Source organism: Perna viridis, chromosome 11 (genome assembly GCF_037379345.1).
Source record: "Perna viridis isolate PV_CMFRI_1.1 ecotype Kerala chromosome 11, ASM3737934v1, whole genome shotgun sequence".
Lineage (NCBI taxonomy): Eukaryota > Metazoa > Mollusca > Bivalvia > Mytilida > Mytilidae > Perna > Perna viridis.
Window position 1 is genome coordinate 31,705,168 of NC_142455.1, and position 64,455 is coordinate 31,769,622.

General features: G+C 32.6%; 2 protein-coding genes across 4 annotated transcripts; both read left to right on the top strand.

Moving 5' to 3' along the window:
• Positions 1-2,662: 2,662 nt before the first annotated feature.
• Positions 2,663-17,335, top strand: LOC148603737 (calpain-11-like). 3 transcript variants are annotated; one of them, XM_088553021.1, is made up of 15 exons: positions 2,663-2,727; positions 3,135-3,770; positions 5,765-5,908; positions 6,256-6,428; positions 7,404-7,581; positions 8,484-8,549; positions 9,140-9,228; positions 9,594-9,757; positions 10,028-10,126; positions 10,497-10,785; positions 11,385-11,467; positions 12,431-12,535; positions 13,555-13,634; positions 14,517-14,743; positions 15,940-17,335. In XM_088553021.1, exons 2-15 carry the CDS (start codon positions 3,387-3,389, stop codon positions 15,956-15,958), a joined length of 2,100 nt encoding a protein of 699 aa, XP_088409147.1. In that variant the 5' UTR covers positions 2,663-2,727; positions 3,135-3,386; the 3' UTR covers positions 15,959-17,335. The 3 variants fall into 3 exon arrangements, with proteins under 3 accessions (XP_088409147.1, XP_088409149.1, XP_088409148.1); XM_088553023.1 differs by having other exon boundaries at positions 14,517-14,635; XM_088553022.1 differs by lacking the exon at positions 12,431-12,535.
• Positions 17,336-21,117: 3,782 nt separating this feature from the next.
• LOC148603738 (calcitonin receptor-like) lies at positions 21,118-52,258 on the top strand. Its single transcript, XM_088552541.1, has 13 exons — positions 21,118-21,531; positions 37,364-37,477; positions 39,814-39,902; positions 41,558-41,667; positions 45,894-46,020; positions 46,240-46,393; positions 47,100-47,166; positions 48,403-48,466; positions 49,023-49,102; positions 49,696-49,831; positions 50,237-50,278; positions 51,062-51,190; positions 51,733-52,258. The coding sequence occupies exons 1-13, from the start codon at positions 21,450-21,452 to the stop codon at positions 51,799-51,801; spliced, it is 1,263 nt and encodes a 420-aa protein (XP_088408667.1). The 5' UTR covers positions 21,118-21,449; the 3' UTR covers positions 51,802-52,258.
• The last annotated feature ends 12,197 nt before the right edge of the window (positions 52,259-64,455 follow it).

Genomic DNA, 64,455 nt, shown 5'->3' on the forward strand with positions numbered 1-64,455 from the left:
TTGATATTTTTTTTTATGAAACCGAGCCCTGGTTATAATGTGTCCCTCTTAATCAGACAATTACCATTACTGACGTACCGTTGGTATTTACCATTGTACACATACATGTATGCAAAAATGTACATACAAACGAAAAACATCAGGATTGTCTTTCTTATACCACAACTATTAAATATGAGGTTGATATTAATACCTCCTCTGCCCGCACAAATCATTCTAACGAATCCTTACGAATAATCAATTCATATTCATTCGTATTTGTATTTGACTAATCGACATCCGTGGATAATTCTTAGTAACTCGTAGATATTTGCGTACATGTACATTAATATCCATTTGCGAAAGGAGGTGAAATTGTTTTGACATGCCAGAAGATTTGTACAGGAATATCAACGAATTTATTTGTGAAGAGCTCGCATATCAGTTTTAACAATTCGTTCGTATTTACACTCAATAAATCGTGAATTGTGATATTAAACTTACGAATGATATTGTGGTTCCGAAACGTTTCACATACACGAATTTACGAATTTAAACCAAATAGACCAACAACACGTAAATACACACACACATATAGCCTAGCTGGCCGAGTGGTCTAGGGTGCTGGACTTCGTGCAGGCGGTGTTGCCATAGATGTTACAGCGGTACGAGTTCGAGTCCCGCGGAAGGAACGCCAAAAATTTGCTTCGCAAATTGGACAGTTCTAACATCGTTGGGAATTTTTCAGACCCTTCTATAAGTTTACGTTATCTTCCATGTATCAATTTGATCCGATGGAGCAGTGTAGTGAATAGAGTCGTCACATTCTGAGACGTTATATATATATATATATATGTGTGTGTTGGACAACGTTTTGAACTGTTGTTTACTTCTTACGTCCAGCTTCAATTTCGTGTCGATCATCGCGCGCAACATCAGAACGATTTTCTGTTTGTAAGCGGTATTAAGGAATCAATAAATTAGGTGTTGGAGGGATTCCAATGACAACCACCGAAACAGATTTATTCCTATAATGCATTATTATATAATAGAGTTTTTTTATTAAGCGAGGGAAAAATAGGGTAGGTAGGTAAGTAAATTATTTTATTTTTCAAAAACATTTTACATTGAGTTAATGGGGAAACAAACTAGACTTTATTGGTGCTTGAGCCAATTTGGCTACACAATGTTTAGAGTAGACATAATATGTAGGTCGGTAGGGTAGTAGGAAACATATTTTGATGCCCTATGTAATGTTATTAAGTATTGTTTTTGTTGTTTTTAATTGTTTTACTCACATGCTGTATTAATTTTCTTTATAATACATTTGTATTTAGCAACGAATGATTGTTACCGGAAAGGGGAGAAATGTATGATGATATCACCTTAGAAATAGGGAGAGGAATGTTCCATGACAAACACTAAAAAAAAACGGAAAGGAGAGAATGTCTAATGACAATCAAAAAGATATAAGTGGTGAAAAAGGGGGGGGAGAATTTCCAATGACAAATACAAAGATGGGGATTGAGGGATGTCCAATGACAACCACCAAAAAGTAATATTCCAATAAAATAATTATAGAAGGGTACCGTCTTGCCTACTGTAAGCCCTGTTTACTTCTTATAAGCACGTGTTCACATAATATTTGTCATATTAAAAAATGAATGAGGATAACAGAAAAAAAAAGAAAACGGTAGGGCAGTAGGTCAAATAACGTTACAGTATAGAAATGAGGCAACAATGTTATAAGTATACAACACGGAAACGCTTCGATAACTGAATGGGTATACTTGATGTCTGGTACGAGAACACAATTAATTCCCCTTGGTTTTTCGAATGTAGTTCCAACTTTGGTAGTAGGTATCTTCCACATTTTGTTTATATTTTTACTGGAAACTTACTTGCTGAAGTTTTCATTAATCAATTCTGACTAAAAGTTGTGATTTGGTTCAGTGGAAGAAGGTTAAAATTTAGGACTTTTAACTCAGTTCATTTGTGATGTTTACCCCATCTCCGAATTATATGTATTAATTTCAGAAAATGATGGTAAAATTTTCTACAATTTATATATAAAATCCTGTGTGTACATATCTTTAGGCCAGAGAAGTTTTATTCAGTTTGCGCCGGTGGAATTTTTTAAATTTGCTCAAATTTGTATATTGAAATGCACTTGAAAATTAATTTCGGTCTCGTGCCGTCTGTGACTTGCATTTAAGTACACACTACAATTTTAGTATTAAACGTATTATACACACGTTATAGGTCAATGATTTAAATCATCTAACTACAGGTTTACTCACGATCCATGCAGGTCGATGATATGTTGAAGATATTTGGGGAACTTACATTAAATACCTTTTCGAAACAACCAATTAACATTTATAATGCAGATTCAAGATTGTGAAAATTAATTGAAAATTACTGCGAAATTATCTCTCCACATAACTGTCTTTTTATAATTAAGTAAATTTAAAGAAAAAAGATCAAAAGGGTACATACATTCTTCATCCCTCCACCTCCTTTACCTCCGCCAGTGACCTCCGCATTTTACCCCCCTCCTAATCAAGAATGATTTATGAGCGCTTAAATGCTTTTAAACTATAAACAGTTTCAAAAATATTTAAAAAAAAAAGAAATTATTTCATCTGCCTAATTGTGAGATTGGGGAGTATTAAACTTGAAAGATTAAGATCATAAGATTAATATTTATTTATTGGGAAAATACGTTCAACTAATGCACACACAAAGGTAAGTTTGTTGTGAACTTTCGAATGCTCTTAAAAAAATCATATCTGATGTCAATATTTGAAAAAAAAAATACAATTTCAACCATCCAATGACGACATACCTGATCAGTTCATTCTGGACTTCCTTTTCACTTGACGTTCTAAAACCTGCCCATTTTGGTCAGTACAGCAAGAAAGTACACTTTTCATTATTATTGACCTGCTCGTTAATATATTGCTGGGAGTTAGACTTTTCCCTTTATTTTTTTTCTTAAATGTTTTGCATGTAACAAAAGCAGCTTATGTTTACCCTATCGGTACACACTAGACTATGCTACTCCATTCTTTTAAATTGTCTAATAGCTTGTGATAACCTATGTATTTATGTTTATTTTCGGTGTTATATGATATTCATTGTTTCTGTTTTAGTGAAGTCCTTTGATTGTCAAACTTTTTACAGAATAATTGCCAAAATGGAAATAAAGTTGTATACCTCCAATATTATACATGTATTACATAACTACAAACTTAATAAAGCTCACTTTCCGAAATGAAGACTACATGTACAATTCTCTTCCTGACGCAAAATAATCATAAAGATAAAAGGAATTAAGAAAATAAAAAAAATATACATCCAAATTCATGTATTGATTTGTCCACTACACAAATGTAGCTTAAGACATGGGATGTATGTCATCAACAACCACTAGGGATGACTCTCAAATATGGACCAATATACACAGACCTCAACAAGCCGCATCAGCAAAACATAACTTAGATGATAAATCAGAAAACAATGGCCGAAAAGTCAACAAACGTAACATTAAGACACAAAAAGTAAAGATGAGTAAAACATACTTCGAACCATGTCTGTTATATGTAAATGAACTAGGTCATTCGAACTACCATCTCAATGACCTTGGGTTGTATGAATATGACATTGAGCTGTCCTTAAAGATTCAACCAAAGAAGAAACGACCGAAGTGCAAAGGATTGTGGGAAGATGATTCTTTTGACGAATACAAATTTAATCAGTTCGGTGACGTCACTCTTTTGCGTCCAAAGGTAAGTACGACTACTTCATAATACCGATTTTACTTGATTGGCGCGTGTTTAAGGAATCATTGTAATAATATTTCGGTCTATGAAGAAATAATCTCAATCATCATATTGAGCACACTTAATTTTTTGAAATGTCATTATTCTGAGGTGAGTGTTTCATTTCAAGGAAAGCGCAGTGCTTATGTTTTTCTAATTATTTTTCAAAGTAAGAAAAAAAGAAAATGCCTTCAATTTTAAAAAGCAAAGTTTTTGTGTGAAATTGAAATCAATGGAACCAGAATTGGAACGTTGATCAAAATATTATAATATAGAGACAACGACTAGACAACAAATAGTCATGCAAGAAGGGAAGTAACAAACACATAGCAAACTGTAAATGAGTAATCAGGAATCCACTAAAAACTGTGAGCTTGGACAAGGAGCACCGGTAGGGCACGAGTTGATCTTAAATGTCACCTCTGGGGTAGAATATAGAGGACAGGAAATATATGACACGGTGAACAAATTGGCGGAGATGGATACACAATAACGATACACAAGTTCAAGAAGACGAACATAAAACTTTTGTAGTGACGACTTCAATCTTGTGGCAACATAACCCTGTTTCAAAAATCTAATTGTAAGAAGTCTAGCACGGTATAATAAGTGCGCGTAGTTGTGGCAAGGCCTGGTATTACGTACATGTAATATGATGCAGGTGTAACCTGTAAGAAGTCTAAGTTGAATATATTGGCATTTTAAAGAATTATGATGTCCTACACATTTTCACATTAACTAGAACGGAAGCAAAATGCCTATAGCTTAAACCTCAATTATTTTTTTCATAACTTAATAAAAACTTTGAGGTGTGAGCTATAGGCAATTTGCTTTCGTTAAAGATACGAAACTATAGTAAGATCTTTACTTTGTATTACAAATACTTTTTCATCCCTGTGGCTTTATTTTCTCTTTGACATACGTGTGTATTCCATTCTTGTTTTAATGTTATCTTTTGAGTTTACGAGGGTACATGCTCGGGTTTATTATAACTTTTTGTCAAACTAAAATCAGGGCCTCAGTGCTTCCAAGGTATATGGATTACAAATATGGCGGCTTCGTCATCAATGAGTTGTGATACGAGTATTTTCGCAAGGAAGTCTCGCATATCTCTGCTGGTAGAGACGTAATCAATAAGAGCAATGTGGAGATTTGAGTGTCATCATTGTCAAAGTTTTTGTTCAGTACAACTAGTAAATGAATTGTGTTTTGACAGAATAAATCATGCAAGTTACTTGAATTCTTATTGAGCGTTAAACCCTTTCAATTGAAGTAATGGAAAATCTATACATACACGTATTTTAAGTGAGGAAAGTCCGGGGCTGGACTTACGGTCCTTTTTTTATTTGGAAAATGTTGCATGTGGGGTATATGTGATATGACAAGACGACTTTCTCTAGTTTTGTACTGGCTGATTTGGTAACATCTATTATTTATAATTATAAGCTGGATTGAACGCATGGTTCCAAATATTATTATAATAATTAATGTGACTTGACGGGTTGAATTACTTCAGTTGATATGTAATATTGATACCTGGACGTGCTTCCTGAATTTCTACGTGATCGCACAAATACATTTGTATATTTCTAAGTAATTATAAAGCCAGTCTATATACAATATTCTGATTAATGGACTTTAACAGGAAATTGCCAATATTCGAGCAGGCGAAATAAAAATATAAATGAAAATATTGAAATGGTCCGGTCGATACTAAAACAAGATAACTTTTGGTTTGAACATTTCACTGTTTTCAGAAAACTTATAACCGAATTTAACGAAAGGATTGATACAGTTAGCTGTCTCAGTAGAATGCTTATTTTTCATCTTTATAAACATGCAAAAGTGTAACTCAAATTACTGCAAAATTCATACAATCATTAATGCATGTATAATGTGACATGTAACAGAAATGAATCTAGCTTTGTGTTTTTGTAAACCACATTTCTTTTTGTTTATAGGAGTTTCGGAATCACACTGGCGAATTTCTAGTAGAGGACTTGACGACTGATACTGATCCCCATACATGTACTACTCATAATAAATTTAGAAAACTTTTAACCAACATCGAACTGCTCGAGGAAGATCCGTATCTACTACAGAGGGTGAGTAAACTGAGAAATCATGTAAAGATATGGGAAAAAACTCTTTAGAAGCCATATTTTTGAAAAAAAAATGGATAAAGTTAAAAACTTTCATGTAACTTAAAATCAACGATTACGGGTCAACATGTACTTTCGAAAAGGGTTTGGCAATTTCAAAAGACAATTGTTAAAGTGAATGCTATGCAATGCTCATATTTTGAAAAAAAAATCTATATGCGCGCGGACTTGACATTCAAAGTGAAATATCTCATATTCGAAATGAAGACAACAAAGACTTTGACATTTTATAATAGAAAAACATAATAAATTGACAGAAAGTTAACAAAAGTAAACATTACATATGGTAGGTTCTGCCAGATGACGATGTTCCAAAATATGACGGCATTTTTCATTGCCGACTGAGTCGCTGTGGATTATGGGAAGACATTTATGTAGACGACAGACTACCTGCTTCCAACAGAGGTGTGATGTTCAGGAACCAATCCATATGGAAGCAACTGCTTACAAAAGCTTACGCCAAGTATGTCTCCGTAAAAAAAAATATCGATTTTTGAAATATGTTTGTTTGTTTGTTGGGGTTTAACGTCCGATCAGCAATATTTCAGCTATATTCAGACGATGAACATGAAATTGTTGATAAAATGAACATGAAATGATGATGAAATGAAAAAGGGATGGGACACAAGGACAATAGGGTCGACAGATTGTGATTGCCGCTGGAAATAGGGAGAGGTGGGTAGGGTCGGGCAATTTAGCCTCCTGTGGCGGAGCCCTATGGTTCCTACTCCGGGAGAATACCACAGTAGGGTTCTTTAACGTGCGAGGAATGTGGCATCTTTCCCAACACGGTGCACCACTATGGTTTGCGGTCAAGTTTTCCGTATTATAGCCTGACAACCCCAGCATGTAACACGCAAGGGGTACTCCATTCCACCACCTGGGGCCCACATTCCAGTTGCTCTGTGGGCAGAGCGCCCTAGCCCCTGGCTAGGGTTCTGTGCACTATTTAGTCGCCTTTTACGACAAGCTTAGCGCTGCTGCAGGCCTATTCTTTTAACACCCGGACCTGCACGGGGATTTTTTGAAATAACCTAAGAACATGACCTAATTAATTGATTATATGAAATATATTGCATTGTATATATACGTAGTTTACGGAAATTCTCTAATATGCAAGGAAAAAAAAACTAGATGCCCATGAATTTCAATAAATCAAAATAAGCATTCAAATGAGTGAAAGTGTTTTATATGATATATCTACGAATGACCGATAGTGCCATGAATTCTTCCACATTTCCCGATTGATGATGGACATTTCTCAGTTCCAACTAGACATTTTTCACTTCCAAGTTGACATTTTCACATGTTCACTGGAAATAATGTTAATTTAGGAACTAAACAGACAACTGATTTATATATCATAACAATTTTTAAACATATGCTGTCGCCAATGATTGATAATGATTCATTAATCATTCAATCCTTTTCTATATAGATTTACAGGGAGTTTTTCAGAGCTGGAAAAACATGGTTTTCTGGACATATATAGATGCCTAACTGGGGGAACGGGGTACGAGATTCAACTTGTCAACACACGTCTAGAGATGGCAAATACGTTGAAAAGGATGCGTGAAGCTCTCAATCAGGGATCTATAGTCACGTGTTTAGTAGGGGTATGAATGCTATAGTCAATGATATATTTTAAACTTTTTTATTCTCATAAATAACACTATAACAAAAAAACGTCGAAAATAGTAGCAATTCCCATAACTTATATACTGTTAGACTCTTTATTTCTATGTAAAAACAAACATTTTACAAAAATGTTGTCTTCAATACCCAACTGACCTCTCGTTCATACTAATGTTACACACAAAATAAACACATAAAAGCTTTGCATTGAAGCAATTGTTTAGAATTCAGTAGAGTTGGTTCACATTGTTGAAAAACCCCAACGAACAAACGATACTTTTCTGTCTACAGATGCTGTATTATTACGTAACGATTGTCCTTTCTGCATTTAGATCTGCATTTTTGAGAAAATCACAATTTCACAAAGTTCTAAATGAAGCTAGTTATGTGATCTGAAAGTGTTTCTGAAGAAGATATTTAACTGAAATTGTTTTTGGCATGCATGAATCGCCTCCTGTCTGATATCTGTAAAGATTGCTACTTGCGCACGACAAAACATTATAAAAAGAGTCAACATTACACCTATTTATATCACCAGTGCTTGAATAACTGTTAGTCTATTTTATTACAACGAATTTCTCCTAAACTGATTATTTTACAATCTATACGAGGTTAGTGTGAATTGCATAAGTGAGCCATAAGCTTGACAAATACTATCCGAGGTGTACTGCGTTCAAATATATACCAGAGCCTCAACATGATTCATTTTTTACGTTGAACCTAAATAAATGTGTTATTTCAACCTAGTAAGTAAATGCAAGAGCGTACAATGTCTACGCTTAATTAGCACTGGTTGTATTTGTCTGTTGCGTGTGTGTGACCACATGTACTGAGTGCTGTCAACTAAAGACCTGGCCATAATCATACCTCGCCATCTCTTCAGGTAAACAACGACCAAGAATATGGGCTGACCAGTGAAGAATTAGTTCAAGTCAAGAAAATTATTCAGGTATTTCAAAACTCGTTGAATGTTCAGAAGTATGTATCACGAGAGTAGAAACCCGGGAAGTATATAGTGATTATACTGTCCGTTTTCCGTCCCCAGTTTTAATCTGCAACTCTTCTAAAGCCGCTGAATGTAATTTGCTGAAACTTTCGCACATTCTTTTTAAATTGTTCACCTTCTCTCTTGTTTTTTCATTTAATGGCGCTAGGGGGTTTCTGGTGCAAACATGTACTTTATCTTTAGTCGACCAATAAGGACTATCTACACATCTTAAACTCTTCTAAAATGCTAGAATTAAGTGAAATTTCCAGTCATTCCTTATCACATGGTGCCATCGTACACCTTCTCTTTTGTTTTCCGTCTGAGTTACTTTTGGGTTTTCCTATGTAGTTTGTAGGGAGGGGAAAAAGAGGTGGTATCACCAAGTAAGCATTTCTTTTTTTCTAGTTTTGTACTTGTGCTTTATAGCGTTCTGGAATAAGAGTCGCATTTATTCTGTATGTTATAAATCACTTCATAATCAGTTCAGTAATTTTGTTCTTACCCTTCATTCAATAATACTAAAAAACATGAAAATTAAATTTATATTTCAGGTTAAAACAAAACCAGACAAACACTTTACCTTAGTTGAGCTAAAATTGTGGTTTGGCACGACGCAGTGGAACGGTCCATGGTCTAGAAGGTAAGTTTAAACTTTGTTAATGGCAAACACATAAAAACAAAATGATTTTGATTAATAAAGTGGATAACTCAGTGTAATTGTGTCTGACCTTCAGCCAACCTTACGTTGCATCTTAGGGAAAAACACTAGCATTCTCTAATAGATTGTGACCTCATAGTACAGACGTATTCCGTAGAAAAAAAACCTTGTGCGCTGCAGATTTGAATTGAATTAATGTCATAGGTCATTGTTGCATGGTTAATTTTACATCAAGAGGTGATGTGTATATTAGCTTTGTTATTGGTGGGGTGGGGGATGGGGAGTAATTAATCGAGTGTAATTTGATAAAAAAAAACTGTGTTACTGTACTTAAAATGGATTTACAGAAGTGCCGAATGGGACCTGGTAGAATCGAGGACTGATATACCAGCTTCAGCATCTGAGGGAGAGTTCTATATGTCCATAGAATGTTTCATGAAGCACTTTGAAACAGTGACCATTTGTAATTTAATTCCAGAGCAAGACAAACTAGGATCGGAAGAACGATCAAGTAATTTACTGTTTCAGTTGAAAATGAAAACCTTGCTTCATTGTATATATCCTATTATTGACAGAAATGACGTCTTAATTTTGTGTTTTGTGTTATTCAATGTTAAGTTTTATAATTGTTTCTATTTACGCAGTGAAGTAAAGAATCAGTAATTTGTTCATGTATTATTTTTAAGACGCCAGTCTGCACAGCTTGTTGTGCTGAATAACTCAACCCTATGAGTGCATGACGTTTTCACTTAGTAACAATTTTCCATTGTCTGTATTTTAGACTATATTACTAAAATATACAGTGAATGGAGGGGTTCTACAGCAGGAGGTCTGAACTATCTTAGGAATCCAAAGTATCTTATTGCATTGTCTGACAAAGGTAACACTGTTAACATAAATGTTTATGTTAGACTACTGTATTCTGAAAGAACGATAATATTGTTGAAATACCTATCAGTTTGTTTTTGTTGTAAAAATAATTTTCTACGCTTTAGCTTTACATAAAGTTACATTGAAAATACACAAAACAAAACAATAAAAAAAAACCAAAAAATAAAATTCAAACAAACAAACAAACAAACAAACAGAAACAAAACAATAAAAATATAATAAAACAAAACCAAACAAAATAAGAGCATATTATATATAATAACAAGCTAAATCTAAAACACTGAGAAAACATGAACTTCGTGACAGATAGTTCTCTTTCTTGTAAATATACATATGAAAAACACTATTACATTCAACAGGTATTGAGCAAGATGGGAAAATTCGGATAGTCGTGCTACTGGAACAAACTACGCAAAAGACAAACGTGGCCGCGATCCGTATAAAACTGTACAAGGTACGCATAGAATGTAAGCAGGGTGTAATTTTAGAAGACATTATGGAAGATGGTGTATGTTTAAAGAGAATGACAGTTACCACAAGTCTAAGGATAATACCTGGTCAGTATCTGATCGTACCTCATACAGACAGAGAGGATATAGAGACAGAATTTATGATCGCAATATACACACCGACACCAATTCAACATGTCAGTTATATTAGTAAATTATCCTTCAGGAACAAGTGAATCAGTATGACATTTGTTTTTGAATAGTTTATTGGGTCTGATTAGTTGTTTAAATATGTACATATGTACAACCAATATCAATATTTCTATTTAGTTAAAAATACAAACAAAACGATACTAATAAACAAACACAAAAAAAACAAAAAACAAAAACAAAAACAAAAACAAACAAACAAACAAACAAACAAACAACCAAACCCCTTCAAACAAAACACAAAAAAAAACCGAACTAAATAAAACAAAACAAAACCAAAATACAAACACACAAGTCATCATATTGATATATGAACTAACTCAATCGTTTTACTATAGTCCACAATAAATCTTATAGTTAAAGAAACTTAAGACGCCATGGATTATCTTGGCCTTCGCCTTGAACGTCTGTTTTTACGTCTGATATGTTGTTTTGTTCGATTCGTTAGTAGATCTTCGTCAATGGTCCTTTTTAAAGTTTTGTTTTTTTCACATAATTACCCTCGTTTATTCTCTCTGTAAAGCCAACATGCCATTACAAACTAATTTTAAAATACCTATCTCTACATCATATGGCCCTAAATGCTTGCAGATCGATTGTCAGTAATACAGCAATACTGGTTACCAGGGATAACTTAAATATTAAAGCAGGAAAGCTTGACACACGACTACGTAAGTAAATTTTTGTGGCATTTCATTGAAAATACAGATGTTTTATCTTAAACAAAACTGTATAAGTAAAGTTTTGAAGTAAAAACGTTTTATATGATATTTACATCATATTTATTTCTGTTTTGGTATCGCCGGATAGAATTTATTGTTATTGATTTTTTTTTTATCAAAAGTAGTTTAGACTGTTACATTTTTGATTGTGGTTTCCAAGGGCCAAAACAAACAAATAAAAAAAAAAATAATAAAACAACTAATAATAAAAAAGTATAAAATAAAAATATATGAAGCAAATTTAGTTTGAAAGGTAAAGCAATGAACTGAAAGAGTAATCAAGAGAACCAAGGTTTTAGCGGTAAAAGAATGTAATCCAGGGACAAAGACCAGACATGGAAAACAGACATACACAAAGAACATAAAGTAACTTAAATCATACGTACAAAGTAACAAAAGCAAATGAGCAAATCGGACTCCACTAAAGACTAGGAGCATGGACCAGGTGCACTGGTAGGGTTAGCGTCCTGTGCTTTTCCAGAAACACCCGACGAGTTGCTTACAAAAAGTCAAGTCCGGGGTAGACGAAAGAGGAAAGGAAAACTATGACACGTTGAACAAATCAGTTTTTCATGGCGCTGAAGATACGCCGTAACGATCCACGAGTTCATGATGACGACTATAAAACTTTTGTAGTGATGACTTCAATCTTGTAGTAACATAGCCCTGTTCCAGAAGCCTATGTGTTAGAATTCTAGTGCAATACATAAAGTCTGCGTAGTTTCGGCAAGCTTAACGGAGGAGTTGTGATATGAACACATACACATAATTGCTATTGTCAAAGTCTAATTTTGTGAGTAAAATTTTTAAGGCAGTTGTAAATGTAAGCTGTAGAAGTTATGAAACGATAGCGATATTATTATAAAAAAACATTTAAATAATAGTCTTAAATCAATATAATACTTTTTAAAGATCACGTGAATCATTTATGGGGCAAGTGGAATTTTTCCAAAGAGGACATACACACCAACGAGTTCCACAAAAATCCACAGTTTGAAATCTGCATTCATCAGATGGGTATAGTAGCGAGCACGAGTTCATCGTTGCACTTAAAATCACACGCATACAACTCTTTTGTGTTAATCATGCTGCATAAATGATTTCTTTGAAAAACATAAATGTTCACTTAGTATTTGAGGCTATGACACATGACACTGGAGTAACAGTTGAAAACTTGAAAATGATCTTACAATTGTCAAGATGTTTTGGGATTAGTTTGTTTTTGATATACTATACGATCATCATTTTTAAAGGTTTTATCCCCTGGACAAGTATACAGATTATCCAGTGGATATAAACTTATCAACTGGAAATATTTTTTGGCAATTGAAAAATTTGGCCGAGATTGACTTAAACTCTTGTCTTTTTCAGCTTATGCTGTTTTATTTACAATAAATAAGGAAAATACAATGTTTATACAAAATTATGCACTTGTGTGCAACTATGAACTAAAGTAATGCACTCTTTTATTTTTTGCACATTCAACTAAATTAATAATTTTGCCATTGAATGTGACAGAGATTTTGCATTCTGTGAGCTATTGCCATCACTTGGCTTCCGTCGGCGTTATCGTTTGTCTTTAACACTTTCTTCAAACATCTTCTCCTCTGTACATGGTACTACTGAATGGATTTGGAAGAAACTTAAGATGATTTTTTTCTGCAAAAATGACCGTTTAGATATTTGACATGTTACAAATCCTGTTAGAGTTATTGCCCTTGAAAGGCAAAAAAAAAAATAAATAAATAACCAGGTGAGCGATTCAGGCTCCTGGGGGCCTCTTGTTAAAGTCGTAATATTAATCTCAATTAATCATTTTCTCCCACAATTTTATTTTCAAGTAACAGTACTTATCGCTGACCCTTATATCCTTGATTTGATACAAACTGTAGCAATATATAACAAGAATAAATTTAAACAATCTAGGGAAAAAACGATACGATAAAGGTGTTAAGATTCAGAAATAAAACCTTAAACACCTGAAAAAAAAACAATAACGTAAAAAAATTGTAATACTTATCTGAAATATTTTGTAGGAAAACCAGTAACTGTTAGATTCAAGCTTTTGAAGGACAATCTACAGCCTGAAGCTTGCACTGGTATCAGAGTCTTCAAGGTTGACATCTGAACATTTGTTATTGCAAAGATAAGCCTTTAATATTTTGAAGTAAAATATATCTCGATTTATTCTTTAGGCAAACATTTTTAAAGCAAATAAGCCTACAGAAAAATTCATTGACGAATCTATTGAAATGGTTCAATACTTTATTTTACACTCTGACAGCAAACGTTGTTGCAAGAGATATACAAGAATGAAATGTACAAATACGTGACAAAAATATGTTTTTATCTATCAATCACATCCTTAAATTTATTTACCACGTGTTTTTATATATGGATTATATAAACTTATATGGGAAGTAAACAGATATGATCGTAAGCATGACAAGATAACAAAATCATTGCAATTCTCAATAGAAATATAGACACATTTTGTATCACTTAAGCATGGTTCTGTCGAAAAACCAGGCAGTGGTGATATATAATATCTCTAGATAATCGATGATACTGTTCAAGTACATTTGCTATATTCTGAAAACAACTCTTCCTATATTTATTTCTTTGGATCTGTCATAATTCCTGAATTTGTTTTTAATGGTTATATGTAGAAGAACGTTACCAAATGTTAAGCGTTAATATCTTCAGGGGACAACTTTGCACTTTTATTTTTGATTACAGTTTCTTTGAGACCAACTGAATGATTTCCAATCATAACATAATTGGGATTAAGAAATGCATAAATCATTTATAAGCTTCCGTCCGGTTCTAAGGAAGCGCTGCACTTATTTCATTATTTCATTTTACATTCAAGTAGTACAAAATAAGTTTGATGGGTATTATGTGTAATTTTCAGTAAAATGCATTGTAGGGTTAAGATATACCATTATGTGTACATACAGATAACATCATTAGTATTGTATAACACTTTTGAATTTAGATGAACGAGGAACACCAGCTACCATACACCAAAAACTGGTTAGAATCTATATGGAATGACCCAGTAAAATGTCATGATGGTTCAATAGAAGGTTGGCACTGGAACCAGATAGCCCCAACGTATGTATTACAGCCTGGAAGATATATTGCTATTGCGTGGGCAGATAAACATAATTATAAATGTACATTCTGTCTCATTGCCTGTTCATCATCCGGGATAACTATCAAGTAAGTCATTGAAGGATTATGAATGAATTAATTAATAGTGCTTAATTTACTTGTTAATCTCGTTGCCTGTAGTTTTGCATATGAAAAATAAAATCAAACGAGATATTAAATTCAGTTTCTAAGATCTGACTAGTATAATATTTACAATAATGCTAGCAGCGGCCAAAATGTCATCGTTTTGTTACCATGGATTTATTACTTTTATTGTCAGAGCCTTTCAGAACATGCTTACTAGTTTTGTTTATACCTTTTTAACCTTATTGTAACCTCTGAAGGTATTTACTGTTTAGTATTAATCTAAAACTCGTTACGTTAAATTGTTTCATTTTTCTTAATTCGTTTTTTTCCTCCTCTATTCCACATGTACAAGTATTTTGAATAAGCAAATAGATTTTGTCTACTCAGGCACAGTGATACATATATAACATTTCATTGCACTATTTTACAGTTGAGATCATCAATGTAGGATATTAAAATAGTTCTAAACATTAAATAAGGTTGACAATAAAATGAGTTCTTTACTCACAGCTCTTTGCGTAAAATTGATCTAGCTCTACGAAATTGTTTTAAACAGAAGAGGGCGTTATTTATGCTAACATTGCTTTGGGCATGAAAATGAGAACTATTTTATCTGTCAAACTGCAAATGGACCAAACAATGCATAGTTGCGTTCGAAATCCATGAAATCATGCATGGAACATTCGATGTCTGGTATATCTTTGTTTATATAGCATCATTATGTCTGAATCAAGGGTTCATTTTACAAATATTTCTTTGAACATTATGCCTTTTAAGGTAGTGGTTAGAACGGAATTTACATTAAAACTCAATGATTAGAAGCAAACATACGTACTAATGACAAAGAGAGCAAGCTAAAGGTATAGAGATAGAGGTAAATGAGACAAATATACTACCAGACAAAGAATATAAAGATACTTGATTGCAAGGAGATTATTCACCAGAAAACGTTATTACACAATTTAAGGCTGACAAAAACCCAGTGTATTTAATTTATATTTATGAATGGTCTAAGCAAAATATATTCAAAGATGAAGTTCTAAAAGCAGCTCTAAATACCGACTAAAACAACCGATGGCTAGGAAGGGAATATGATTTTTTTTAAACAACGTGGTATCATTTATTTAACCGAAGCAGTTGTCATTTAATTTGACTTTTATATCTTTTTTTCAATACAGATCGCATTACCACACATAGAAGGAACACGAAAAGTTTGAGAATAATGATGGCCTTGGGGTGCAACCGATATAAAATGTACTTTCTTTATTGAAGAACAAAACGTGAAGACTTTTAAAAACTGACTAGAAGATTCATGTTACTAAGAAGGAGTATCTATTTTAAGACAAAAACGTCATGATTGTACATTGCTTACTTGCAAAAAAAAAACATTGAATGGTTTACAACAGTAAATAATGGAATTGAATACCATATTCTTAAATTTTACAAAGTATTTTGCTTTTGAAATATGTATCTGCTATTCTGTTTATTTAATAATATAAACTGGAATATTCAACTCTATGAAATAACCATTCGGTTAACATAATGGTTATATTTTTTTGTTATGTAATTTTCTCTTTACAAAGTGTTTGTTTTTTAATAACATCGGTTCAAAATTTTAGATAAGTGTTTTTTATACACTTATCATATAAAAACACAATATTTTTCCTGCCCCACACACACTAGTGTTCAATGTTGTTTAATAAACCAAACATTTACAGCTTACTAAGGTTATGGCCGATTTTTTATGCTATTCCAGGGCTCTTTAGTGTTCAGTCATGCAAAACTAAAATAAACATTTTATAGATAACGTTTTATTTGAAAGCACAGAAAGATATCATCCTGAAATTAAAAGACAAATGAATATAACAGGGCTAGTAAAAGTATTGACAAAATGAAATTACAATTAATTTTATGAAATTAAACAAAAATTACTGCAGATAGATAATTGAATTCTAGATATCGCGCGCATTGTGGACACAAATGATTCTGCAGACAAAAATACCTTTCTAAAAGGCTTCAACTGGATAAGCTGATGCTATTCAATTAATTCAAAAGTTAAACACTTCTTATAATTACACAATTTTGAGAAGACGTATTTGACTTCACATTCAATATTTTTAACTAACAGGTAACCTGCATTTTGGATTACAGCGATGGTAAAGAGAGTAATCAAGAGAATCAAAATTCAAGCGGAAATCAAAATGATATATCCCAATGATAAAAACTAGACAGGGAAAATAGACACCCACTACAAAAACATGAGATATCAAGTTAACACGTACAAAGAAACAAAAGTACTGAGCAACCCAGACTAAACGTAAAACTGGGAGCATTAACTAGTATTTGTTTCTAGTCAATAAATCAATAACATCTATTTATATAAATAAAGTAGTATTTTAAAAATTTAGTGTATCTTTCCAATATTTACAAAGTTATTACTGAAGTATATGTTATATTTTTACTGGGTATGTTTTGTGATACGTCATGACCTGTTAATAAAACCTTGCTTAACTAGAAGTACACATCACTAAATGCAAAACACAATTAAATCAGAAACGAAAACAACGAACACAATGATCGATATATCAAAAAGTCTAGAAAAATAAAAACTAGAAAAAAAAAGACTTTACAATCTGTTAAAACAGAAACAATGAACACTAATGTGGTTTTGCTTTGAGTTCTACACTGAAAGGTCATAATATATTGTAGAAACCATAATAAATGAGAGTGCAATAATCATTTTATGAATAGTAGACCTTAAATTTTGAGTGAAACATATTTTAATTTCAAAATGATTATCGTGACGAGTCGGGAATATGCAAGACTTTCTATAACTCTCAATGGGCGTCTGCGTAAAGAGTTCATAGAATCATGTCTCAACTATCAAAATACGTTACTTCCGTCCGAAAACAAATTGAGCCATTCAAGTTTTGACAGAGAATCTACATATGTAGGACGTCGCTAACTATATGTATGTTTAACGCTGCTGTTAAGATAAATTCGCTGTAATGTAAAATTTTGAAATTCAATAGTGGATACGCATGACAAAAGATACAAATGTTTTACGTTATAAAAATGAAGCCGGTCTTTCATTTAGAATGTAATGTAAAACTAAAACAAACACTTCTTTATTGCTAAATATATGATTATTCAATGAATTCTTGTTATCAAGTTAAGGATCATCATGGTCTTACTTGTATAGCTTATACGTGATTTCAAGACCTAGTTGATTGACTCTGGATAAGAAATAATGACTTTGAATATAAATGGGACCAGTAAATGAGTTTCCGTGAGTTATTTGATAGTAGAACAGATTAATTCGTAATGAAGTTTTCTTCTCTGTCAATCTCATTAGAGAAGGTGTCGTATATCTGAATAATTTGTCACAATTCTTAATAGAAATTGTCCTTATGTCCGAATATCATTGTCTTGAAGGGAGAAAAACAGTTTGTTTATGTCTCCAGTCGAACATATTGCGACATGACAGAAACTTCATACGTCAGATTGTTACTACTCTGACAATGAAATATATCATTAAGTTTTGGTATTTTTTTCGATTTTTCTTGTCAGATTTGTCAAGAGAATGAATAATATACCTACGTGCATTATACAGTCACAAAAACTACATCGGTATTGTGCTTTTACTTGACACAAACTGACTCCTTCATAATTTTATCCAGAACTACATGAAAAACATCTACAACAAGTAAGCGCAAGCCAGTCAGTATAAGCAAAATAACTCTTTCTGCCTCTCATTATCGGCTAATGTATTACGCAGGTTCTTTTTATCAATTTAAAAATGTATTGGTATGAAATTAAACAAAACGTTATTCTTAAACTTAAACTGACAGCATATGACCAAACTTACTAAAAGCCGATTTCCTAAAACAAGAGAAAAAAAAAGAACAATGAATTGCTGAGAAAATGGACAATAAAACTGAAAATTTTATGGAAACAATTAACACAAAATTGAACTAAACTGACTGACATTTAGTGCAACATAAGGTCAATAAAAAAATTACATTTGTACAATAATTCTAGACTTGGTGTCCTTGAAACTAATATTTGAAATATGATATTGCAGTTATATATTGATATGACGTCACAGCTTTCCTTGGTGCGTCTGCGATACCAATTAACTGAAACATTTTGTAAGGACAGATGCAATACAGAATTCAAGCATTTTGTTGAACAGATAAGTTTCTGAAGAAACATTAACAGCGTTGACAACCTATAAATGAGTCTAGAGCATCATTATAGTTGTATTTCGCCAAATGTCATTGACATGTTTTGTTCTACAATAAAAGGCCAATGTTTCAACGTTTGTTTAGGGACAACAGTTTACGGTGAAATGTGTATCAAGTATAAGTTTTTGTACATGTAAGTTTTAAAATGGGAAAAATTAGAAACATGTCAAACCTAATCATTCTTACATTAAAGTTTCATGAAAGGATGCTTTCTCTATTTTAATGAATAATCAATGGAACCAATGTTATAGTGGAAGTCAAAAGACTGTAATCCAAGGACAAAGACCATACATGAAAAACAAACACGGACAACTAGAAAAAAAAACCAAAATAACCAAAATAAAGCATACAAAGTACCAAAAGTAAATGAGCAACTCGGACTCCACTAAATATTGTGAGCATGGACCAGGTGCACCAGTAGGGTAAGTGTCCACTGCTTTTCTAGTAACACCCGCCGAGTTGTTAATAAAAAGTCAACTCTGGGTAAAAGAAAGAGGAGAGGAAAACAATGACACGTAGAACAAATTAGTTTTTATGTATGGTGCAGATGGATACGCCGTAACGATCCACGAATTCATGATGACCATTAAAAACTGTAGTGATGACTTCAATCTTATGGCAAAATAACCCTGTCCCACAAACCTAATTATAAGAAGTCTAGAGCGGTTCAAAACGTCTGTGTACTTACCGCAAGCTCTAGCATAACGTATGAGTTGTGACTTAAAAACTCCATACGCAGGTGCTGAAGGGATGTTGAAAGGATCATTATTTGATCTCTGCAACACCGAGTTGCTCAGAATTTTTCTCAATGGAATGTTAAAATAAGGTTTTCTACCGATGAAATGTTTATCTGTGCATTTCAAATGTTTTTCTTGTTTTTCATGTTTCTGCCGTTTCCCTGATTGGTTATAGCTTTATATCATCTGAACATTACACATTAATCTAAACATCTCATAAGATAATCTATGACGTAAAATCACTCTATTAACTTTACATAGTAATCATAAAAAAATAACAAAAAGATAAGCAAAATCCAGCACACACACAAACACACGTACACTCGCACAACCAAAGCATGTATCACCAAATCACAATGATTGTAATTTACAATTACCTTATGTTATTTATGATTTTCATATCAACTCATGGATGACAATGATACAAAGGCCGTTCAATAGTAAAAAAAAACACAAAAGACACAGAAAACAAACAAACAAACAAACAGACCAAAAAAAAAAAAATAAAAAATGAAAAACAGAAACAAACAAAATATAAAATAAAATAAAACAAAACCCAAACAAAAACAAAAACAAAAATAAAACAAAAAACAAACAAAAAGAAAAACAATTACAAACAAACAAACAAACAAACAAACAAACAAAAAAACCCCAAATAAACAAACAAACAATCAAATTCGAGTGGTGTTTGTATACAAGCGAAATATTATAAATAAAATAATAATTAAAAAAAAGATGCAAAATTGTCCATGTCTTCTTACTGATAATCTGTATAACAAAAGGAGTTGACATTTATATTACCGGTGCATACTTCTAGTTTTTGTTGAGTCTTGGCTGCTCATTTGTTGTTGTTTCTTTTGTACGTGTTATTTTGGTTATTTGATGGTATTTTTGTATGTCTATTTTTCTAGTCTAATTGTTATCCTCGGATGGTGTTCTCTTTCATTACCATTCGAATCCTGGTCCCCTTGATTTCCCTTGCTAGAATTAATCGTTTCAGGTTGATATTTTCCCCTTATTCATTCTTTTGATGGTATGCCACCCTCATTATAGTAAAGAAATAAGTTGGAGCTAACATAAGGTCATACATTGTTTCAAATATACATTTTGTAGCAAAACATGGTTCAAATCTTTGAACTAATATTCTTATTTATTTGAACAAAATGAACTATTTTATAACAGTCTTCATTCGTGTATTTCTAAAGTAGTTAAAGTATTTTGGCGGTCGGTTTCCACCCAATTCAATTAAATTATAATCGCTGCATATCGACAAAGATTATACCTATTCTACAATGTGAGAAAAAAAATAAAACAGTTTAAAATGAATAAAAAAAAATATGAATTAATCACCAACAAATCAAATAATGCTAAAATTAAATATTTTTCTTTAACCCTATCATTGAATAAAACAATTAGAAACCTCGTAAGTGATTTCATATAAAATTCAGTGACCTTGATTTATATCCATTCTCTGCTTTGCTGTTTTGAATGACTTCGAGACTAAACATCTGCAAACCAATTTCCTGGTCTATTACTGGTCACTGATGGGATTTTAATAAGATTTTTACTTTTCCCTTTTGCTGTTGAAGTGAGAGCTGTCGTTCATTTTATACACATCTCTATGGGAATACAGATCAATAGTAAAGCTATAGACTGAAGCTATTTTATGAAGTCTCAAGAAGTGACAAAACTTCTCCTATATTAATGGATTTATTAAGTGAAAGGATTAGAAATCTCCATATTAAATGTGTCAGTAAAATACAGAAATATAAACCACCGGACGACGGTAAGTAGACAGTTCAAGTGATGTCAAACGTAAAAATATATTGTATAAAATATAATAATTACTTTATTTTAGTATCGAATAATATTTAATATGCAACAAATTAATCGGAAAAAAAGTATACTCTCAGAAGGTAAGTTGAAAATGTATCAATATGTTTTTTTGGGGCATCATTTTTCATTTAGACTTCTTCGCCATATTTTGGGGAAATGTTTATTATGGGTCATTAGCAGTATATTAAAATCATTCAATAAAATAAACTTAAACTTTGAATTAATAATCACAAAGGTAGACAGAATAAAACAAGAAGAAAATATTTCATAACGTAACAAAAATTACAAGCGAAACTATACTCTGTGAAAATAAGTGCGTGTAAGTTAATTTTTAAGAGTTTAAAAAAAGTTTCTGTTAGCATTGACCATATCTCAGATAAGTTTGGAGTGTTATATAAACATTAAATCATATTTCACTTTTCAGAGATGAAACCAATTTAAAAAGTTATGACAAGTTTCTATACTGTAAATGTAAACAGACAAAATCGTACATGGTTACATTGGTTTCCACTCAAACATGTTTGAATGCATATAATGCGTATTATATATAATGTGTTAAATGAAAGTAAGTACAAGTGTTACGAGTGGTATTACAAGTTATGCGTGTAGCTTAATTCAGCAAAACCATTTAAAGACCATGAAAATATAAACTTTGAATTATTCATAGTGGATACGAAATACTTACAATAGAAACATATATTTATATGAGAATACTCTTCGCGGATGTAACAATGACATGGACATATCAGTACGAATTGGAAAACAGGAGGTCACTGTTCTGTTTCAGGTATATCAAATAAAAAAGAACATACAATTGTACAGAAATACAAACTTTGTACTTCGTACGGATGTAAATTTATTTCTAATATAATTTTGTTCAAGAGAAAGTAATAAGAAAAATAAGTTAATGTAATTCGATCATACTTTCATGTTACGTTCAAAATATCTCCCGTACCAGGGGTTGATAAAATGAGTTTGGTATTCAAAGAATTTTCAACTGAAAATGATCTACTATAGCATTTAATTCTTATATGTCAAAGTTGAATTAAACAGAAACCAAGAATTTGCAGCCATAAAAAATGTAATATCCTGCAGAAAATTGTTTATCTTAGCACTTAAGATACTTTCATTGTTTATTTGTATACATATAATAAAGAATACATGGTGTCAGTATGACTTGAAAATGTGTACGTCTGCTGACGTCACAATGTTTATCTTACAAACGGAATGATGTTCTGAGAATTTAATCGAAAATATGACCGGAAACTGTTCTACCGATGTTCATTTGGGACTTTTATCAAAATGAAACTGTCCATTTGAATTTTGAATGTTGCACTTTACATAGGAGTACGTTGAATTTGTACGTATCTGTAATTGCTTTAATTGTAATATTGCCAGAATGGGCAATGGGCATAACTCATTATCTAGTTGTTCACAAATTTATAGAATTTCAATTCGTTGTCAATGAAATCGTTAATCTTTTCATCAGTTTATTTTAAAATTTCATTTCGTAAGTGCTTCCCTGGTTTTCTCTTTAACAAACCTTCTGCGAAAATAATACAATTTTATGATATTTAATCAAACAGTACAAAGTTGCATTATTTCTTTGTAAATTTGAAATTAAAGATTATAGCGTATAAAGTAAATCTAAGTATATAGATTTTATATTTCCCTATACCAATAGTGCTTCAGTTGTAACCTATATTTGCGATAGGACCCCTAAAGCGTTGTTTCTATATGTTCTTACTAACTACATATTTTATAAGTGTAACATATACCAGGAGCTAATGATGTTTTTACAGGACTTCTTACCATATTTTTAGCCATATAATTGCTTTAGTTCCGATGAACAGATATAAAATCCTATAACATGGGCTTTGACACTACTATGTGATTTAGGCTTGGCTTTTGAATATAATTCAAACAAGTAATTAGTAAATTGAAAGAGTAACCAAGGGAACCGAGATTCTTGTGGAAATCAAAACAGTGGAATCCAGGGATGAAGACCAGTTATGTAAAATAGACCTTTACAACAAAGAACATAAAATAATCATAAAAATACATACAAAGTAATAGAAGTAAATCAGCAACTCGTACTCCACTTAAAACTGGGAGTATGGTTCATATGTGCTTTTTGAGTAACACCTGCTAAAATGCCCATGGTAAATCGAGACCTGGGTAGACGAAATAGGAGAGGGAAACTATGACACGTTGAACAAAGCACTTTTCATGGTGCAAATGGATACAACGTAACGATCCACGACTTCATGATGACGGCGATAAACATCTGTATTAATGACTTCAATCTTGTAGCAACATAACTCTGTTCAAGAAGCCTAATTGTAAGAAGTCTAGCACGATACAAAAATTCTGCCTAGTTACGACAAGCCCTTGCATAACGTATGAAAGAGTAATTAAGGGAACCAAGGTTATAGCGGTAATCAAAAGAATGTAATCCAGAGACAAAGACCAGACATGGAAAACAGACATACACAACAAAGAACATAAAGTAACTGAAACCATACATACAAAGTAACAAAAATAAATGAGCAACTCGGAGCATGGACGGTGTGCACCGCTAGAAACACCCGTCGAGTTGCTCATAAAAAGTCAAGTCCGGGGTAGACAAACGAGGAAAGGAAAACTATGACCCGTTGAATAAATCAGTTTTCATGGTGCTGATGGATACACCATAACGATCCACGAGTTCATGATAACGACCATAAAACTTCTGTAGTGATGACTTCAATCTTGTAGCAACATAACCCTGTTCCAGAAGGCTATTTGTTAGAGTTCTAGCGTGATACAAAAAGTCTGCGTAGTTTCGGCAAGCTCTGGCATAACCTATGAGTTGTGATATGAACACTCCGTACGCAGGAGCCGAAGGGATGTTGCCACAGATGAAAAGAAAGTTGACAATTCTGAATGAAAAGTCATCACGTTTGTCGTAAAGTTTGGTCAATAGTTTTCCTTTACCATCGATTTTAAGTGCAGGTCAAGATATGAGGCTGACTTCACACTGTCTGTAGTATCCTTTATCTCAAGTTCGTTTGGGTAGATGCTATGTATCAAATCCCCGAAATTAGGATTGTTTAAAGATAATACGTCATCTATATAGCGGAAACTGATCTAGCCAAAACGATATTTTTTCTTTCTGATCAGATCAGCTATAAAGTCAGCCTCATAAGAGTGAATGAATAGGACAGCAAGTAAAGGAGCACAATTTGTTCCCATTGGAATGTCGACCTTTTGTTGAAAAACACGTCATTGAAAAATATGTTGTCAATTAAAAATTCCAGCATTTTGTAAACATCTTCCTCTGTATATTTGGAAGATGATTTGGAATTATTTCTTACAAAGTATGAGGAATCTCTACCAATAACTATATATTTGTATCTAGATGTACCATCTTGTTTGGAAAAACAACGATGTATAATGTTTTTAAGTCGGGATTTTAACTAAGTATGGGGAATAGAAGTATACAGTGTTGAAAAATCATAGGTTTGAATGCTATTATATTTAGATAATAGTCTTGAACTGATTGTCTCCAAAAGATCTTTCGAATTTTTCAGGATCCACATTGAATTAATACCACTACGGCAGTAACAAGTGTTGTGGTTAGACTGTAGATCCTCTTTGACAGTTGTGAGTATAGAAGTTAAGTTTTGAAAGTGGTTTGGTGGTACATTTTACAGATCCAGCAATGAAACATTGTTTGTATGGATTCTTGTGAAGTTTAGGAATCCAGTACATAGACGGTAAATCACAATCATCGTCCTTGGTAGAGAGACCAAAAAAGGATAGCACAGATTTATGGTTTTCCACAATCTCTTCTTTGGAGAGAGTGGTAGCAGTGTAGGTCTTATCACTGATATTATTTTCTACGTCTACCTCTGATAATAAACATTGGATATAAAACGTTTTGCAGACAAAAACAATATTGTTTTGGGCTCTGTCTGCTTGTACGACAACATATTTGTCATGTATAGTAGACAATGTTTTAGCTACATCGGGGTCTTTGAAAACTGATGTAGCCTTGGCACTCATTGACCTACTTAAGACTTTAATTCTTTTCAAAATTAAAGACCTCACGGCCTTTAACCACTCTGACAGAGAATCAATGTCTTCTTGCTCTCGTTTTATCCATTTTCTTACACAGTCCTCGACGGCATTTATAAGAATTTTAAAGTTATAATTCCAATTTATGGAGCGTGGTTGACGGTACTTCATCTTCCTTAAGGGATGTTGCCACAGATAAAAGGAAACTTGACCATACGGAATGAGAAATCATCGCGTTTTTCGTATAATTTAATTTTCTTTTACCAACGATTTCTTAGTGTAGATCAAGATATGAGGCATACTTCACAGTGTCTGAAGTATTCTTTATCTCAAGTTCTTTGGGGTATCATGCGATGTATCAAATCCCCGAAACTGGGATTATTTAACGATAATATGAAATCTGTAAAGCGAAAACTGAGATTAAACATCTAGCGAAACGTTCTTCACTCTTTTCGACCAGATTAGCTGTAAAGTTAGTCTGAAAGGATTGAAGGAATACTGCACACATTTTTGATCTATTACGTTCAATGACATAGAATTTCAAATGCGTTTCGTGGTCATTCGGCTGTTTTAATACTGTGAACGTTTTTTTGTTCGTAGGGTACCAGTTTTGTTGGTTTTCATGGGTTTAGTTAACAACGAAATTCGATTCACAAGGAAAAGGAAATTTGCATTTGTTTTTAGGATATAGTTTCAAATCCACGAATTCACGAATACACGATATGATAGTTTTTCTTTAAACCGAGAATATTGATACCTACTAATAAAAGTATCTTCACAGTAATGCAGTTTTCAGCATTTTTATCAGGTTGGAGACAATTCAAAATAATTAGGTTCATCTTGCAAGCAGCATAACTACAACCAGATAGACCAGCAATTACCCATTTCCGAGAGGAACAATTGATAATGTTAAGAAGAGTTATTTAAAAGTAATGGACAAACGCTCATTTTATACCATGTATTACAGCTGGAGTACCATACTCCTTTGATTAGTTCCATTAAATATTCCATACACACGATATTGCATATCACATGTCGAGAGTAAGCGTTCCACCATATCAAATTATCAACACTGCAGTAAACAAACGTATCAAATGAATATTATGTAAATCTGTCATCTGATTGACAATTCTAATGAAGCTACATTCGTAATTCTCATAAATATAATAATATATAACTCTTGTTAAATATGGAAAAAGTCACACTGTTTCCAATCTGTCATTGCTAACAAGCTTCTTAGTGAAAATCAAATGACGACACAAATACAAATTGACATTTCGGAACATAATTGACCGATACTAGCATGCTGTTAGTGGTCAATAACTGGTTGATTAAGTTAAGTATACTTATGAAATGCACTATGTATACTTAATGGATGTTACTTATTGATTACAATAAGCTTAGCAGGCCTGCTGCTCAATTGATTGAGGTCAATCAAAGGTCGTAAAACAAATACTTGTACTTTTGAATGTACATACGCCTAATATATAATTCTTTTTTTTTACAGATATACGAAACGTGAAACCAGCTGTTCTGTGAAATTTTCTTTCTGACATTTTAACTCAATTGCCTGAAAATTCAGTTCAGTCCAATTAGTGACTTGCCTGCGGTATTAATAAAAGAATAGTTATTAGAAACTCTATATGAAAAATCCTGAGGCAGTTACTAAAAAAAAAACAAAAAGAACAAAAAAAAAAATTAAAAGACATTGTTAATTCCTTATTTTGTAAAACCATTTCCAAAGTAATGAACACAGGCCATTTCACACGTTCCTAGTTCTATTAATACGATTATAGGTAAATTATTTGTAGTGATAAAGCTTGACAATATCTTCAATCAAAACAATTATATAATGAATTAAAAGAAATTGGTCCCGTCCTCTGATAGCCTTTTGTGTATACTGTTCTGCTTCAATTAAAATTTCAAATTTCATCCGGGAAAACATCACGTTAATCTAAGAAGATGCATTTTATTTTTTCCAATCAGCTGTTGGTAATTTGAATAGTTTCAAAAGTGGAACAACGCAAATTTATTTGCATTAATTTTCCTTTTAAATCAAATCACACAAGAAATTCATTCTTCGATCAGCGATTTTGTAATGTATATCATAGAATTCCTACAAGGAAATAAATCGACAATTTACTATATAAAATAAAAATAAATCAGAATAATTATTAAAATCTTAATCTCATTTATGTTCTTAATCGTTTAAATGTATTGAAAGCTTTTTGAAAACACAATTCGGTAGAATATACACTTTCAAGGATGTGAAACTGCCTACTTTTTCATGTATCAATAAATACACCAAGGGTATATCATTGCCATTTGTTAATGTTTTCCTTAATGTTTTAAATTTCCTTATGCAGTTATGATGATAATCAAATCTATGCACCATAGACCAAAGAGTCTGCTTTTTCTACATTTCCAGGATAATTTTGAGGTTTTGTACTGACAAAATAAAGGCACGAAAAAACTAAATTTCAACTAATTGATGAATGTTACGTTTATTGGTATAATCTTTATAGTCAAATGCACGCACTCGATCTTTTTGGATGGTACATACTTGTAATAGAATGGTAAGTTAAATAATTTATTTCCTACAATTTACTCTTTGCCTTAACGGTGATTGTAGCTGATATTGAGAACAGAAGGTTACAAACTATTAAATCATCAATTCTATATCGTTGGTCCTGTGAAACAAGTAGTTTCGATTGACTCTTAATTATTCTATATATTGGTAAAATACCAAAGCAATCCGACGTAGAATAAATCTGTAAATTAATTGGCTACAAATTGACCAATTCTAACACGATATCTGTTACTTCGTGAATTGCTATATCTTTAAGGTATTGGTATTTTCTGTATATAGTATGCTTTTTAGATTTTATTGGATATATTTTACAGAACAAAAATGATTAAATGTGGGGGATGAATTTGTGCGATGAAAATTATATAACGTGATGTCCAAAGGTAAAAAAGATAAAAAAAATGTAGGGCAATTTTCCAGTGTATTTGGTTCATGATCAAGTATATGACCAAAACCTCATACCCACCTTATACCCAACTCTCACATTGAAATAAAAAAGATTGTACGAACAAATATAATAATTAATAATAAGTCAACGGGAATATACTTAATTAACTTTTAAAATTGGTTTGTTTTGTTCTTAATTGGAATGTAAGTTAAAATAATTTTGGTTTCGTGATTTCTTGACCATTTAATCATCAGTGTATAAAATTCGGAAAATTTGTACATGTAATGTTGTTGCGTAAGAGTAATCAAGGGAACCAAGGTTATAGCGGTAATCAAAAGAATGTAATCCAGGGACAAAGACCAGACATGGAAAACAGACATACACAACAAAGAACATAAAGTAACTAAAATCATATATACAAAGTAACAAAAGCAAATGATCAACTAGGACTACACTAAAAACTGGGAGCATGGACCAGGTGCACCGGTAGGGTAAGCGTCCTCTGCTTTTCTAGAAACACCCACCGAGTTGCTCATAAAAAGTCAAGTCCGGGGTAGACAAACGAGGAAAGGAAAACTATGGCCCGTTGAATAAATCAGTTTTCATGGTGCAGATTGATACACCATAACGATCCACGAGTTCATAATGACGACCATAACACGTCTGTAGTGATGACTTCAATCTTGTAGCAACATAACCCTGTTCCAGAAGGTTATTTGTTAGAGTTTTAGCGTGATACAAAAAGTCGTTTCGGCAAGCTCTGGCATAACGTATGAGTTGTGATATGAACACTCCATGCGCAGGTGCTGAAAGGATGTTGCCACAGTTGAAAGGAAAATTGACAATTCTGAATGAAAAGTCATCACGTTTGTCGTAAAGTTTGGTCAATAGTTTTTCTTTACCTCCGATTTCTAAGTGTAGGTCAAGATATGAGGCTGACTTCACACTGCCTGTAGTATCTTTCATCTCAAGTTCTTTTGGGTAGATGCTATGTATCAAATCCCCGAAATTAGGATTGTTTAAAGATAACACGTCATCTATATAGCGGAAACTGAGATTGAAGGATCTAGCCAAACGATACTTTTTCTTTCTGATCAGCTATAAAGTCAGCCTCATAAGAGTGAAGGGGTAGGTCAGCAAGTAAAGGAGCACAATTTGTTCCCATTGGAATACCGACCTTTTGTTGAAACACACGTCCACCACACTGGACAAATATGTTGTCGATTACATATTCCAGCATTTTATAAACATCTTCCTCTGTATATTTGGAAGATGATTTGGAATTATTTCTTACAAAGTATGAGGAATCTCTACCAAGAACTATATATTTGTATGTAGGTGTACCATCTTTTTTTGGAAAAACAACGATGTATAATGTTTTTAAGTCGGGATTATAACTGAGTATGGGGAATAGAAGTATACAGTGTTGCAAAATCATAGGTTTGAATGCTATTATATTCAGATAATAGTCTTGAACTAATTGTCTCCAAAAGATCTTTCGATTTTTTCAGGATCTACATTGAATTAATACCACTACGGGAGTAACAAGTGTTGTGGTAAGACTGCAGACCTAAAGTTCGTTTGCACACGTATCAGCAAAAACTCAATTCATGTTTGGTAAAGATTTTCAGCACGTGATACTCAATAAGATGTTATGTAAGAGAAGAAGTAAACTATGAAACCCGAAAATGAATATGAGAGTGTCGTTCTTTTATAATATGAGCAATTGTTTGCATATGTAATTACCAAGATTAAAATAAATTATAATGACAAAAATACTGATTCATCTTTTTTTCCCGTTTTGAATGTATACAAATTGTTATATTGTGAAATGACCTTTATTTGACCGCACGAACAAAACAAGAGAGTAATTTTATTCAGTTATTATACATAGATAGTTCAAGGTTTAATGTATAAACATGTTTATATTGTTGTGAAACACTATGACACTCAACCGTCGTATTAGCATTAAAAACCGAAGTGTCTCGCTACGCAAACTCGCACGCAATCACGCACATACTTAAGACATATCCTGTTCAATTAGGCGTGCTTACATATTAGATATAGGGGTGACGTCGCAGTTTTTGATACATGTGAAACATTTTAAATTTTATCAGATATTCATATCTGCTGGTTCAACTACTAAATATATGATAATCACAAAGAACAATTGTTCCCATGATGTGATGTATTACGATATTTATTAAAATTTGTTGTCTATAGTTAATCGTCGAAAAACGATAAAAAAGTGACGGTTAAGAGATGTAAGCTCTGAACGGACTAATCGACCTATATTGTTTTATTGATGGAGTTGAGGAAGGTGGTAATGTTAAATACAACATTATCAAGGCAAAGACATCTAACTTAATGTGTCTTTAGGTTTAGTTTTTTTTAGTTTTAAATGTTAATATTATTGTTCCTGTTTTTTTAATCATTGACTTGAATTCAAAACAGAACAGCACGACAGTGCTTTGTTGACTGCTACAAAAAATTCATTTGGAGTCGATCCTCGTAGTCCGTGTTAAGACTGATCACTGTAACCAATGAAAATTGTGCGTATATATCACCCGAAAGAAAACAAAACAATACATGTTACAGTGTTGAAAGCAACTTCCGTTTCCTTAAATTTCGGTCAGTAAAAATGAGCTGCTTTTATGTTTACAGCACATATGACTTGATTTAAATATCGTGTTGACGTAGTGCTTAATTGGTAATATACATGAAATTAAAAAAAAAGTATCATTGAAAAACGATAATAGGCAACTTTGAAAAGAATTTGCAATTTGGACATTAACTGCAACATTGATAACCACTAATGACACTTGCCACAATGTTATAATCTATTGCTTCGATACACAAGACATCATTGTCTAACGTATATTTTTCATGCATACAATGATGATTGTGCACGAACAGGTTTTCTTTGATCAAATTCACACTCAACGTTGACTACTTAACTGACGAAAAGACCAATATAGAATAATTTTGTAGTTGACTGTCGGACATTTTATACAAACTCGATATGGGCAACTGTATCATTAGACGACAAATAGTGTTCTTAAATGACAATTGTAATCACTGACAGCGTGACTGCTGAATATAGCTAAAAATAAAAATAAAAATAAATTGATTGGTCTATATATATATATCAGTTTGTTAGTGGAAAGTAAATGTTATCCGATTATCGATGCTACAACAAACACGTACCTCTGACTGCCTTGCATGTGTTGTTTTTGTGCATTTACATTGATTGGTTACCTTTGACAGCTTCCGTTTCGAAAACTTTTTTCTGACACATTTGTAAATGTTATGTACATGTTGGAGCTAACTTAAACAAACGCGATTGTTATCGCTCCGAGAGGATACAAAGTCGATACAAATTGCGAAACGTAAATTAATTATCACTAATTCCGTTTAATTTCGACATTCTATTTTTGGAACAATAATTTCAAACAAATATATGGTTAAAACACCTTTTTACTTTAATATTAGAATTAAAAACTAAGTCATGCTGATTGTAAACCTCCATGTCTGTTTCACCGAATAATGGTCTCAGCAAGGACAAAATAGAAAACTGTGAAATTGAAAAATTCACTGACAAACTCATTGACAAAGCTAAGATTGCAAGGCTGATTTTTTATGTTTTGTGTGTGAATGGTCTGATTTTACGTTTATATATATATATATATATATATATATATATATATATATATATATATAAACGTCTAAATATGTTTAACATCACCAGAAGATGGTAACATTTTACCATCTTCCGGTGATGTTAAACATATTTAGACGTTTATTTTATTTATTGTTATGTTTCGCATCGTTTTTAAGGATCCATCACCCCGTAAGAGTGATTGTTGACTATTATTTAGACGATTAATTATATATATATATATATATATATATATATATATATATATATATATATATATATATATATATATATATATATATATATATATATATATATATATATATATTTATAATATTAAAAATATTGGTTCAAAACGGCTTGTCGAAAGACGTATAATAAATTTTATAAGTGAAGTTAGAAAATGACCTTTTTTTACTAAATTCCATTGGTAATAAAAAAATCATTTCTTTAATTTTAATCTGCTTTCTTGATAGCATTTTATGATCATTTTCAAATGTATCCTAACATTATTTTTATATATATACATACTGCTATGGTCAATGTTTACGCAGTAAAGCCATATCGATATCTTGGAATTTTTCTTATACAAGAATACTTTGAAACCTTAAAAAAGTGTAACGTTTTAGCCTTACCTTCACGTAGTCTAAATGCGTATGATATTTATTTTATTTTATATATTGAATTTAATCGATTTTGAGTTCAGTTTCAATCAGTGGTAAACATGAAATGGTCTGTGCTATTTTGAATACAGTTTAAATAATCATACACATGTATGAAAGTATGACAATGAGATGTTTAGAAGCAAAGTAATCCACTGCAAAACCACTATCAACTTACATGGAAACCGGTTTCTTTACTGTGTCATAATTTTCTTTCCGCCTTCGTCTTCCTCAGTCGTGACATTTTATGCGCAACTTGGTCATTAGTTTTATAAAAAGTAAATTAGAGAACCAAATTACCAGCGGAAATCAAAAGAATGTAATCCAGCGACAAAGAGCAGATATGGAAAACATAATACATAGAAATTGACAAAAGTAAATCAGCATTTCGGGCTTCACTAAAAAACTGGGAACATAGACCAGGTGCACCGGTAGGGTAAAAATGTCGAGTACTCTTACCATAATGTGGAGTCCGGCTGCTCATTTTCGTTTGTTTTGTTTTACGTGTTATTTAGGTTATTTCTTCTCTTTTTTGTTTTGTGTGTCTATTTTCCTTGTCTAGTCGTTTGTCTGTGGTGATATATGTTTTTATTACCCATCGAATCTTAGTTCGTATGATTTTCCTTTCGATAGAGACTTATGCTGTAAAGATACAAAGCAAAAAATGAGATTATTTTAGAATAACTGTAATATGAGAACAGAGAAACTGTTATCAAATAAACCTAGCTGATCTGCTTAGATAAGAAGTATCTAAACCAACGACCTCGTGGTTCATTGAGTATGAAGAAGACCTATCGGTTCATTATTTCTTCCTGGTAAATACTGCTATGAGGGCAATATTCAGTGTTTTTGATGAAATAAAAATGTAATGGCTGTGGGCAAAATATAATTTACTATGTTTTCTTTCAAGTTAACAAGTTTTTAATCGATTCTTAGATATAAATGTAAACGATTTTTGATTTTCCTATCTAAAAAAAACATATATAAGCTACATTTACAACTTTTTTTGAATATTGCTTCCACTTATTTCGAATAAAGCATATTTATGCTACCTGCCATTAAGAGCGCAACCAAGTATTGTTAAGTGTGTATTAAATGGGTTAATGGTTAGGTCTTCCGACTTTTCCCTCTTTTACCAAAAGAGTTCGCAATAACCTCATATCACAACATATATTCAAGTGATTGTGATCACATAGATTTTGTTTTAATTTGCAGATATGTCAATTAATAAATGCTCCATATAATTCGTCTTCTTGTTTGGTCGATTTAATGGCTTATTAGCAAACAGAAATTCAGAACACATGTTATACTTAAAGTCATATCATGCTGTAATTAAATTAATTTAAATTTACACGAATATTAATTGTATTGCATTCTCGGTAGACACTTAAATATTTCAGAAAGCTTGGTCATATGTTATGTCGGGTTTATTTCTGAAATAAAAATTTACAAAGCAACATTTCATAGGTCTCCGTGAAAGAATTGTTATCACTCAAGTAAATATATTTTTTCCGAGATATATCTATTCATTCAATAAGCAATGTTTTAAAAAAATGATTTTAACGACATTAGCTATGTTTGTTTTGTGTTTGTTTAATTGTTTGAAGTTGGTTTTTGGTTTTCCGTTTCTGATTTGTTTGTGCTATTATTTAATCATAGTGGTTTCGGTTACTACAAAAGCCACGACAAACTATTAGATAAATGTAACAAACAAACTACCAAACAACAATCCGATCCATAATCAAGTCAAGTCCAAAATAAATCTGACAAAATAGAAACATATGTATTACAATTATATTGAGAACATATCTTGATAGAATACTATACGTAAATTCATTTTTATAAAATTTTGAAGCTTTCATCTCTTTACATAAAGAAACAGTTTGAGTTAGAGTTAATCGGTTTTCAATTATTCATAGGAAAATGTGATTAATTGAAGATTTCCTTTCACTTCAAAACGCCATCACAACTGTGCAAATTTTAGTTTATATATGGAAATAGACTATGCATATTCACACAGATCACACGAAGAAAATCCATTTCCATACTTCGAAACAACTTTCAGAACGAAAATTGCGGAAATTGAAAACTGTTTGAATTGCATTCAGTTGCTAATTTCTTTGCACGAAGATAAAAGAAAATTAATTCAAATTTCGGAATCCTTATAAATGAATGTATTTATCAAAATAGTTTCATTCGTGGAATGACTTGTCTTGACATGCACAGCGTTTACCATACCATATTTCATAAAAAACGACATAATGAAAAATTGCCTAGTAATCGTAATCGATATGATACAAACGTGAAATATTGCTTTAATATAAAATAAAGAATAGTTTAAAGGTTGAAAAGTGAATTAATTTAGCAATATGTTTTGGAAATGAATCATATCATATACTGATTTATGTTCTCATGTTAAAAGAATTATGCCTCAGGAAATTTGTGCTTTAAATTTCCTTTAGTTAAAGTTGGCAGATGGTTTATAGCTACATAAGATTACAATAAGGTAATACATCTCATACTTATTTATTAAAAGAAATAAATACAAATCAATATTTTTTACTCAAATCTTTACACAATCATTTAGCCAAACCTAAATTGTTTGTTTCTTTAATGAAGTGAAAATGTTTCACTGAAACACAAACACTGCATTCTGATCATAATCATGTTCATAGTAAAAAAGGCTAGTTTAGTTCCGGGAATTTCACCTGATAATACATGATATTAACATGAAAGAAATAACGTTACGCGTAACATCTCAATGCGACTAGCAGATTAACTCGTAAATTTACATTTCTGGTATTAATAATGACAATGTACATGTGCAAACTCTGATAAATGAATTCATATTTGATGTTATCATATATAATTTACATTTTTAGTCAGGGAAGCATTATTTAACTTAATCATATTTATTCGAATACTTGTTGAACAATACACACCCAATCAGCTATTTTTTACAGGTCAAAAAAATACGATCAATTGAAAATCACAACGGTTCATCTGGTTGACAGAAAATAATATTTTGACGGTTTGTTATTACTGTTATCCATTGTTTAACATTAGTTAGGGAAAGGCGTAAATAAAAAAAGTCAATCTATTCACGATGAGAGGTACATTTAGTAAGACTTTCCATTTTTTGTACATGTGCGCTGTTTTTTGAGATACATTTATTGTATTCGCCAAAACAGTAAACTTCCACTAGTTTCGCTCTGATTTTGTATTGTTTGAAAGATCAGGATTTAACATTTGATATAAAGTTTTGATGTTTTAACATCTACTGAATTTGACATCGTTTTCCAATCTTGTCTTGATACGAGTTGTAAGAGAAGTTTTGCTTTTTCCCATCAAGGGAGAAGAAGAGATTTATCGACTTCCGTTCAAACGTAATTCATTTTGTTTTTGTTTATTAGAATGTTAGAAATTGTATTATATACATATAGATATACAACGTCTCAGAATGTGACGACTCTACTCGCTACACTGCTCCATCGGATCAAATTGATACAGGGAAGATAAGTAAACTTATAGAAGGGTCTAAAAAATTCCCAACGATGTTAGAACTGTCAAATTTGCGAAGCAAATTTTTGGTCGTTCCCTCCGTTGGACTCGAACGTGTACCGTTGTGACATCTATGGCAACACCGCCTTCACTAAGTCCAGCGCCCTAGACCACTCGGCCAGCTAGACTATATTAAAATATAGCTTTCGTTGGCCGGGTCATTCCTCCTCGTATGATTAATCTAGGGCTGTTTCTTAGTACACGATGTATGGTAGTACGGGACAGTTCATCTAGGTGTTTATTTAGGATAGAGGATCAAATTAATGATGCATGTCACAACAAATCAATATTATACAACGTCTCAGAATGTGACGACTCTATTCGCTACACTGCTCCATCGGATCAAAGAACGATGTTAGAACTGTCAAATTTGCAAAGCAATTTTTTGGTCATTCCCTCCGCGGGTCTCGATTATTAGATGAATAATCTTTATGTTATTGAAACCTACTAGTACATTATGGTGGTGTAACCGATTATTAAAACACTACCATGATATTATTTAAATTACAAATCATTCATACCTTACAAGCGCAGAACTAATTATATGAATACTTTGTATTAAAAGCTAGTTATAGGGATATTATTTGAAACAAGATATTTAATACCGATTTCCTACCTTATAGGCAAATGAACCAAATAAAATGGGAAAAATGATTTCAAACATGTGTTCGTTTTTAAGATTTTGTTTTTGCTAGTTTAATTTTATTGCACCAAGTAAAAATACAATTAATAGAACCATGTGATTAACGTAAGTTGCTAATTCTTTAGTTTATGACTATTCGTTAAACAAAAATACGAAGGTTTAGTAGAGTTCTTTTTTTAAGTCTTTTCTTGCCTTCATTGATATATTTTGAATTAATGCTTTAGGTAGTGTATACTGCAATGCTACAACAGATTCCCTTGGAGGATGTTGGAATTACACTCAGGCGGGCTTAACAGCCAAGGTACAATGTCCAAACCTTATGGGCTCCCCTTCACATGGTAAGTACTTCAAATGATTTTTAATATGATGTGCCTTTTACATATATTATTTATAGTCAGATTGAACACGTGCTTATTTGTATTGTTACATTTGTGTATAAAAAATATCTGAACATCAATTGTTTTTTTTTCACTAGAACTTAGAATTACTATATTTATTAGAGTAAACAAGGGAACCGAGAATATAGCGGTAATCAAAATAATGTAATCCAGGGACATAGACCAGAAATGGAAAACAGACACACACAACAAAGAACATAAAGTAACTAAAATCATACACACAAAGTAACAAAAGCAAATAAGCAGATCGGACTTCACTAAAAAATGCGAGCATGGACCAGATGCACCAGTAGTGTAAGCGTCCTCTGCTTTTCTAGAAACACCAACCGAGTTGCTCATAAAAAGTCACGTCCGGAGTAAACAAACGAGGAAAGGAAAACTATGACCCGTTGAATAAATAAGTTTTCATGGTGCAGATGGATACACCATAACGATCCACGAGTTCATGATGACGACCATAATACTTCTGTAGTGATGACTTCAATCTTGTAGCAACATAACCCTGTTCCAGAAGCCTATTTGTTAGAGTTCTAGTGCGATATAAAAAGTCTGCGTAAGCTCTGGAATAACCTATGAGTTGCGATATGAACACACATACGCAGGTGCTGAAGGGATGATGCCACAGATGTAAGGAAAGTTGACAATTCTGAACGAAAAGTCATCACGTTTGTTATAAAATTTGGTCAATAGTTTTCTTTACCATCGATTTCTAAGTGTAGGTCAAGATATGAGGCTGACTTCACAGTGTATGTACTATCCTTTATCTCAAGTCTTTTGGGCTATATGCGATGTATCTAATCCCCGAAATTAGGATTGTTTAAAGATAATGCGTCATCTATACAGCGGAAACTGAGATTGAAGGATACAGCCAAACGATATTCGTTATTTCGGATCAGATGAACTATAAAGTCAGCCTCATAAAAGTGAAGGAATAGGTCAGCAAGTAAAGGAGCACCATTTGTTCCCATTGGAATGCCGACCGTTTGTTGAAAAAAACACGTCCACAACACTGGACAAATATGTTGTCGATTAGAATTTCTAGCATTTTGTAAACATCTTCCTCTGTATATTTGGAAAATGATTTGGAATTATTTCTTACAAAGTATGAGGAATCTTTACCAAGAACTATGTATTTGTGTCTAGGTATACCATTTCTTTTGAAAAAAACAACGATGTATAATGTTTTTAAGTCGGGATTACAACTGAGTATGGGGAATAGAAGTATACAGTATTGAAAATCATACTTTTAATGCTATTATATTCAGATAATAGTCTTGAACTGACTATCCCCAAAAGATCTTTCGATTTTTTCAGGATCCACATTGAATTTATACCACTACGGGAGTAACAAGTGTTGTGGTAGGGCTGCAGACCCTCTTTGACAGTTTTGAGTATACAAGTTAAAAGCTTTGAAAGTGGTTTGGTGGTACATTTTGCAGATCCAGCTATGAAACGTTGTTTGTATGGATTCTTGTGGGGTTTAGGAATCCAGTACATAGACGGTAAATCATAATCATTGTCCTTGGCAGAGAGACCAAAAGAGGATAGCACAAATTTATGGTTTTCCACAATCTCATCTTGGAGAGTGTGGTAGCAGTATAGGTCTTATCACTGCTATTATTTTCTACGTCTTCCTCTGATAATAAACATAGGATGTAAAACGGTTTGCAGACAAAAACAATGTTGTTTTGGACTTTGTCTGCTAGTAGGACAAAATATGTGTCATGTATAGTAGACAATATTTTTGCTACATCGGGGTCTTTGAAAACTGATGTAGCCTTGGCACTCATTGACCTACTTAAAACTTTCATTCGTTTCAAAATTAAAGACCTCACGGCCTTTCACAACTCTGACTCTGTCTTGTTCTCATTTTATCCATTTCCTTGCACAGAAATGGACAGAAATATTAAACTAAGACAGGTTTTTGATCAAGCAAAATCCCAAAAGTAAATAATAGAGAAACACGTACATATATTCATGATAGACACATCATGTATGCAACTACTTTTCATTTTAAGTTGAAAGAACAACGTTAGATTTTGTCATCTAAAATTAAAAGCTGACTCATTTAAGAAAATGATAACCCCTTTCAGAACAATTGTTGCGTTGTCATCGTTAATCAGAGTGCAGAAAATACAAACTAGACAAGGACACTGATGTGCAACCAAACTCAACTAAACTTAACCAAATGATGAGGGCAATCTTTAGTCAACAAAACATAGGAACTTACTAACATATTTATGACATAATTTTTAACGAAATATTTCTTTCTTTAGGTCTGGCCTATTTAAATTGTTCAGAGACTGGTAATTGGAACACAATAAATGGTACAGTTAGAGGAGACTATCGAAACTGCCAGTTTTATGTATGTATTTGTTTCTATCTGCAACATTACCGCATTTCTTTGTCCCTACTGCCTGATATCAACCATCTCAGACTACTGCCACGATTCTTATATATCGATAGATCCCAATGACAACGTAACATTAAATCTGCAGTGACATCTACCATCTCAGACTACAACTAAGATTCTAATATGTCGAAAGATCCCAGTGGCAACGTAACTTTAAATCGGCAGTGACTGATAGCTACCATCTCAGACTGCAGCCACGATTTGTATATGTCGATAGATCCCAATGAGAACATAATTTTAAATCGGCTGTGACTTTGACGATCATAAAATTATCATCAGTTTTGGCCATCTTATTGGATCATCATATTTCATCTAGTTGGTCTCACTATGATGCTTTTCTGTCCAACTTTTCTGTGCGATATACAGCAAAACTGTACACTTGTGTTCCTACACTGTGTGTCTATATGAAATAGAATAACCTTAATGACGATCAATATCGCTAATCATATATTCCAAAGAATAATTGTTGATAACAAACACGTGATAAGTTACAAGCAAGTTAAACATTAAGTATGCTTTCTCCGCTCACTAATTTATTACATCAATTTTAGTGTGTCAAAATTGACTGAAATTGCTTTGAAGCCAATTTTCAGTGCGAGTTTGAAAATCTAATTTTCATCAATATCTTTTGTTAGTGTTTTTGTGTTGTTTTAGTGCTTTTCCGAATTAAATCACAAACAGACACACAGTTTGTCGTTTTTAATCAATATCAAATATATCACGTACTATAAATAATAAGACTGAGGTTGTTTTGTATGTCACATGGTAACATTGAAACCTTACCACGAGGGTGTCTGAGATTCCCCAGTCTTGTTATTTATGAACATACGGACATGAGATACCCGTCCCTTATCCATTACTTCTCATTCATTTGGAATGAAATTAAACGAAACTTTTGCAGAATCATTTTTAGCATTGAATACGTCCATCTCTTACGTCTCGTCCTTTTTTAAACTTGTACAAAAATACTGAAATGAATTTACCAAATAAAAATGAGATTGAAAATCTAACACCGCTGAGAATGCACGAGAAATCTCAGACAAGCAAGGGTAACATAGAAACCTTATCCGAGGGTGTCTGGGTTTTCCTAGTCTTGCATTATCCAGCGGTGTCTGATTCTTTTTCTCACTTTTAGAGTAAAGTTTGTGATTAAAACGCAAATTTAGAATTATCTGTTTGTAGACATTCCTTTGAATTTACAGTATGTTATAAAACGTTTTATTGTGCCGTCACAAATATCACGTTTTTCGTCTTAGCTGTGGATGAGGTAGGATATCTCAAATGGCTAAGAAAAGGAATATTTTTGTCTCTTTAGTTAAAAAAAGAAATGCTAACAGATGAACTACTGTTTAAGGAGGTAGATCAAGGGTAAGGGATATACCTCTTGAAATCAGTGATATGTTTATATCAATTTCAACAACGCCTACCAAGCTTTTATTCGAAAGTTATTTTAATGTTTACACGAGATTAATATCCAATGCTTAATACAAACGTTCAAATGATTTGTAAAAGCTGTGTTCCTTATCCTATGTCTACCTCCGTAAGTTTACTGTAAACTCTTATCAGCATAAGTTAATGAAGTATTTCGTACGTTTATTGTACTTCAGGATCCTAAGAAGACATCAGAAGGAGCCCTACCAGTGTATGTGTTTATTTCAGGGAATGTTGTGTCGATAGTCCTACTCACGGTGGCTCTATCTATATTTTTCAGCTTTAGGTGAGTCTTTTTGTTTTGCTTTTCGTTAATGATAAAATAATCATTTGCTTCGATTTTAGGTTAGTCAATTATATTGCGTCAATAACTAAAGAATAATTTGCTTGTATGGCTATCTAGAATGATTTATGTGTTTGTGTATTTCTGTTGCAGTATCATGTGTTTATTACTGGATCAGTGCATATTGTATTTATATTGCCATCGGTGCCACTGATCCCTATTCCCTAAATATCATAAATTTGCTCATTTGTTCTTTAGTATCTGTGTGTAATTTTCTGTTAAAACGTGTTACTAAATGGGATCTCTTTATTTTTTGTTCTATTTCTTGTCCCAGAATAAGAATATCCTATGTCTGTTTACATTATGGTCTCATTTATTTTATTATTGAATTTTGTTTTGTTTTGCCACTTTTATCCTAAATGTCGGACAGGAGGACATCGATTATGCAATTGTAATTATGTAATTGATAGCTTTACCGCAGGTTTCTTACATAACAGTATAACAACAGCATTAAACAGGTTTAACCAGAGTATCATACAAATCTATTTGCTTTATTATTCATTACCTTTTTGAAGCTATTATGCTTTTCTGAATTATTGACTGGTTAATGACTTCTTGTATGATTTAGATCAAGGTATATTGTCCCTAACCACGGAACTAATTTAGACAAATATTAACAATTACCTTCATTATACCACAATTTAAAGCGTGGGGTTATATAGTGATAGGGGTGTCCACTGTTTCTTATCTGTTACTTCTCTCTGAATTTTATGGAATTCCATGAAACTTTCACGGAATCTTTACGACACAATCTCATTATGCACTCCCATTCTAAAGTGTGATCCAGGTTGATTTAAGGGTTTCATATTGCAAAACATGGACATTGTCATTTATGAATATGTGGAAATTGGGTACCTGCCTCTTACCCGATTCCCCTCTTTCAAAACTTTAACTTCTATACTAACAGCTGTCAAAGAGTGTCTCCAGCCCTACCACGACACTTTTTACTCCCGCTGTAGTATTAATTCAATGTGGATCCTGAACAAATTCGAACGATCTTCTGGAGACCCTCAATTTAATAATATTATCAGAATACAATAGCATTAAAACCTATATTTTTTTCATTTTTTTATATTTCTATTTCCCATACTCAATTAACATCCCGACTCAAAAATATCTTACATCTTCGTTACTCCAAAAAAAAAAAAAAGACGGTACACCAAGATACAAGTATGTAGTTCATGGTAGAGTTTCCTCATACTTTTTAAAAAAATAAATCCAAATCGTCTTCAAAGTAATAATTATATTCACAATGCTCGAATTTTTGACCGACAACACATTTGTCCAGTGTGGTGGATGCGTTTTTCAACAAACAGTCGGCATTCTAATGGGAGCAAATTGAGCTCCTCTACTTTACTCTTATGGGGCTAACTTAATAGCTGATCTAACCCAAAAAAAGGAACATCGGTTAGCTAGTTCCTTTAATCTCAGTTCCCGTTATATAGATGAGGTGTTATCGTTAAACAATCCTAGTTTCAGGGATTTGATACATCGCATCTACCCCGAAACAATTTGAGATAAAGGATACTACAGACACTGTGAAGTCAGTCTCATATCTTGACCTGCACTTAGAAATCGACGGTAAAGGTACATTGTTAACAAAATTATACGACAAACGCGATGACTTTTCATTCCGTAGTGTCAACTTTCCTTTCATTTGTGGCAATTATTTCTTTAGCACCAACGTATGGAGTTTTCATATCACAACTCAAATGTTATGACAGAGCTTGCCGTAACTACACTGACTTTTTTTAGATTATTTTAGACGTCTGACATTTAGGCTTCTGGAGCAGGGTTATGTTGCTACATGATTGAAGTCATCACTATAGAAGTTTTATGCTCGTGATCATTAGCTCGTGGGTCGTTACGATATTTCAAACTGAACCACGAAAACTGATTTGTTTGACGTGTCATAGCTGTCCGTTCCCCTTTCGTCTACCCTTGACGTTTGCCTTTTTTATGAGCAATTCGGCGGGTGTTTCTAGAAAAACAGAGGACGCTTATACTACCGTATCACTTGAATCATGCTCCTTGTTTTAGTGGAATTGGAGTTGTTCATTTGCTTCTGTTACTTTGTATAAATTATTCGGTGTATTTGATGTTCTTTGTTGTATGTGTCTATTTTCCATGTCTGGTCTTTGTCCCTTGATTACATTCTTTTGATTTCGGCTAGAATCTTGGTTTCTTTGATTACTCCTTTAAACATTAACTCAAACACGTTGAAAAGTACAAAGCATCGGATATGATGCATCTGTAACAACTGCTCTCCTTTGTTTTCTTCGACGGTTATTTAAAACATTTTGTTTAATGGCTGAACAGGATTTGAAGAATAAACATGGACAAGGAAGTATAAAAACTTCTCACATTCTCACAAGTGTCTTGAGTCCCTCAGTGGTCACAGTAAATCATTCTACACAATTTTCTAATATGGTAAAATGTTATTCGAATGACTATAGTGCCCTCGGATATTTTCCTCACGTCAGCACTAAATTAGTAGTAATTGGTAGTACGTCAGCCTTTTAATAAAATGATACTTCTCTGCACTGGTTGACGAGTGTCAATTATTGACATACAAATATAGGAAGAGTCGCGTCGGAAATACTATATATACACATCTAATGGAGGCTTTTTACTCTACAAACCCAAGTAATAATGCTGATTATGCAAGGAATATATATATATATATATACGTCTCAGATCAGAATGTGACGACTCTAGTCGCTACACTGCTCCATCGGATCAAATTGATACAGGGAAGATAAAGTAAACGTATGGAAAGGTCTAAAAAATTCCCAACGTTGTTAGAACTGTTGAATTTGCGATGCAAATTTTTGGTCGTTCCCTCCGTTGGACTCGAACTTGTACCGCTGTGACATATATGGCAACACCGCCTGCACAAAGTCCAGCGCCCTAGACCACTACGCGAGCTAGGCTATATAAAAATATAGCTTTCGCTGGCCGGGTCATTCTTCCTCGTAGGATTAATCTAGTGCTGTAACTTTGTACACGATGTATGGTAGTACGGGACAGTACTAAAAATTTGCATCGCAAATTTAACAGTTCTTACATTGTTGGGAATTTTTCAGACCTTTCTATACATGTACATCATATCTTCCCTGTATCAATTTGATCCGATGGAGCAGTGTAGTGAACAGAATCGTCACATTCTGAGACGTTTATATAAAAAGCTGCTGGAGCATCATAAAAAGCCACTAATTGACCAAAAGTTGTTTTGAAATGGAAACTACAATATAGAATTTGATGATACAAAGTAGATCACAAAATTATATCAGTTAATAATTGGCTAGTGCTACGGAAGTATGACAGACGCATAATGAAATATTTCGAGTAATCTCGGCAGCTTAGATCTTTGAGCGATGCGATAGTTCAATATGGTTGCATATTGCGGCATTTATGATTACTCTCGTTTTTTTTCTTACCAAAAGGCCATATAATGTCTTTATGAGAAAACAGATGTTGATTACTTTATTTAGGAATAAAGCTAATGACACCTATATAAAATTCAGATCAAAAGCATAAAAGAGCTTTAGGTTCCTCCATAGCTCGTTCGGACAGAATGACTAAATATTTCATTTAATGATTTTTAAATCACTATACAATCAAGCCATTGACAACACACCTTAATAATATCACTCTATTTAGTTGTTTGATAAATGTTTGAAATAATATTTTGTTTTTTGTTTTTTGTTTTGGTTTTTGAGCTAAACGAAGGGGCATAAACCAAAAGCCTTCAGCTAATAATGAGGTTAACTTGTATAACATTCTAATTTGTCACATATGTTAAGCTTATCCTAAATGTTATTGTATCAAGTTTGTTTTGGTCATACATAATATAAATTCCGAACCTAAATGATATGGTATGTTATTATCTTATCTACACTTGGTGTATGTGGCAATCAAGCTACAAATGGGATTTTGCGTTGCATATTTGGGTATGCCCAGATGAATTGAAAAAAATGTGTTACTCTGATGGCAAAACAATAAGGAAGAGAAATTAATTATTGAATTTAAAAAATAATCATTGTCACCATTTCTGGCATAAAAAGAATATTGATTTTAGAATTGTTGCCGTCATGTCGTTTTCTTCTTATACAAAAATGTTGAAATATGCTAGCTGTATTACTTTAAACAACAATTGTTTTTTCAAGGCAATTAAAGTGTGGCAGAATATTTATCCACAAGAATCTATTCCTGTCATATATTCTGACTGGATTGACGTGGATATTATACAACACTCTCGTCGTACTTAACCCTGATGCCTTAGAACATAACTATGTAAGTCTATAATGCTTATAAAAAATTCTAGGTTCAAAGGTATATCTAGTCATATTTAACAAAAGAAAACAAATGACAAAAAATGGCATTTTGCTAATGATAAAAAGAAACCAATGCATTTGTTCTGATAAATATATCATACAATTATACACTTATAGGCTGCACTTCAATTTAAAGGTATATATACATTGTATGTTTATCTTTTTGAATTCCTGTTAGGTATGGTGCCAAATCTTGCATGTTCTTGCACATTTTTCAATGGTGTGCAACTTTGCTTGGATGTTTTGTGAGGGATTATACTTACATACAATACTGATGAAGGCCTATCAGGGAGAGAAAACACTTCTGATTATATGTGTTATAATAGGTTGGGGTGAGTTTGTGTAGCTTATGGTATAACCAAAATCTCATTTGTATCAATTTCATATATGCATGAAAATGCTTTATATCTGATTAAAGAATTAATCTTTAATATTGCTGCAGTAAAATTCATTCTCCACATAAAAGTTGATTACAAAGGATTCCCATTGGATAAAAAAATAGCATTTGTTATGCAAGTTATTATTTAACTTTTAAAACAATGCATTTGGAAATATGAAAATGAAAAATAACGAAAAACGACAGTTATTTGTAAAACAAATAATATGAGAGATAATAAAATTTAGAAAAGTAATTTTTAAATAGATTCCTACAATAAATAATCAATCGGTTATGTTTATGTATGGAATGGGCTTCATATTTTTTTTTATATCTATGAACAAATAATCTCGATCACGTTGTACACACTAAATAAGCTGCGTAGTAGTTTACCTTCAATTGTGCATTATGGGCATTGAGTTTGTTTTAAATGAACAAAAAAGTCTCTATTTATAACATAATTCTAGTTTCAAAATACAACGAAAATGTAATCAAAAAAGAGTTACGACGTCACAGTCATATTACAAAATTTGGTCTGTAACATGATGGACAAAAATATGTATCCATTCTGAAAAAACAAATCCTGTTACATCTGACATCAAATTAGTTTCTTATACATGTCTAGCTCATTGTTTCAGTAATTTAAAGAAAATATTTTACAGTCATACCGATATACCCGACAGTAATATATGCAGTACTTCGTGCAATATCTGACACAGGCAATACCGTGTAAGTGCTTTATTTAATCTGGTTTTGTCTATAGTAATTATTCATATGCTTTGTTTGTTTAATACAACGTTAATAAATCAACTCATTCATTCCAAGAATATTAAGCTCCAATACTCAGCGGGGACAAAAAAGGAGCTAAACAACAGAATAGGTCTATTTCTAAGCAAATTCATCTTCCCTTCATGCATCGCCTAACAGTGAAACCAGGTTTGACGTATTGGTTAAAAACACGAGGAGTCAACGATGTCTTGGTTAAATTATCTAATGTGATTTCGTATTTTTGATAAATTGTTTTAAAAAAACATAATTTTGAATTCGCTAAAACTATCTTAATTTTTAATGCAACTTATAACCTTTCATACTCGTACAAATCTTTGATGAATGTATTCACCATGAAATGTCTTTAAAACCCCGAATCCTCTGTGAGTGTCATTTGTGAATCGTTAATGTCTTACAAATGTACATTTTTAGAAATAAGTAAGAAATAGAAAAAAGCGTTTGATTTCCTTTAATGTTTTCTGCTTCAAGACGTTTTATGTTTTATGGTCTACCGTTTTAAACCGTGTTCAGCATTTCCTAGTAATTTAACGTCTTGGTTTTTGATATTGCTTAAATGTCATGGTTCAATTAGAACAACTGGAATAGGAAGAGATTGAAGTTTTTTCTAAATTAAACCGTTATAGACATGCATTTGTATTTACGGGAAAATACAATTTGTTTTTTTTTCAATTAAAATGATTTACACACATCGTCTATCATATGGTAGGCGAATTCATTAATTTTTAAAAAACACATCTTAATTAAAGCAAAGCTTTTATAATAACAAAATTGATGAGAAATGTAGGAAGGGAATAAATTGTAAAATAGAATCGTTTGAAAAAGTTTTTAAACAAATATGTCTGCACTGAAAAACATTCATACCATAAGTTTAAAAAATACACCAGACGTATTTGTCGCAATATTATCATCAATCGTCGTTTTGTAATCAACCAGTCGCTGATAAGGTAGTATTATTTATCATGAAGTTTAATCAACTAAAAGAAACAGATTTGTTTTTGGTTAGGTCTGAAAAAAAAGTAAAGAAGATATACATTAAACGATTGAATGCAAATGCGTCAAAGTAAAGTTGATATATATTGATGGTTGTCCTTTAAAATTGTATTTTCTCGCACATTTCGGCTCTGTAATGCTTTGGCTATACCATTGCTTCATTTACCATAGGCATTTCCTTTCTAGGTGTTGGATGAATGAAAGTAGCCTTCAGTGGATAATGTACGGACCTATCGTCATTTCACTTGGTGTAAGTTCTTAATGGTCAGTGTGGTAACATGGTATGAAAACAACCCACCATCTTGAAACTGTAATTTGACTATTTGCACCATCAAAATTTAAAAACAATATACGACTGTAAAAAACTCAATACAAGTCACCTCAAAATTAATACTTTTGTTTTTTGATAAGTTATATTTAACGGGATATTGATGATAGTGCGCAAAATCCAGGAATGGGTACCATTAACAGAACTGCAATGTGTGAAAACTTGATAAGTACTTTATATACAGAAAAATTTAGAAAAGCTCAAGTTGATTTATCCGTTTTATCACATTGTCATTCGTACATAACAATTTAGGCATATCACAGATTATAGACATGATGTGCAAGAGTAATCAGGGGAACCAAGGTTATAGCGGTAATCAAAAAAATGTAATCCAGGGACAAAGACCAGACATGGAAAACAGACACACACAACATATCAACATATCAAAATAATTGTTCTAATTCGTCAGTTTTTTTATAAACATGTTGTGTCTCCGCGTGTATGAAAACGTGATAAAATATTTTCCTTTATCTTTTAGGTTAATATTATATTCCTTGTAAATATTGTTTGTTTACTCATGACTAAGTTAAAGAACCTACCAGAAGCTTCACAAAGCAAGTAAGTTGTTCACCGAAGGAAAAGGTCATATTCTTATCGGTTGCTTACACTTGTTACTCTTTAGGATATATATTAATGATATTTATTCTCGTTTTAACATGGTTTACATTAAAAATTGGATTTTCTACTACGGAATATTGAAAATTTATTGATGCTATTGTTAGGGAACAAAAATTACAGCATTAAAAGGGGTTAATTGGTAAATAATAACTTACAATCTACTGCCATGACTTATGTCGATTTCAAAAAGAAGAGAAGACATTGTTTTCATTAATTTACGTAACTGTTTTGCACTAGGCTACATAATGCGTATGAATAACATATCCGGTAATGACACCAACTTACCTTGATAACATACATAAATGTAATTACATGTGAATCTATACCTTTAACTTGCACATGCATTAGTCAAAGGGTGATTTCCATTATACGGTTCGTTCCACTTGAATCACACATTTGTTTTCCATTAATGGTTCCTACGAGCCAGTTGAACCGGAAGCAGAATTAGAGAAAAAATGTTCTAACCGGTTAATGGAAAGCACCCCAAATAAGCATAGTTAAATATTGTTAATATGGTATTTATCTATCTTTAGAAAAGCTGCCCGAGCTACACTAGTGCTAGTACCATTACTAGGATTTCAGTACTTGTTATTACCTATGCGGCCTGAGCATGGTTCTCCTTTTGAAGATGTCTACCTGTACTTGTCTGCAATTTTAACATCATGTCAGGTATTAATATATCATAACACATTATATAAGCATTGGAATTTTACATGCAGATAATAATACGTTATAAACACGTTCTAAATACACGCATGTTTTGCACTTACCGTCTCATACGGCCAACAGGGTGTTTCAATACTTCAACATGTGTACGCTACCCTTAGTTTGATAGTCTTTTGTCTCAAAGCGGCTTACAGGAGATGTGAAATAAATAATTTGCAGTTTAAAACAATATATATATATATATATATATATATATATATATATATATATATATATATATATATATATATATAAAGAAAAGCTATCAATGAGATCATATGTCATTATGTCGGATAATAGGATCGTTTTGTTTTATTTGTGTTCCAAATTCTATAACGATATTCTAATTAGAAAATTAACTATTTTCAGGGAGCTTTTGTATCGATTATATATTGCTTTTGCAATGGAGAGGTAAGAAAACTAAATGAAGTTAAAAGGGTTATAAAATGTTCATTAATGTTCACTAATACAGAACAAACAAAATTAGACAAAAACTATAAGACGAAAAAGTACAACGAATGCCATTATAATATTTAAGAAAATTATGAAAATCAAATCAATGGGACCTCTAGCATTCTCACAAGCTCCGAAACAGTGTCTGACATTCAAAGGTCACTCTAGGCGCTGCGCTGCCCTCTCAGAAAATGCAAATCTTGCGAAGTCGGGAAAAATTGAATGCATTTACGCGACGTTATCCGATTATCTTACGACGTATGATTTGAATTACGTCCGAAAATTTCAAAAGGCCTGTCTCAATAACATGGTGCAAACACGAAAGTGATATTTTTATTATTTGCATGGCGTCATAAAGTATTTAAACCAAAGTCAAAGAAACAAGGAATAGATATACTAATTATGATAACAAAGTCTTGATGATCAGGTGATATGTTAAAAGCTGAGGCTTCATTCATAGTATCGTCCATGGCAGAACCTCTCGGTAATTGAATTCACTTCGTCTTGCGATAGCTTTGGTTTGAGTCATTCTTGTTAACAATGGATTCTTGGTTTTAGATCTTCTTATGTATTTGCTTCTAATGCTGCAGATGAGATTTTACTTACTCTTTGAAACACTTCTTCGACATATACTAATTTTATTGGTATCTATTTAATAACCTAGAAAGTTTGGAAAAACGTTTACATGAATATTACTTCCGATATTTTTTAACGCTTTACACATTATTCTCATCCATACAGATTGTATCATTGCTGGGGAGGAAATGGAAGCAACACAGACTTATGCACAACAGTACGCGAAGTCGACACAGATTTTCATCGACTAAGTCATGTGACACAGAACACGTTCGTCACCAAATACACAAGAAGGTACGACAGATTATGTAAACTAGACCACATAGTCTATGTTGACATCAAACGCTGTTAAAAAATGTTAGCAAAAAATACCGAAGAGTCAACAGTGGGCTGATATAAGGACGTCACACAAAAACAACAAGAAGAAGCAAAAACAAAAAACAAAAACACATGCGCGACTTAAACGCGAACACATGAAATAGAGATGATCTACGTACACAATGTATGAACCGAATCAAAAAGATTACAAATAAAAACTGAAATAATTTCCGACACAACGTATGCCAGAAGTGCTCTTATCGGCCCCACGTGTACCACAATTCAGTATCGACACCATGTGTTCTGCACATTATATGTAATGCGTTTCATTTCAAAAAGAAACATACAGATCATCAAGCAAACTCTATGATTAATGTATAAGTGTTAGATTTAACAGAATCAAAAGAATTAAAATTCTTTTGTTTGATCGAAAACCAAGCTTAAACTTTCTCATATTGGTTTTGTTTTGAGTATACTCTTTGTGCTACATTATTAACAAAAAAGCATTGCTTTTTCAGCAAATTGGTAATGATGAATTATTGGCTTTAAACACACGACCGAGGAATAATGACAATGAAACAATTTGACAAGAGACAGTGTACTAAAATAATAACAATGTAGTTAATAAAAAGTAATCAGGCTATACAAGCCACTGGTTCTATAACCAATCAATATAGGGATACCTTCAATGATTTGATGACTAGTATAATACAGTAACTACGCCAAAATCAAGTTAAGCAAACTTTACACAAGCGTCTTAAGTCGTACGACTTCACAAAACTGAGTGGTTCTTAAATCGAATTTAATTGTATTTTCACCAAAGCATGTTTTACGAACACACTTATTACGCGTTCTACATGAAAAGCAACCATTCACTTAGGACACACCCACACACATGGCCAATATTAACTTAGAACGAGATAGCCCATGTTTAGCCATAATAAATAGTATTTGATACTTGATATTTACCAAAAGTAACTACAACGCTTTGAAATACTTTAAAAATCTCATATAAGCTTAAATGTAAAGCATAAAAAGAAATAAAATGCCACAAAACGTAATAAAAAATGTTTAAATCTTATATTCTTTTCAAATTTTTGTGACATAATAAAATTCAAACACTTTAGCCAGAGCCTGATCCCTTAGCAGTTAACTTATTACCATAGGGATTAAGAAAGACTCGGTGGTCCTCAATCTACCATTAATATAGTGCAAGGACATCTCTACTAGGTTGTTAATAGAATATACTATGGCTTTCGTTTACAATTCACACAATATGTTGCCTTCTGAATACTTCAAATACAGTGTTCTTTTTACAATGGATATTACACTTGATAAGCAAATGCTGTCCGAAATCAAATCACTTATCAAATGTACAGCTCTTTGAGGTCTTTTAATTCTCCGAATTCCCTACTTGCACATGTAATAAAACAGGATTATATATGCTACGAAAACCATTTTATTATGTTTTTATTCTTATGCAATGATTCCCAAGTACACAAAAATTTTTTGATCAATGTGTGCGTACTTTTTCGATTTTTCATTTCCGTGCTCCTCTCCTATTTTTTCAAGATCAATATCCAAATAAATGGGAAAGAATAATGAAGGAAATTAAGTTTCTGGCGAAAATAAAAAGTACAAAATCCAGGGACAAAGACTAAAAGTGGAAAACATACACGCAAAACAAAGAACATAAAATAACCAATATAACACATACAAAGTAACAAAAGCAAATGGGCAACTCGGACTCCACTAAATAAAACTGGTATCATGGACCAGGGCCAGGGTAAGCGTCCTCTGCTTTTCTAGAAACAACCCCGATTTGTTCAGAAAAAGTCAAGTCCGGGGTAAACGAAAGAGACAAAAGAAAACTATTACACGTTGAACAAATCAGTTTTCATGGTGCAGATTGATACACCATTACGATCTTTGGGTTCATTATGACGACCATACAACTTTTTTCGTGATGACTTCAATCTCGTGGCAATATAACCCTGTTCCAGAAACCTAATTGTAAGAAGTCTAGCGCGATACAAAAGTCGATGTTCTCTTAAGGATAATCGCTGCTTCATTGAAGAATAACAAGGATTATTTAAATTATTTAAAATCTTTCATGCTAGAACATTATAAGAAGACAATGATGGGTCTGTGTGCTTGTTTTGAGATTCATGTATAATCATTTGACATCTTGACGAGAAAATAGTTTTTTTCTTGATTTTCCACATGTTTTTGTGTTTGTAGGTTTTATCTATTAAAACCATTACAATCATTTTATGGAAAACCTCTGAAAAACATTTTAGGGTGTGTTTTTTTTTTTAAATTATTACCAAAACAAAATGGGGATCACATGGCGAAAAATATTTAGAAATGGATAAAACTAAACAAGTCCGAAAAAATCTGACGAAAGTGAGCAGGGAACATCATTAAAAGTGATTATATATGACATTGCTAAATAACTATCTTATATCCACTATTTCATATTAAGCTTTTTCTGTATTATCCTGTTATATCTGTCTGAAAAAATCTAAGATATCGTGATGCATCTTTGACGTTGGCAGGCACTTTTACAGAGTAAACGTTCTGTTTAAGTGTTATGTAATATTTTTAATATGTTTCTTCTCATAGTTGTTTTGAGATTCAGCATAACATTACATCATTTTCTTTGTTGATCTTAGTCTTTACAACACATTGTGTACTTAAATACATTCTCTGGTCACTAAACGTTTTGTAAAAATATCAAAAAGGTCTTACATAGTTACATAATATGTCTGATCTGTTCCAATCAGAAAGACACCAGAGAGTAAAGTCTCAAAGGCAAACACAATGGTTACGGACAATTGTTATTGTATTCAATGAACATCCCTTACGTTCTTCACATTTTCTATAGAAATCAATACGGGTTTTAGAAAACGTCTTTTACATTTCCGCAATCATCTGGTCACATTTTATGTTCCCTACCGTAACAATTCAGTTGTCATGACCACTCGCATTATTATTGGGAAATATTAATGTCTAAGCTCCGAAATCGCTAAAAAGATCGGAATAGACTGTAACTAATTTCCGGATAACAAATGTATATCGTTATGAAAGTAAATAAAGTTGTGGAACGTACATAGACAATTAATGTGTGAAAACTGTATAATTGAAAGGTTAAGGTTAGTGAAAATGTTTATGGTATAATCATGAAATCATGAAGGCAAGGAAAAATGACCAAGGCAAAGATAAAATACTTACGAGTTAAGAAGAAACTATAATGTAATGATGTCTTTTTATAAAAAAGAAAAACATTTTGAGCAATGCTTATTAACTTGATTACTCCAAATCCTTCATTCAATTTCATACACCTTTTGACCTCCAATTGATTTGGACCATAATCTTATATGGGAGGTGCACAATGGAAATATTTAAAAAGATTCTGTGAAAAATTCATTGAATTTCATTAGGTGATGTAGAAGGAGTAACGGATAAAAGTTGGGTACCCCTCTGCGTAACTGACAGAAAGAAGGATTGCCACCCCTATCACAATAAACCCCACTCAAAATGTAATAATGTAATTCTCAACATGCATAAGAATGCAGTCTTTTAAATATTGGAACATGTATAAACGAAGACTCGTTCGGCTGACATTGTTTTAATAGTGTTGTTTAGTTTCTGCTGTTAAAGCCTTATTTTGCCAACATTTTTCTTCTTGTTCGCATTCGCAAGAACAGACAAGTTGGTTGTTTTAAACGATTGTTTAACAATTAAATTACAAATTATTACGAGTAGCGTATAATAGTTTTTCATTGTATTGATGGGTATACACGAAATCGCGAGAGCACTTTGAAAATATTTACGAAATCTTTGCCTCGGACGAAGAGGTTTAGGATGCAGTGCCAGTATAGGCTGTATAACTTAAATTACGAAGGGAATGATACCACAAAAAATCATTATTGTTTGTAAAACAGTCGTAACTTAACCGCAATTTTTTGTAAAAAAAACTCGTGAGGCTACTGTAAATCATTCGTTAATTATCCGAAAAAATCTTTGACCAAATCTAAACAATTTGTAAGGTATGCATAATTATTCTTATTGATATCGTTTGCATTCGTAAATTGCTCGTTTTCAACCGCAACTGTTATCGTGAACACATCACTATTATTCTAAGTAAATCGTTAAGTGATTGTTCATTCTTCTAATCAAAAAAGAAAGTACTCTCACATTACTGATTAAAGTGGCTTATTCGCATGGATTAGTGTAAAGTTTACAAATTTATGATTCGTAGGGATTTGTACGATATATTCGTGTATGTTAAGGGAGTACAAAATGATTAAAATAATAGCTTACATCGATCAGATATATCACTAGTTTATTCTTTACTTGTAGTGCTTTTTGTAATTATCTATGAAATGCACCTTTTATACATTGTTCTCTGGTGCTTTCTTTGTAAAAAATATCTTAAAAGAGCAGAACAATACAAAGAGGATAGAAAGTACTAATTTACGCATAGTGCATCATAAGTAAACATTATCTAAAAAAAATAGTGCAACAATCAGAAGACTTCTAAAAAGACATGTTAAAAATAAAAAAAAAAAAAAAAAAAAGAAAACACATGATAGTGAATCAATTTTGAATTTTATATGGAATCCCCGAACACTGGGTATAGACGATACGTAATAATCAAAAGTCACCTCTCATATGTCCCTGAAACAAATACAATTATTTTCAAACAGGATTTGTGATAAATTTATTTGAAGTCTATTTTTAGTTCAGAACAACAAAAACAAACAAATAAAAGAAGGAAAATGGATACGCTTATAAGAGAGAGAGATAGAGAGAGAGAGAGAGAGAGAGAGAGAGAGAGAGAGAGAGAGAGAGAGAGAGAGAGAGAGCCAACTGAGGGAAAAACCGTCTACAGTGGTGTATATGCCTTCAATGAACAGTCAAAATGATTATTCCTAACCATAAATCACAGAAAAGAGCCAGATAAAAACTTGTCACAAAACACCGATATAAATATCCGAGTACGACGATATGATAACACACAAACAGTCCAATTTAATAAAACGATGAGATTATATTTCAACTAATAACTTTAAAGGCACGGACTTTCAGGAAGTAATGATTTAAACAAAAAGCAAGAACTTGAGAATAAAACATGAAACAATTCACTTTAATAATAAGTAATAAACAGAGTATATCGAAATAAGAAGCCCAACTCAGCACCTTGAGTACCAAATATTTATTCAAAAATATCTTAATTGAGTCTATGAGTCATTTGTGGAATACAATTATATTAGCTGATGATCTGTCTTGCAATAGTTATATTTGACGCCGGACTTAAACGAATAGTTCAAACAGGTTTTCAAAAGAGAAGTCGCCGATGAAAACTTGCACTTTATCTTCTCGGTGTTTTGACATATGCTGAATGAAAAGAGATACAAAGTGTAAAACTCTCTTGCATTGCAGTATTTGACATCAAGCCAGAATATATAACCTTAAATCAGCGCAAACATTTTCGTATTTGATTTACTTTTATACCCGTCTTACTTCATGTATTCTCCTCCTGAATGCCTACCAACAGAAGAAGGGGAATAAGCCAGTTTATGTTTATTGACAGATGGAATTTAATTGTATATTAGTAAACAAATGAATAATCAAGCTATGTTAAGCAATGACATAGACTGTAACCTTATTTTGTTATTTTTTTATTGAACATCAAACTACAACGCGTAGATAAAAGAGAACCAACAAGTAAGCCCAACAGGCAGCATACATTCTTTTTTATTTTGTAGTTGAAAAAAAATAGTCAAGAAGTTTTCAAATATCTTAACCGATTTATTTTCCAATCTTGCGCTCTTTGAAATTGAAAAAAAAAACAACAATTTAATTACTGCCAGTGAAAGTGACAACGTTACACGAATTTCACAACAAATAATAGTAAAACTTCCCTTTTTAGTCATTAGGAGTAATCAATTTCAATTTCATTGAAAGACTTGAAGTAAAGTCCATCAATTTTCATCCATCAACTGCATTATCTCTGAACATCGTGCAATAAATCGTCCCATAAAAGGCACTTAAAAAGGTCACAATCTCTTAGTTGGTAAAGAGATCGCATATGCGAATCTCACTATCGTCAAAAATGCAATTAAACGATGAAATAAAACATACTATGGTTGTGAAAATGAAAACAATGCACGTGACATTGCATTGAAATAAATTGAAATTCGATCAGTTTTTAAGAGAGAAGGGGCTCCATTGGAATGAAATGTTATCAGTTACAACAGCCTTTCCAATACTTTTATGGCTGTACCCTTAACTAAGTAACATCAAGTGCTTTTAATAAATAGGCAGTAAAACAAGAAAACTACCCAAATAAACCACACCACATAGGAAGAAGACGCTTAACCAAGTACATGTATTATCTTTTTTTTTTAATTAATTTAAAAGCTCGCACAAAAAAATGATTAGAATATACATATTCTTTTTTTAAAGTATCACTTAATATAGAAAATGAATATTATATAAAGACTTGTGACTGATTATAAGTATTGAGTTGTTACAACGATTATAGCAAAAAGATACTTCAATATAAAATAGGTCAGAATTAATGGTAAAGCACCACACAAGCATTGAAGTACTTTGATTACCAATATACTAGCAGTAAGCACTTAATTTTGTAATTTTGTTTCAGAAACATATTTGTCTGTGTACGTTGACATATAAACACCCAGTCGCGAACAGTTATCTATTTTGAGAGCTGTTTTTCACATTTGTCATGTTCCTGACACTTCATTCAATACATTATGCAAGAAATATACTCTATGTTACGGCAATATTGGTGCTCAAATCGACAGATAAATGGAAATGTATTGTGATCTTTTGTCACTTGTATTTACAGAGGCAGACAGACGTAAGATAATGCCAAAATATCCGTTCGATGACGGAAGAGGACTGACACATGTATCAATAGCCAAGCCCATCTGTAAACATTGGGCAGACAAGTTTAGGAAAAAAGGTTAAAGCTATTGACACAGATATGACAGGAAAAAGCAGTTTTTAATTTGGAATGCAAACGTTGTTCAGACAGAAAATTTGTATTTCTATCGGATTAAAAGCGGTCAAAATAATTTACGTCGACTTTGTTGATGTTACATTAATAGTTAAACCTTATTTGTACATGATTGTATTTTGACTTCAGGAACCACGTAAACCGATGAATGGTGAAACAAAGCTGTTGTAGAAACGAAGAAAAATACACATTATAGATGGTCGCCTTCCTTTCACACAAAAACTTGTTGGACTTCATCACATTAGAACCAAACTCTATCCTATACCTCTTACTCTACTACATTCCCTTAACAAAACAAGTCTTGACACCTCTGTTTCTGACCCTACCTCATCATTATACAGACTTGTTGCCATCATTTTGGATATTGGTTTCCACAGACTCTTTAAACCAGTTTGTGTGGAAAGTCAAGATGAAGAAAAACGATCATTTCTTCCACTACCTTTGTCAACAAAGGTATAAATGCAATTAAATTGGCTAACATCCTCCATCACAACGAAATTCCCTCATATTTCAAAGACAAATTCATACCAATTATTTCATATTCCTATACTTCACCCATTGCATCCGAAATTATCAATTATAAAAGGCTATTGCAGAACCTGGAGATTCAGGGCTTCAAGGCTAAACCACCTGACTGTTCTTACAAAAACTCTCCATTCAAATATGGTCCTTCTGGTCACGTCGTTACAGGAGATTTAACCATCATCGAAAACGGATCTCTGAGTAATATCATTTCTAAAGCTCCCAAGTACCGTGAACCACGCTCCATAAATTGGAATTATAACTTTAAAGTTCGTATGGATGCCGTCGATGACTATGCAAGAAAATGGATAAAACGAGAACGAGAAGACATTGATTCCAGTCAGAGTGGTTAAAGGCCAGCAGACAAAGCCCAAAACAACATTATTTTGTCTGCAAAACGTTTTACATCCAATGTTTATTATCAGAGGTAGACGTAGAAAATAATAGCATTGATAAAACCAGACCTATACTGCTATCACACTCTTCAAAGATGAGATTTTGGAAAACCATAAATCTGTGCTATCCTCTTTTGGTCTCTCTACCAATGACGATGATTTTGATTTACTGTCTATGTACTGGATTCCTAAACTCCACAAGAATCCATACAAACAAAATTACATAGATAGATCTGCAAAATGTACCACCAAACCTCTTTCAAAGCCTTTAACTTCTATACTCACATATGTCATAGAGGGTCTACTGTCCTACCACAGCACTTGTTACTCCCGTAGTGATGTTATGTCAATGTGGATCCTGAAAAAATTCGAAAGATCTTTTGGAGACAATCCGTTCAAGACTATTATCAGAATATAATAGCATAAAAACCTATGATTTTTCAACACTGAATACTTCTATTCCCCATACTCAGTTAAAATCCCGATTTACAAACATTATGCATCGTTGTTTTTTTCCCAAAAAAGACGGTACACCTAGATACAAATATATCGGTTTTGGTAGAGATTGAACAAACTTTGAAAGAAATTATTCCAGATTATATTGCTAATATACAGAAGATGTTTACAAAATGCTGGAATTTTAAATCCACAACATGTTTGTTCAGTGTGGTGGACGCGTTTTTTCAACAAACGGTCGGCATTCCAATGGGAACAAATTGTGCTCCTCTACTTGTTGACCTTTTTCTTCACTCTTATGAGGCTGACTTTATAGCTGATCTGATCCGAAAGAAAGAATATCGTTTAGCTAGATCTTTAATCTCAATTTCCGCTATATAACTGATGTATTATCTTTGAACAATCCTAATTTTTGGGATTTGATACATCGCATCTACCCCAAAGAATTTGAGATAAAGGATACTACAGACACTGCGAAGTCAGCCTCATATCTTGAACTAGACTGAGAAATCGATGATAAAGGAAAACTAATTATCAAACCTAACCACAAACGTGATGACTTTTCATTCAGAATTGTCAACATTCCTTTCATCTGTGGCAACATCCCTTCAGCACCTTCGTATAGAGAGTTCATATCACAACTCATACGTTATGCCAGAGCTTGCCGAAACTACGCAGACTTTTTGTATCGCGCTAGAATTCTAACATATAGGCTTCTGGAACAGGGTTATGAACAATATGAGTACGTTGTTAACGGTAACGTTTATGTGACGTTGCAATATAATTAAAGACATTCAAAAACATCCCAAGCTCTCCAAGCTCTTTCCTGGGGCCCCGGTCCTGGTATTCCGTAGAACTAGGAGCCTAAGAGATGTCCTAGTAAGAGCAGAGATTTCATTTCAGCCCAAACAAACTACAACTGGCCAGTGTCGACCATGTGGAGATAAGAGATGTAAGACCTGTACCCAGATGCTGCACACCAAAACGTTTAAAAGCTACTGCACTGGAAAGGAATTTTTTGCGACGTGACTTGCAAAACCGAAAATACCATATACCTTCTCCAGTGCCGATGTGGTATGCAGTACGTTGGCGAAACAGAACAACCTTTCAACAGGTGTATGAATGGTCATCGCAGTGACTACAAACTATATATATATATATATATATATACGTTGTTTACATAAGAACCGTACTGTGTACTCTTAATATTGTTGCCTATTGACACTCTGGTGAAAAATGGAAAACAATAAGAAAACTTTGATTCTAGTACAGCGGAAGACAAATGATCCTAATCGACCACTAGTGAGGCACAAGGTTATTATTGTGTATAATATTTGATCACATAATCACATATTTGGAAAACGTCTACCCATAAACGATGATTTTATTACCATTTTAGAGAATCCAAGAAATTTCCGGACAAACCCTTCTATGCCATATTATCATTTCAATGTTTATGCGACATATAGCATTTGTTGAACATGTCATATTTAGATACCACAAGTCTTATCAGAAATTGTTTAGTGATATATGACCAACGAATTTTCTTTTCTTGAGTTAAGACTGACGTAATACGGTTTTGTTATTTCGTATAATTCCCTTAAGAACAGCATATAAAGATAATTTATGACCCAAATTATTATCATTCTCCATTAAATTTCCACAATTAGACACTTTATAGCCAGACCAATAAAATAACTTGTCTCAAAATGACCATTTGTCTCAGAAGTTTAGAAATATTAAGTCTTAATATGAATTCACTAAAATGAAGCAACTGAATTGAGAAAAACCATCAGCTTTGCTTGCTATCATAAGTTTTATGGCTTATTCTATCTATTAAGTGACAGTTTGTAGAAGATTAATAAGCACCCAGAAGAGTTTTATAGTTTAAGTGTGGTATGCTTAAGTAGAAAATCACACTTACTCGTCTACAATGAACGTTGAACAGCATATTCAAGTTAATTGTAATAGGTCTTATCTCGAGCAAACATTTCTTGATAAATTCGACGAACTGAGCGTGAACGAATATTTCAACCTTTTCATAGCTAATGACTTTCCTCTTTAGTTTTTCTCGACATGAAAATGTCCACGTATTATTATGAATTCAAATATTCCTTTTATTATTGGACTTAAGGTTTTGGAAAGACATTTTCCGTCTTTAACGATTCAGACTTGAATGCAACAGATGTTAAAACATAATTTATCGCTGCAATCATGTATAACTTGCAAAATGTAGTAAAAACATATACCGAGGAATGTACAGTATATTTGTTGAAAGGCGATTATTTTGTTCTTAGTTTGATGTAAAAAACTCGTTAAAGATTTTTTTTTATTTATTTCGTAAAAATTAGAGCTATAAAACATTCAAATCGATTAACGTCGTCTCCATTTCAAATGATCAAATAAATATATGATACTTTCAACCTTCGTCGGAGCACTATACAGGAACTACTCAATACTCCGAAGTCTCGAGTGAACCCCGGTCCGGATTAGATGCAAGCACTGCAAACCATTCCGAAATTTCGAGCGAAACACCGGATTTTGGTAAAGGAACTGCTCAACCCTCCGACGCCCCGAGTGAACCACTGGGTTTTATTGCAGAACTGCTCACCTCTCAAAAGTCCATAGTGAACTATTGGGTATTGAACAAGAACTGCTCACCACTCCAAAGTCCTAAATAAACCACTGGGTTGGTGCAGGAAATGCTCCCACGTTCAAAGTCCCGAGTAAACCATCGACTTTTGATGGCACTTGTACTGCTCATTTATGATTGTAGTTTGATTTTTTAAAGCTTTTGGTGTAATTCCGTGTCAATTTTTGTGTTCTCGAACATGATTTCCATTTGTTTAGTTTTATCGGTTTACATACAAGGTTGTCACACTCTACTTTATTAGTATGTAATCAATCAGATAGCTAGTAACCAATTCATATAAAATCCAGATACTGTCTATAGAAGAGTGATTCGATGTTTTATCAATGTACATATGGGATTTTTTTCTCTTGACGATAGTAACTTTTGTATTTAGATCTGTATTTTTTTTTTTGAAATCCTTACTTTCATCCCCCACTAGAAACCAAACCGAACATAATCAAGAACAACACTTTTGAAAGAGTAATCAAGGGAATCAAGGTTATAGCGGTAATCAAAAGAATGTATTCCAGGGACAAAGACCAGTCATGGAACGTCACTATTTCATACACAATCTCTGTAATTATTATCTTGAAAGTGCAACAACGGAATGACAAACTCACACTACATATGTGTCTGTACCGAATGACGAACGTAGACTACATATGTGGTCTGTACCGAATGACGAACTCAGACTACATATGTAGTCTGGTTCGAATGACGAATTCAGACTACTTATGTGGTCTGTATCAAATGACGAATTCAGACTACACATGTGGTCTGTACTGAATGACGAATTCAGACAACATATGTGGTCTGTACCGAATGACGAACTCAGACTACACATGTGGTCTGTACCGAATGACGAACTCAGACTACATATGCGGTCTGTTATTGTTTCTCAATTATAGTTATATTTAAATTTTATCTGCAGAGAAAGAAAGAAAACAAAAATATTGTGAAACATGTAACTTGCGTAGTGGTATTCATCATATGTGGATTATAAAAAACTTTTGACATATTTCAGATTATTTTACATCGTGCTCCTGTGCTGAAATAAACTCTACTAAACCTTTTGACTTTTATATTATACACAACCATGCATCACGATAAACTGAACCACCGTCTAAAAGAACTAATCCACAAAGTATTCAACTGCAAGAATGACATGTCTCACCCATTTGTTGTTTTAGGCTATGATTGGCATTTTTGCCACTTCAAAATGATAAAACAAAAGTTGCTTCTCCCAGCAACAGAAAGTCAGTATTTTCTTTTCTTTATTATACAAAATGCTATACAGCATATCGGTCAATTGATATGACAGAAGTAATATGGCTGACATGACAATTTTATCACATACATTTAAATTTACATCAGTATGATTGCATTTCTCTTCGACAATATATTTATCACTTTTGGAGGTATGGAGGTTTTGGAGGCTTCATTACATAGTATCGGCATTGTAATGGACACTTACTTCAAAATCTTGTGAAAGACAAATAGGTAAAAGAGGATAGATCTCGAAATTTCGCATAAACATATTGACAATATTTATTCTCTTCATTATTAATCCTAAATTTGAAGAATGATTTCAGTCTTTTTATCCACTAGAACTAGAAATTTAAAAGAATACTGACACAGTTTCCTCTGCGTTCTTTCGAGACCATTACTTTTATTTTGATGGCAGTGGTAATCTCAATATAAAAATATATAACAAACGAAACGATTTTGGTTCGAAAATTATAATTTCCCTCTCTTGTGCAGTAATATACCAGCTTCTTCTGCATATCTGATGTTTATATTTGTCATTTGTTAAGGTATATCAGAAGAAGTAAAGACTATTTTGACTTCTTAAAACCGTTGCTTTTGAAACAGCCTATTGGATCAAGGATTTAGAAAATATCTTCTTGATAAGTTGTATTCCCGATATCAAAATCCCTTTGAAAAACATTCTATTTCTGAAAAACAGATTATAGATTATGGATTTCCATAAACGCTACTACTTAGTTTTCTTTAGTTTTTACTTGTACATAACTATTTCATCTTGAACTTGGTGCACATTCCTATTTAAAAACCAAGAGTAATTTGGAACTCGTGGCTTGACTGTACATAACTTTTATTGTAAATAATCCTTTTTTTTCGCTTTTTTTATTGTTGATATCAACAGTACTATTTGACTACTGATTTC

Coding starts and splice junctions, on each gene's coding strand:
- LOC148603738 (XM_088552541.1), top strand. CDS start 21,450: ATGGATTTATTAAGTGAAAGGATTAGAAATCTCCATATTAAATGTGTC. Junction 46,021..46,239: donor ATGCCTTAGAACATAACTAT/GTAAGTCTATAA, acceptor AATTCCTGTTAG/GTATGGTGCCAAATCTTGCA. Junction 48,467..49,022: donor CTATCGTCATTTCACTTGGT/GTAAGTTCTTAA, acceptor TTTATCTTTTAG/GTTAATATTATATTCCTTGT.
- LOC148603737 (XM_088553021.1), top strand. CDS start 3,387: ATGGGATGTATGTCATCAACAACCACTAGGGATGACTCTCAAATATGG. Junction 6,429..7,403: donor CTTACAAAAGCTTACGCCAA/GTATGTCTCCGT, acceptor TTTTCTATATAG/ATTTACAGGGAGTTTTTCAG. Junction 7,582..8,483: donor TAGTCACGTGTTTAGTAGGG/GTATGAATGCTA, acceptor CCATCTCTTCAG/GTAAACAACGACCAAGAATA.